The following is a 72,089-nucleotide window of genomic DNA, read 5'->3' on the forward strand; positions in this document are numbered from 1 at the left end:
ATAGGATGACTCAGCAGCCTCCTGCCACTCCTGGAACACACAGACCTGTCTAGCACTTACTCAGAGTCCTCTTTCGGGAATGTGATTGGCGTGGAAACATGGCGTTAACATGTCTGTTTGCATTTTTCAACACACTGAGGGAAAGCAGTGCAAAGGCTGCTCTTGGACAACTGCAGAAGCATTATATCATATTTGACAAGCACTCTCTCTCTCTCTTCTAAAATTCAGGCTGAATTGGTTTTCAGATATTTTAACCTTCCCCACAAAAATGCTACCATGGTTCAAGTTTCTTTTAAGCAGGGCGGCAGCTGCCTTGAAGCAAAGCGTCTGCTAACAAGTAACCCCGAAAAAATGACTGGCATTTTTTTGTTCTTAACTACGGTCATATTCTGCACTGCTCCTCAAAGCAACTTCTGAAACTAGCTGGATTCCTAGATATTGTCTTGGCACTCTGTGTACTCCCTGCAATGCCGACTCAAGAAACAAGTCACTCTAATGAGGAAGACCACGCACTTCCGTGGTCAATTTCAGGGTGCTTCCAGTCTCTTCTTATTTTGGGGGAAGATTCGGTTGCGCAATAGTTTGCCATTATAGTTGATTTATAGGTTTTGCACAACAAGCCTGCTTCCCCCAAAGACCAGACTTTTTGCAGTATAGGAAGTGATGGGGAAATACGCTTGAAAGTGTGGGAATAACATTTGCTTAATGTAACATCTTCTAACCCCCACCTCCCAAAAAAACTGGAATGAAAGATCCATAAAAAGTTCAAGTGCTTTGGTGCTTGCCTGTCATGTATGTTTTGTGAACATTCCACTTGCTTCTCTAAGCTGTACTACAGCAGCACATCAAGGAATTCCATGCCCAAGAGGAGAACAGTCCACTCACAGGCTGTGCCTGGAGAATGTGACTGAGTACATGCAGGACACCTGGTTCAAGCACCATTTTTTCTCCGTTAAGGGGCCCTTCAGCAAGCTGCTTCTCCAGTTACTGGGGAAAAATGGTGCCTGACCAGCCCTATCCCACTTGTGCCACAGCTAAAGATGCTGAGGTTGAGCACCTGCTTACAACTGGTCAACAATTTCATTGCCCGGATCCTCACTGCATTGCAATATTTTGGATCTCCAGGCTGCAAATGGATTCCTACAAATACCCTGGTTCACCTGATTAAAGCTTTGCCCCATCTTACAAAACTGAGCCTCTTGGAGGCCACGTGCAACACATTGTCTTATTCATCAACTATATGTTAGCACTTTTTAATTTAATCTGGTAAAGTCTATATGCTGTTGAAGACATAGAGGGTCGTTGTTTTTTTGCTCTCATTTTGCAGGTGGTTTCAAAGCTGGCCTGTTTCCCATTTTCACAAAGCTGAAATTGACACTGAAATGCTTCAGAGATATAGTTATAGTACAAATGTCAATAATTCACATCACTATTGCAACTTCCTTGGCAGGGGCACCACTAGTTATATAACTATCAAAGACTACCGTAATATCAGTAATGTTCATAATAGTTTTCATCTTTCTAGTTCTTCTACATTTGGCTTTGAAGTACACCCCTGTTTGGTGTAGTAAGCCGTCTTGATTGACTTATTCTGGCAGCAGGAATTTCCAGATGACATGCATCAGAAGATAAGAAAGGATTAATGTCCTAAGAAAAGTTCCCTTACTGCCAGTACCAGATATTTTAGTATTATGGATGCAAGGATTATAGGAGAATAGATTGGAAAAGGGGCAATTTAATTTGCTTAAATTACATTGACAAGAATGGATCATTTTCCATTTAATTGATTGTTCTTTATGTAAATGCAATAGGGTGCTTGCTGCTTTTAAAGAAGCTTGTAGACCTTATCCTAAAATATTTTAAAATCATTTGAATCATTCAGAAATGATTACTTACTACAATTGTTCTTTGATTTTTGCTGTTTCTCATTTATTTACAGTGGTACCTCGGGTTAAGTACTTAATTCGTTCTGGAGGTCCGTTCTTAACCTGAAACTGTTCTTAACCTGAAGCACCACTTTAGCTAATGGGGCCTCCTGCTGCCACCGTGCCGCCGGAGCCCGATTTCTGTTCTTATCCTGAAGCAAAGTTCTTAACCTGAAGCACTATTTCTGGGTTAGCGGAGTGTGTAATCTGAAGTGTATGTAACCTGAAGCGTATGTAACCCGAGGTACCACTGTATTTATTTTTAAAGTATATTTAGCACCTCCACTGATATAGCTAGAATGTCTCAGTGTATGTGACAAAAACTAAAAGTTATAGAAGTCCAGGAAACATGGGGTCCCTACTGCTTGGCTCCTGTTCAAAAGTGCCCCCTCAACACTATAATGTCTACCCAGGAGACTGGCAAGAGGGTTGGTATGGCAACACAGCTGGGTTGAACAAGTAAGAGTGGCTGGGGCAATCCAGCCAGATGGGTGGGGTATAAATAAAATATTATCATCATAAGGATCCCTTCTGAGCTGCTGGGGCACTTGTTCAGTGCCTGACCTGGCCAACTGCTGGCACCAGACCTATCCAGCAGTCCTAAAGAGAATTATTTGCATGTGAGATTCCTTCCTGGACAATTCCTTGCTTCGGTTCTTCAAGACATGGCCAGATAATATCATTTAATAGATACTCATTCTGAATCGCTCCTTACAGGTACAACAATTCCAATGAGAACATGGAGTTCCATTGGCATCAGCAGCAGGTAAGCCAACATATGCCTGTTCTTATATGTAGCATTGAAGCCAGTGGTGAATCCTAACATTATCCAACAGCATGGGATTTTGGATTGGACTCATGTTATATGCATGGTCAGTTTCTGCAAATGATGTGCAGGTTCTTTGAGCAACTCTCTGATGTAGAATGACATTTTCATGCAGTGCACATAGAATTTTAAAAGAATATATTAGCCTGTCGAGACTGTACCACTGCCTATACAGTTCCATTACATTTAAATACAGTTACTCATAAGCAGTGAGTAACTGCTTAAAACTTGAGCTCAAAGTTAGTAGTTTTGTCGATGCACAGTATAAATGAACCTTGAAAGTGAGTGGTAATTTTAATCTTCCTTTTTGGCACAACTTTTTGAATAACTTATCTGTCAGGGTTTCTGGGAGAGAGGAGGAGATGACAGAGGAGACGGAGAGCGAGTGGGAGGAGGGGCAGAAGGATGAGGAAGAAGATGACGGAATTCTGAGGGAATCCACGAGTCTGAGCAGCGAGTCAGAGGATTCTCAAAAGGGGGTTACCTTAATCAAGCAAAGGGGAGGAGAAGGGAGAAGCGGAGAGGAGCCCAGTGGAAGACAGAGGAAGCAAGAGACGTCTCAGCCGGAACGGAGAAAAGGGGGTGGAGTCGTCAGCCTCTCGGAGGGAGCAGGATTAGGAGAGAACAGAGAGAGGGGGTTGGAGCAGGGTGTTCAGCCGGAAAGGGTGGAGAGCAGAGCAGGGGGTGGTGTAGCGGTCGAAAGAAAGGTCAGCAGCAACGTACGCGCGCCAAGTTCAAACGTAGAGGCGCGCGGAAGTGGAGAGAGCTCAGGGGAGGAGCCCGGCCCTAAAGCCAGAAAGAGGGGGGAAGAGGCGGCAGAGGATTCAGCCTCAGGCGAGTCACGGAGAGAGGGAACCCAGGGGGGCAGGAAGACCCTGCGGAAAAGAAAGGAGAGGAAGAGGTGGTCTAGAGCCAGGCTATTAAGTTGGTGCGGAAGAGGGGAGGAGTCAGAGGGGACTTCAGCGGTCTAACGTGGCAGACGTACGGCCACAATGCTGAACTGTATGAGAAGCAGAAATCTTCAATAAACTTTTCCCGTAAATAAGCTGCAACGGAGTGAGGTCTCTTGTGAGCTGGGACCAGACCTGGGTGGCCGTGACAGTAAGTCCCCTCTCTCTGAAAGCAAAAATTTTTTTTTGCGAAGCTCACGAACGGGAGCAGCCATGAGCGCTGAGGAGCAGCTGGTTGCATTGCGGAATCAGGTTACCACTCTCACATCGGCAGTCATTGCTTCGCAGAAGAAGAATGACGACTTGGAGAAGACGTGCCAGGATTTGCAGGCAAGGTGGGAGCGCGCGGACAAGGCGGGGGCCCCAGGATCCAGAGCGGAGGGCATTGCGCTTGGACGGAGGGGGGGTGCCCTAGTTCCGCATTTTAATGGCAACTTGCAAGAGCTTCGGGAGTTCATAGACCATAACCTCAAGCGCGGTTTCATCCAAGAATCTAAAGCAGCGGGAGGCAGCCCTGTTTTCTTTGTGAAGAAGAAGGACACGCCCCAAAAAAGGCTTATAGTGGATTACAGGTTCATCAACAGCTTGACTAAGCCCAAAGCTTTCCCCATGCCCAAGATTGACGACCTTTTAGCGACCGTCAGGAGGGGCAAGATTTTCACCAAGCTGGACCTACGTGGAGCTTACAATCTCATCCGCATCCGGAAAGGAGATGAGTGGAAGACCGCCATGTTCACCCCTCTGGGCACATACGAATACAGAGTCATGCCTTTCGGCCTCCAAAATGGCAGCCACGTTTTTCAAGCATTTATGCACCACGTGCTAGCAGGTCTCCTCTACAAAAAGTGTGTCTGCTTTCTCGACGATATCCTGATTTTCTCGGAATCGCCGGAGGATCACGATAAGGACGTGAGGGAGGTCCTGCAGAGGCTGAAGGAACACAGGCTGTACGCCAAGTTGGAAAAGTGCCAGTTTGATGTCAGAGAGGTTGATTTCCTTGGCTACAAGTTGTCCGACGAGGGACTGGCCATGGACAGGGCTAAGGTTCAAGCGCTGTTGGACTGGAAAAGCCCTCGAAATCGGAAAGAGGTCCAGAGGTTCATCGGCTTTGCCAATTTTTACCGCAAGTTTATTAAAGGTTTTGCGAACGCGACGGCGGCGATCACTGACACCCTCAGTTCCAAGAAGAAGAAGTTCGTCTGGACCGAACAAGCGGAGCGGTCTTTCCGGACGCTTAAGGGTCTTTTCGCCTCCGAAGAGCAGCTGCTCCACGTGAATCCCGGCAGACCCATGCGGGTAGAGACCGATGCGTCAGACAGAGCGGTTGGGGCCGTTCTTTTGCAAGAGGATTCACAAGGCAACTGGAGACCGGGTGCGTTCTACTCCCGGAAGCTCAGCAAGACGGAGCGCAATTATACCATATGGGACAGGGAGTTGTTGGCCATTCATGCAGCTTTCAAAGCGTGGCGACACTTCTTAATAGGAGCCAAGCACACGGTGCAGGTCCGCACGGATCACAAGAACTTAGAGTATTGGCGGACGGCTAAGTTGCAGACCCAGCGACACATGCGCTGGGCGGAGTTCTTTGCGGACTTCGACTTCAAAATAGAATACATCCCAGGAGACTCCAATGTTATTGCAGACGCGCTGTCCCGAAAGCCGCAATACTTGGAGGAAGCAGCTCCAATCGCAGCAAAGCACATTTTCGCACCGCAGGCGTGGACGTGCGCTACCATCGCAGTCGACCTGGACGCGGTGCGACGCGCGTTGCAAAGGGATCAGTTTGCACAGTCTAAGATGGAGGAGCTACGCGGAGGGTCGCGACACAACGATGAGTTTCAATTACAAGATGGACTTTTGACTCGTAAGGGTGCCCTTTACGTGCCCACCGACGATCTTCGAGCCAAGGTTTTGCAACAGTTGCATGACGCCCCTAGTGCAGGCCATTTCGGCAAAGAGAAGACGATGGAGTTGGTGGCTAGAGACTTTTGGTGGCCCCAGATGAGAGGAGAGGTGGCGGACTACGTCGCCAGGTGTGATATCTGCCAGAGGTCCAAACCAGTGCACCAGAAGCAGGCGGGATTGCTAGAACCGCTGGAGACACCGCAGCAACCATGGGAGAGGGTAGCGTTGGACTTTGTTACAGACCTGCCCAGCTCCAGAGGTAAGACGGCGGTGTTAGTGGTGGTGGACTTGTTCACCAAGATGGCGCACTTCATCCCTTGTGCCAAGGTGGCGACGGCAGAACAGACCGCAAAGCTCTTCATCGATCACGTCTTCAGAGTGCATGGACTTCCGCAGTCCGTCTTGTCCGACAGGGGGCGCCAGTTTGTTTCCACTTTCTGGCGAAAGCTTCTGGGCATCTTGCACGTCAAAATCAACCTGACATCGGCGAGGCATCCACAAACCAACGGTCAAGCAGAGAGGGTCAACGCGATCATGCAGCAGTACCTGCGGTGCTACGCCAACCAGCGACCTGCGGCGTGGGTGGACTATCTGCCGATGGCTGAATTCGCCTACAACAACACGAAACACGCTTCCACCGGGGTGACGCCTTTCTTCGCGAACAATGGCCGTCATCCCAGAACCTTCCCGAGATTTGCGGCACCAGGAGGGGGGGGGCCTCAAGATGCCGACCAGTTTGCAGCGGAGTTGCAAGAGGTGCACGAGGAGCTGCGGAGACATTTGGAGCTGGCAAAACAGGCGTATAAGGTGCAGGCCGATAAGCACAGGAGGGCGGGAGAGGACATCCAGGTTGGGGACTGGGTGTGGTTAGCAGCCCACGCGATGCCGGCCAGGTCATTGGCCAAGAAGAAGTTAGGACACAGGCAGCTAGGGCCATATCAAGTTGAGGCTAAGATCAATCCGGTGGCTTTTCGTCTAGCCCTTCCGGAAGGTTCCAGGGTGCACCCGGTCTTTCATAGGTCGGTGCTCACTCCCTACAAAACCCCACACAGGTTTCAAGAGTCAGGAGCACCCCCAGAGCCACGTAGGAGGGCGCCTGAGAGGGGGGAATCGCCAAGACCAGAACCTCTTAACGAGGTCACAGAGATACTGGACTCGAGATGGGGGGAGGAGGGAGTTGAATATTTTCTCGCCAGGGAGGGCACACCAGCCGCTGCTAATAGTTGGGTGCCAGGCTACGAGTTAGACGAACCCCTTTTGAAAGAAGAGTTCCATGCACTTTTCCCACATAGACCCATGCCAGCTGAGTACTTTGATGACTGGCTTTTCACACCCACATTGTCAGATAGCACGTTCAGGGGTTTCTCTTCCCCCGAGGAAAGAACACCAGAATCAAGCCCGCCCAGGGGATCGTGCTCGGGGGTGGACACGGAAATCCCTTATTGGTGGGAGGAGCAGCCAGAGGAGGAATGGCGTAAGAGGTGGCTGATAGGTCCTTGGCGGGCAGCACCGGAGGAAGTAGCGATGGAAGCAGAGACTGAGAAGCATTTGGGGGAAGAACCCGACTTCGAATACACTTACACAGAACTGCCAGCAGAGAACATTGACGTAGACGACCTGTATCCTGAGCCTACCCCCGAAGAGCCGCAGTTTCCACAACCGGTCCCCGGCGAGCGGGAGGGGGGAAGGGGGGGCTTCGAGGGGGGGATGGATGTCAGGGTTTCTGGGAGAGAGGAGGAGATGACAGAGGAGACGGAGAGCGAGTGGGAGGAGGGGCAGAAGGATGAGGAAGAAGATGACGGAATTCTGAGGGAATCCACGAGTCTGAGCAGCGAGTCAGAGGATTCTCAAAAGGGGGTTACCTTAATCAAGCAAAGGGGAGGAGAAGGGAGAAGCGGAGAGGAGCCCAGTGGAAGACAGAGGAAGCAAGAGACGTCTCAGCCGGAACGGAGAAAAGGGGGTGGAGTCGTCAGCCTCTCGGAGGGAGCAGGATTAGGAGAGAACAGAGAGAGGGGGTTGGAGCAGGGTGTTCAGCCGGAAAGGGTGGAGAGCAGAGCAGGGGGTGGTGTAGCGGTCGAAAGAAAGGTCAGCAGCAACGTACGCGCGCCAAGTTCAAACGTAGAGGCGCGCGGAAGTGGAGAGAGCTCAGGGGAGGAGCCCGGCCCTAAAGCCAGAAAGAGGGGGGAAGAGGCGGCAGAGGATTCAGCCTCAGGCGAGTCACGGAGAGAGGGAACCCAGGGGGGCAGGAAGACCCTGCGGAAAAGAAAGGAGAGGAAGAGGTGGTCTAGAGCCAGGCTATTAAGTTGGTGCGGAAGAGGGGAGGAGTCAGAGGGGACTTCAGCGGTCTAACGTGGCAGACGTACGGCCACAATGCTGAACTGTATGAGAAGCAGAAATCTTCAATAAACTTTTCCCGTAAATAAGCTGCAACGGAGTGAGGTCTCTTGTGAGCTGGGACCAGACCTGGGTGGCCGTGACATTATCCAAGGATAATTTGGGGCTGTCCAAAAACATTTGTTAATTTTTCTAAGGAAAATACGACATGAAAAGGCCCTGATGGACGTGCATAATAAACATGTCTTATTTCCTTGCCTGAGCTAAAATAAACACACTCAATTTTATTTTCCTTCATTTACAGTTCTTAGTGGAATGCTCCTTCCACAAACTAACGGCTGTGAAAGCTCAGCGTATATGCCTCCCTATAGAGAAACATCAGGCATTTATTACAAATGAATTCCAGATAATTATTGCAGGAGGAGATCATGAAACATTCATTGGAAAAAAAGATTGCCTGAGATGTATTGCAAACAGGAGGGGGTCCAAGACGTTAATGGCCCAGCCTGTACTACTGCTAATCCCTTAGGGCTCCTGCTACAGGTGGTTTATATTTCTGAAATACTGAAATGTGCTGCATGCAATGGAAAATTGGTATTAAAATTTTCCGCGACACAATTTCTTTTTCCTCTGTTGTTCTTAAGAGAGCAAGTGGTTGGTGTGTTACTGCGTTATTATGACCTCCTTATTTTAAGGAAATGGGTGTCTTTTGTCAACTTGCCTGCCTCCACTCTCACTCCCTTGAAGAACAATTTCTTCCCACTGGATAAAAACGAAGAAAACTGGGATGCAAAGAGTAGGTTTCTGTGCACACAGGATATTTTGCCCTTCATCAAATCTTGGATTCTTGGATTCAGAGCTCTTCTCCTTGCTCCCCACCGCCCTTGCCTCCCCCCCGCCCCTGTCTAGTTTTTTTGGGTCCCTGTCAAATTGTGACTCAAGTTGATAGGGCATAAGTATGAATGGATGAACAACTGGTAGTTGGAACTGATATAAACTCCAGATCTGTCAACTAAAACTTTATGTGTTGGAACTCATAGTACAGGGAAAGAAAATGTTTAACTTGATGATAGTTTCTGTTTATTAAATGATAAATTACATCACATTACATCAGATTCAAAATGAAAAAGTGTCCCTAGGATAAAAACAAGCCTAATGTAAGCAGAGTCAAAGGGTGTTCTGTAGAATTGGGGGTGATTATGAAAAGCATGCCTTGAGTCAGAAGGTCTTTTCAAACTTTGACAAAGTAATATGCTTTTGATTACACTGTGTTGAGTGTGTGTGTTGGTGGGGTGTGTGTATGTTTTCTCTGAAGAACACATTCTTTCAAGACAGGCAGCCCTTATAAATAGCTTTGTCTCCCTGAAGTTAGCCCTGGGCATGTTGGTGCCATTATCCATCCCATGTGGTCCAAATATAAATGGGTAGAAATGCCTTCTTACTGTGAGTTTTTCAAACCAGCCAGTAAATGGAGTTAATGTAAAGAAAAAGTTGTTAAATTTTTTACTAGGCCACTTTTTTAAAAAAATAAAAAAGCCAAATAAAACTATGAAGATTTAATATACCATTTTAAAAACTTCCCAGCACTTTTAGGGGTCTAAACAGAGCTACCATCATGAAATGACCATTGAAATCTGAGAGTCAGCATAGAATAATTAAAAGTTCAAGCTGAGCCATGCTTTTATAATGCTCAGATGAAAACACTTCATAGCAAATGCATTGTGGAAACCTAGTCTTTATTGTAGGGAATTTGGGGGGTTAGTTAGTTGAATAATTATAAAAATACCTCCTGAAATGAAGAGGCATTTTTTTCTCAGTTTAACAGGCATTTTCCATCACATTGAAGTTTGCGAACTAGAAGTGCCAGCTGCAGTCACTTAGCACTGAAAATATGGCTGTGTTTGTGTTTTGTTTTTGCTATTGCTTTTTTCTTTTTCTGTATAACTTTTAAAACTTCAATAAATATCTTAAAAAAAAGAAAAAGAAAATATGGCTATCAAGAACCATTACATCTACCATAGTATTAAGGTAAGTTTGTCAATGGGAATCAATAGACTAAGCTTCCAAATGCAGAATAATAATAATAATAATAATAATAATAATAATAATAATAATAATAATAAAATTTTATTTATATCCCGCCCTCCCCAGCCGAAGCCGGGCTCAGGGCGGCTAACAACAAGAGTACAAAAGTACAGCACAAACAACACTCTAAAATCATTCATTATAAAATTAATTAAATTCAAGCCACTGGCCTCCATTGGGCCAGAGCTCCACGAAGACTGCCAAAGGAGGGAGTCAGGTTGTGCCCTGGCCAAAGGCCTGGCGGAACAGCTCTGTCTTGCAGGCCCTGCGGAAATATGTCAAGTCCCGCAGGGCCCTTGTCTCTTGTGACAGAGTGTTCCACCAGGTCGGAGCCACAGCCGAAAAAGCCCTGGCTCTAGTTGAGGCCAGCCTAACTTCTCTGTGGCCTGGGACCTTCAAGATGTTTTTATTTGAAGACCGTAAGTTTCTCTGTGGGGCATACCAGGAGAGGCGGTCCCGTAGGTACGAGGGTCCTAGGCCGTATAGGGCTTTAAAACACACACCAGTCCTTTTGGTGCAGATGGAGGCGGCATTCTTGCATCCTCTTACTGGAGAATAAGCCCCATTGAACTCTGCCTGAGCAGATATGCATAGGATTGTACTGTAATTTGGAAATAACCTATGTGCTGGTCCAGGAGTAGCCAATGTGGGGCCTTCTAGAAGTTGAATGTTGCATGGCCAGAGGTGAGGGAGGATGGGAGTTGGTGTCTAACATTGCCTGGGACAGCTCAACTGGTGGAGACTGAGACACTTAATCTCAGGATCATGGGCTTAAAACTCTGTATTGGGCAAAAGAACCCTGCATTGCAGCAGGTTGGACTACATGACCCTTGTGGTCCCGTCCAACTCCACAATTTTATTATTCTGTTATCTGTGCTGGCTCTATGCTGCCAGTCAGTAATAGTTGGATAACTGTCAGTGCTTTTAATAATTTCAGTGGACCCCAACTCACCATTCTGGCACTAAAAAGAGAACAACCCACAGCAGACATTACAAAAGGGATTTGGCTCAGTGGCAGAGCATATGATTTATATGCAGACGGTGCTGGGTTGAAACAACACAGCCCATCTCAAATGCTGGCAAACAGTTGCCAGCCAGCTGATTACTGGGCCAGATAATTTTTCTACCAGCCATTCTACATAGCAATAAAGATGCTGGTACAGTTCCTTGTTCTGGTGGTAGCCACACCTCTAAAGTATAAAAGAAAAGAAACACATCTGAAGCAGAGAGCTGTACAATGAACACATCTACGCCATATCTGTGAGGGCTTGTGGACTGATGGGCTGCTTCTGACCTGGGTACATACACACTGAGCCCCAGCAGTGTCTGAACATTAAGTTGCACTCTGTGCTTCTTCTCAGATGCATGTTGCTAAAAATGGCTGCGGCATCCCCTTCACACATGGGCATGCTGGAGAGCACTGTAGAGAACTTTTTGAGAGTTCACTGTAACAAGACAGCAGATGCAGGGAACCTGTGCTGGACTATGACTCCCATAGTCCTTGACCACTAGCTATGCTGGCTGAGGCTGATAGGAACTGGAGTCCAGCAAAATCTGAAGGATGCCATGTTGGGTACCCCTGAATTACAGGAATGTAACTGAATGGCATTGAATGTCTTTTGCATGCTCCTTTTGGTTATCATGTTTCTCATTTGCATCAGTGTTTACATTTTTTAAAAAATAAAATAAAAAGTCAACCATCCGATAATCTTAAACAACAGTAACCCCAGGGCTTTATTTTTAAGCCAGACTTCACAGGAGCTCAGTTCCAGCATCCCTCAGGTTGGCGCCATTGCCATTGTAAGAGAACAAGGGAGAAGTTCACGGAGAGCTCTGGCACCTCTTTTTCTAGAAAAATAGCACTGAGTAACCGTCACAATAGCAATGGAGTAAATCACAATGAAGTTTATAATTCATCATGATGACTAAGTGTGCAACATGTGCTAGCTAGCTTTGCTCATCTTGTGGAGTTTGGGTAGTTGTTTTTTGTTTTTTGTTTAAATCTGCCTTGGCAATCTTCATTCAGTGGATTTGTTGATTAATAATAGAGTTGGAAGGAAGGCTTCAAGTGTTTTGGTCTTATCCCTTGCCCATGTCCTACACATGGAGAGCATCTCTGACACTGTTGTGATGATACCCAAACTTTTCCTTGGAGACTCCTAAGAAAGAAGATTTCATAAACTACTTTCAGATGTCGTGTGGGTAGCTCTGGCAGGCAAGACTGCTTAAAAAAGAAACAGCTGGTACTAATAGGGTAGGGGAAAGTGTGAGATTGGGGCCATTCCATGGGTGAGGAGGGGATTTAATCCTTTGTCCTTGCAGTGATCCTTATTGGAAATGGTTTTCCATTGAACCCCGATGAATCAGACCGAAGGTCCATCATCCTCATCTCACAGTGGCCAATTAGATGCCTATAGGAAGCCTACAAGCAGGACATGAGCTCAACAGCACTCTCCTCACTTGTGATTCCCAGCAATTGGTACTCCAGCAGTTGAGGTAGAAAAGTCCCATTTGCACCAATGGGCTCTTTCCCCCCAATTCAAATAGCAGGTATGGGGGAGAAAATTCCATTGGGACTGTGGCAGGAGCCCAGACATACACCACAATAATTATCTGGCTGACTCATACTTACCAGTGGTATGCCTGCTATTCCCCCCCCCCACACCTTTCATGACAGGGCAAATAAGATGATGGCCATTACATCTTTCCTTGGAGTCTGAAAGCCTCTCTCAACACTGGGTGTCTACAGCCATTGCACCTGGTGGGGTGTCTCTCCTTGAAGTAACATCTCCATTTATTACCTCCCTGGTAATAATACCTCTATTTATTACCTCCCTGGTAATACCTCTCTCGGGCTAAGCTGTGGTCTGTATAGTAGTGGCTGGTGTTCATTTGGACTGGTAGAGCAGAAGGCAGGGGGCCTATCAGTAGGTGGAGCGAGATCCAATGACAGTCAAAGCCAACACATTCCAGGTTTTTTTTTTACCCATCCTTCTTCCCTACAAGAGCAAGTCTGAGAATGAGGAGGAGGAAGCTGACAGGCTGTGCCACCTCCTGGACAGGTTGTAAGTAAGCAGGCCAGGAAGGTGGAGGATGGCTGAGGGCAGACTGAAGTTGGTGGGGCTGCCCCACTTCCCCTCATGGACCAGCATCCACAGCTGGGCTGCCATACTGCAAGTCAACTTGAGTAGAAACCACCACCACTAGGACAGAGAGAACTGTAGGGGGAAATGTGTAGGGAGGTGGATGGAGGGTTCAGCAGCCCCCATGCCCCCACACCTGTGCTCTAAATCATAAATGAAACCTGCTTTTATTACATGATTTGGGCTTCCACACAAATAAAGACGTGGATCCGTTGCCAACAAGTATATTTTGGCCCTAACCCTCTAAATGACGAGTGGGGGTAAATAGGATCTCCATAAACACATCAAGCTGCCACTGTAAGATTTTATGAACATTACCCGCCCCCCATGTTCCTCTTTTAAGCTGTAGCCCTTAAAGCTCCTATTCCAGAGCAGATGTATCGATTTCATTGGGGGCTAAACTGAGTTAAGCAGGTTAAGGGTTACAGCTTTAGATTTCTTCTGGGAGTGGAAACAAAACAGCAGTAGAGTTTTGGCTGGCAAGTCTGTTTCCATGGGGCTTTCAGGCTAAGCGACCAGCTCCAAGCGCTGCAAATTTGCTTCCAAGCCTCTGAGTGCTTATCTGAACCAAACTGTAAGAGGCTCGCCCATCACTTCCAAAACATTTAGGTTTCTCTTTCCCCTTTATGTGTGTTTTATGAAGTGCGGAATATGTATTTTATATCAACAATTTTCTCTTCGGTTTCCAACCGCATTCCTGGGTATCATTTCCCATTAATTTTCCTGTACAACTATTCCTGTAATGAAAAAAAGAAAAAAGAAAAAACAGAAATGGGCCCATATCCGCACCAGAACCAGTGGCTCACACACCCGAAGTCATAAGAACTGAAATGATTCCTTTGTATTTTCAGGGCTCTTTACCTTAGGCAAGAACCGGAGCCAAGTCATCAAGGCTGCATACTCTGGAAAGATTTCTGCTGCCAGGAGTCAAAGGCACATGAGTGTTCTGTAACTGCAGACTGTTCCAGACAGTGGATAATTTCATGTTCACACTGGAAGCAGTTGAAGGCCTTCTTGGGTCACCTAATGAAGAAACTGCCATTCTTTCAACCAGTATTCATCTGCTCTTTTCGAAGGGCTCCTTTAACCTTACCCAGACCTTCCATATGTCCCTATTTTCCAGGGTCAGTCCTTGATTTACAGAAATCGTCCCAGTTTATGATTTGATCCTGGAATGTCCTGCTTTCCCTTAGGATGTCCCCAGTGTTTTTTTCCTGGGGGTACGCAGGGGAACGCATACCCCTAAACATTTTGTGAATCTAACGCAGTGTTTCCCAACCGGTGTTCCGCGGCACACTAGTGTGCCGCGAGATGTTGCCTGGTGTGCCGCGAGCGAGTCCAAAAAAGGTTGGGAAACACTGGTTTCTCTTTCAAAAAGGAAACGTGGGTTAAAGCGGCGCCGCCGCCTCCCACTCACTTTCCTGCTCTGGCTTCCCTAACAGTTTTCCGAGTTGCGTCACTGGATCCAGCCCCCTTTTCCACATGTGACACGGGGCTGGAGGGAGGGAAAGAGGGCTTTACGTCGCGCACAAAGGCAGCCTCCTAGAAGCGCTCTGGGCCGGCGCCGTTTCACCGAAGGCGCCGGAGGACCCCCACCCTCAGCTCCTTCAGAAAGGAAGCCCCGCCCCTCGGCTCCCTACGCCGCCAGGCAGCTCAGCTGACTGACGAGGACGTTCTGCGGCGGCGGCCGCACAACCACCGCAGTTGCTGGCAGCATCCGCAGCGCAATAAGTAACAGCGCCTGGTGCTGCCAACTCTTTCTCTCTCTCTCCCGCCCCCAAGCTCTCGCGCGCCCCACGTCAACATCGCCGCGCGCAGCTTCCCGAGCTTGAGGCCAGCCGCTGCACGCGCCGGCTCGTAATCGGCTCTGGTTGTTGCCTTTCTCTGCCAAGGTCGGTGGACCCCGAGCCTAGGCTTCCTTCCCGCACCCCGCTTTCCGAAGACCGCACACCAGTTGGGCCAGTACATATTCCCCTCCCGTGACTGGAGCGGAATAGCCCTTTCTCTTCTTCCCCAACCCTTGTCGTTGGAGGAGTCCCTCAGTCCCTCGCTTTGCTGCCTCCTCCCCCCCACCCCCAAAGCTTGGAGGTTCCCCGGCAAGGGGGAGGGGAAAAAAATTGAAAGTTACACTTTCGTGCGTCCCTCCCTGCGTGACGCTGTGCGCTGACGTCACGGGGCTGTAATGGTGGTGTGCCTCGAGATTTTTTTCATCAAACAAGTGTGCCTTTGCCCAAAAAATGTTGGGAAACACTGATCTAACGGGAGAAGATACTAAAATTTAGTTTCTTCTCTAGCACGGTGAATCATCAGTTCCGTTTCTACCCCTGATTTCCTTTCCCAGTGTTTCCTGAGTCTCAGACGGAAGCGAGCGTTTAATTTGTGAAGCAGCGTAGAATGTGGATGTGTGGTGTTTTACTGATGAAAGTTTGGCCGCATTGAGGGGCAGTATTTCAATATGAGTAGGAAAATTACTGTGAGCTGTCAGCTGTGTCATATGAGGTAATGCATGTTCTTTGTGCTTTTGTCCATTTACTGTATTTATTTTTCCTGATTTGAACTATAAAATGGTGATTTTCTTGAGTCAAAATGAGAGTACCCCTAAACATTTTTTTTAGAAAACAAGGACTGGATGTCCCTATTTTCATCAGAGAAATGTTGAAGGGTATGGAGTTACGCGACCTCCAAGCCAAGTACATAAGTAACTATAAAACCTTTGGAAGACATCTGAAGGCAGCCCTGTATTGTTTTATTATGCTTTTATATATGTTGGAAGCTGCACAGAGTGGCTGGAGCAACCCAGTCAGATGGTTGGATTGCAAATATTATTTATTTATTTATGACGTCCCTATTTTCATTGAAGAAGTGTGGGAGAGTATGCTTTACCTCAGCAGCATGGATGCTGTGTTGTGTAGTGTAGTACTTGGGAGTGTTGGACTAAGACCTGGATAATATACTAACAACATAACTCCTTCTGTCAAGTGAGGAGCACCACTTTAGGCAAATGCTTGGCGGAATAGCCGTGTTTTTAATTGCTATTAAAACTCCATCAATGTTGGTAGTTCTCACATCCAAGATGGGAGGGCATGCCAGAGTTAAGGTAAAGGGACCCCTGACCGTTAGGTCCAGTTGCGGACGACTCTGGGGTTGTGGCGCTCATCTCGTTTTACTGGCCGAGGGAGCCGGCATTTGTCCGCAGACAGCAGACAGCTTTTGGGTCATGTGGCCAGCATGACTAAGCTTCTGGTGAACCACAGCAGAGCACGGAAACGCCGTTTACCTTCCCACCGGAGTGGTACCTATTTATCTACTTACACTTTGATGTGCTTTCAAACTTCTAGGTTGGCAGGAGAAGGGACCGAGCAAAGGGGAGGTCACCTCGTCATGGGGATTCAAACCGCTGACCTGATCGGCAAGCCCTGGGCTCTGTGGTTTAGACCCAGTGCCATCCGCATCCCTATGCCTGAGTTGGGGTGCTGCTATTGAGAACATGCAGAATTGCCACTTCAAGCTCAGAAATAATGCCACAGTCACACAAATTATATAAATGCTTGCTCATTTTTCAGTTCTAATAAAGTACCATGTTTTAAAGCATATAATTGAATTCCATTACAACAAGGATCCATTGCGTGGCTAAAATGAATGAGCACTGGTGTATTACAACATAAATGTAGATAGGCATGGGTGTAATTTAAAACAATAATACTCTGTTTGCATAGAATGCTCTTTTCGTACACTTGATAAATTGGTGAAAACACATTATATCCAAGGCAGGATAGGTTCACGTTTTGCATGGATGGGCTGACATATTGTAATAAATAGCCATTACACTGGTGTGCTAGTGTGTGTGTGGGTGTATGTGTGTCTGTGTGTAGGGTAATTTGTGTTTATATATAAAGAGAGGGAAAAGGTCTGTACAAATACATTATTGTGCTTCTCTTAGATCCATTTGTCACAGTGAATTTTCTAATTAGCTTGATGAGTAATGAAGATAAAATAAAGTCAGATTGGCTACCATAATAGGCAGAATAAAGGAACAGAATGAGCATAGGGCAACTGTGAGTCCACAGAATGTCTTTCTTTATTCTTTATTTTATTAAACAGGCTTATCACCCACTTTTCAAGAAAGACATCTGCACAAAGCAGTTTACAAAATAGTGTTACAACATAATCAATAGTGTAGCGGAACATTATACAATAAAGTATAATTAAAACATGCAGTTTCATAAATCACCATGCTACTAAAAAGCTTATGCAGTTATCACTCAGCATGCCATATGCCATATCAACACAACTATAGCACTGTTTCTACCAATCATTGAAAGCTATATTAAAAAGATAGGCCTTTAAAACCCATTTAAAAACACTGAGCGATGAGACCTACCTGATAGCCTGTGGAACTGAATTCTTCAGCTACAGGGCCAGCACTGAAAAGGCTCTGTTCTGTGTGCCTGCCAGCCAAATGGACCCCAAGAGAAGATTGCAATGGTCTGCAAAATAAACAAACAAAAATAAGGCCTTTGGGGAACCTGTCCCACTGGTCTCCTATGCTATCACTAACGTAACTAGTAATCACAACAATGCTGAGAAGCCTGAGGAAATCACACCTCTACTCACAACCATTTATGCCTCCTTCTTGCTGATATTAAACTGCCTTAATCCAGAGACAGACCATTGGTTCATTTTTCTCAGTATTGTCTGTGTACTTTGACCAACAGCATCTCTCTCAGATTTCCGCCAGAGGCCTTCTCAGCTTTGTCACCTGAGATCCGTTGGAACAGAGATGCCAGTGACTGAACTTGGCAATATTACAATTTGCACTACAGGCGGATGTGGATCTGTCTGCAGAAGTATTTAACCTGGCAGGAAAGGCGTAAAAACAACACCATTATGATTTACTCTGACTTGAGCCCAGCAGTGGGGCTCTAGGAAGATGTATCAAATATATCCCATGTGCTGTCAGTGTAAAAGAAGGGCCTCCTAGTCTTAAATCATCCAAAAATGTTCAAGGCAAACAGCTCCTATTTATTTTTTCATGGCACACAAATGACTCCAGCAACAACAGGAAAGAATTTTCCATGACTGCAAATCTATGAAAATAGAACAGAGTCGTTTTAATTAGAACAGCTGACTAATCATCACTAATTTCTTGGATTTTTGTTTGTTTGTTCTTGTTGCAAAAACATCCCAGAGATTCTTTGGCTTGGATCCCCACTAGCCTTCCATTCATGGAAGGAGCTGGGACACAGTGGAGCGTGTGTGTGTGTGTGTGTGTGTGTGTGTGTGTGTGGTGGCGGCTTTTGTTGTTGCTGTCCATCTCCCCTTCTCCCTGAGCTGCCTCTCATACTGCCCCGGAGACTGCTCCAACCCTCCACAGTAGATTTTTTTTTGGGGGGGGGGCAAAAGGACTGTAGGGGGAAGGGGAAACCAGCAAGAATTGTTGCCTGCTCCCACCAGTGACACCTCAATTTGGATGTATGCCTTTGAACTAAAAGCTCAGCAAGACTCCTGGCTTTTCTTTCTAGCCGCAGCATTCTGTATATGTCAGTTGGAAAGCCCGTTAAGCGGTCATACCTCCTCTGCATTGCTGTCCAGCTGGGCAGAATCTGGATTAACACAACTGAGTTGGGACACTAGGGGCAAAATTCTTCATGCGCAAAAGCAGTGAAAAGCAACGCGCATGTGCGTTGCTAGTTACATTTGCTTCTAGATGCGAATGGGGCTCTGGAATGGATCCGGTTCGTATCTAGAGGTACCACTGTATAGATTTTGATTCAAAACAGCCTTGATTACCTGAAAGAACATATTTGCCTGTCTTCCATGTTACCACCATGTGAGGCCACTTAAAAAACCGCTGTTGATATGCACCTGCAGCGACTCAATAAGCTTACTGCGTGCTCCATACACACTCCAATGCAAATGTATCCTGCTGCTGCCTCATCCTAAGTCATGGGTGAGCCACTGCATTAGAACAATTTGCTGTGTGGAATGATCACACTGAGTAGGCACAATATTCTAAACTGATAAACCAAGAAATAGAATGGAAGATTAAATCAATGAAACAAAAAACGTTTGAATCGGCAAATAAATGTGGGAAACTGCTGGCTTGGCAGTTGAAGAAGAGACAAAAGTTGAACACAGTAACAAATTTGGAAATTGAAGGAATAAATATTCAGAACCCCGTGGAAATTAGAAAATCCTTCCAGAAATATTTCAAGAAACTATATACTCAAGGGCCGCAAAATGAGGTTGAGATTGAACAATTCTTGAAAAAAAACAGTCTTAAAAAATTTACACAAGAAAATAGACTACTCCTGAATAGCCAAATAACGCGACAAGAAACTGAACATGCCATTCAGAACATGAAATTGGGCAAATCTCCAGGACCAGATGGCTTGACCTCCAAGTACTATAAGACAATGAGTGACTATCTGATTCAACCCTTGACGGAGGTCAGCAATGAAATCCTGGAGGGAAAGAAGGCGCCGGAATCGTGGAAGGAAGCTTTTATCACGTTGATTCCAAAATCAGAGACTGAAAAAACACAACTTAAGAACTACCGCCCCATCTCCCTTTTAAATGTGGATTACAAAATATTTGCTGATGTTTTAGCAGGCAGACTTAAAAGAGTTTTAAATGAAGTAATTCATAAAGACCAGGCCGGCTTTCTCCCAGGTAGACACATGTTTGCAAACACAAGGAACATTATTGACATTTTGGAACTTTTGCAAACAGAAATAAACACTAAAGCAGTGCTGATTTTTATAGACGCGGAGAAGGCCTTCGACAACATCTCTTGGAAATTTATGAAGGGAAATTTAAAAGAAATGGGAGCGGGGCGGGGTTTTGAAAATGGGATTGATGCAATATATTCAGAACAAAAAGCTAAATTGATAGTCAACAATGTGGTAACGGAAGAATTTAAAATTGAAAAAGGAACACGACAAGGCTGCCCGATTTCCCCTCTGTTATTTATTTCAGTTTTGGAGGTGCTCCCGAACTTGATTAGAGGTGACCGGTTGGTGCAGGGGATTCAGGTCGGAGCGAAACAATATAAACTTAAAGCTTTTGCAGATGACCTAGTTTTGACATTGCAGGAGCCAGAATCTAGTACGAAAAGAGTACTACAACTGATACATGATTTTGGTCAGGTGGCAGGATTTAAGTTAAATAAACAAAAAACGAAGGTGTTAGGGAAAAATATGACAGATATAGAGTCAGAATGGTTTCAGAGAGAAACAGAATTATCACTGGTGAAAAAGGTAAAGTACTTAGGGGTTAACATAACAGCCAAAAATCTGAGTCTATTTAAGGACAATTATGAAAAATGTTGGTCGGAAATTAAGAGAGACTTGGATAGCTGGGCAAAATTGAAGCTTTCTTTGTTGGGCCGAATTGCTGCTATTAAGATGAATGTATTGCCAAAGATGTTGTTTCTGTTCCAAACATTGCAAATTGTGGACAAAACTGAGTGTTTCCGGAGGTGGCAGAGAGATATTTCCAAATTTGTCTGGCAGGGCAAAAAGCCCAGAATTAAGTTTAAGATATTAACAGATGCGAAAGAAAGAGGGGGCTTTGCCCTGCCAGACTTAAGGTTGTATTATGAAGCCGCAGCCTTCTGCTGGCTAAAAGACTGGCTACTTCTCGAAGACACTGACGTGTTGGATCTGGAAGGTTATAACAATGCTTTTGGTTGGCATGCATACTTATGGTATGATAAGGTTAAGATCAATAAGGCCTTTAAGAACCATATTGTCAGAAAAGCAGTGTTTAATGTCTGGACAAAATATAAAGACTTACTGGAAAATAAAACTCCAAGGTGGCTCTCACCTTTGGAAGCTAAGGCCCGAAAAAGAACCAATATGGAAGCCTATTGGCCAAAATATTGGGAACTGTTAGAAAAAGACGGAGATAATTGGAAATTGCAGAGTATGGAGAAAATGAAGGATAAAGTGCGAGACTGGTTACACTACGCTCAGATTAAAGAAATTTTTAAAAGTGATAAAAAGTTAGGGTTCCAGGTGGAGAAATCGAAGTTGGAAACAGAATTGTTAGAACCTAAGACCAAGGTACTTTCAAGAATGTATAACTTGCTGTTGAAATGGAATACACAAGACGAAATGGTTAAGTCGGCTATGATAAAATGGGCACAGGATATTGGGCATAACATTATGTTTGAAGACTGGGAAAGGTTGTGGACCACTGGGTTGAACTTCACTGCTTGTAATGCTTTGAAGGAGAATGTAATGAAAATGCTATACAGATGGTACATGACCCCAGTTAAACTTGCCAAAATATACCATTTGTCTGATAACAAATGTTGGAAATGTAAAGAAAATGAAGGAACATTCTTTCACCTCTGGTGGACCTGCCCTAAAGTGAAGGCCTTCTGGGAAATGATATATAATGAGTTGAAAAAGGTATTTAAGTATACCTTCACCAAGAAACCAGAGGCCTTTCTTCTGGGCATTGTCGACCAGAAGGTGCTAAAGAAGGATAGAACATTTTTCATGTATGCAACAACAGCAGCAAGGATACTACTCGCTAAGAACTGGAAAACTCAAGATCTACCCACACTGGAAGAATGGCAGATGCAACTGATGGACTATATGCAACTGGCGGAGATGACTGGCAGAATCCGAGACCTGGGAGAAGAAAGAATCGAAGAAGATTGGAAGAAATTCAAGATTTATCTACAGAAACATTGTGATTTAGTGCAGTGTTTCCCAACCGGTGTTCCGCGGCACACTAGTGTGCCGCGAGATGTTGCCTGGTGTGCCGCGAGCGAGTCCAAAAAAGGTTGGGAAACACTGGTTTCTCTTTCAAAAAGGAAACGTGGGTTAAAGCGGCGCCGCCGCCTCCCACTCACTTTCCTGCTCTGGCTTCCCTAACAGTTTTCCGAGTTGCGTCACTGGATCCAGCCCCCTTTTCCACATGTGACACGGGGCTGGAGGGAGGGAAAGAGGGCTTTACGTCGCGCACAAAGGCAGCCTCCTAGAAGCGCTCTGGGCCGGCGCCGTTTCACCGAAGGCGCCGGAGGACCCCCACCCTCAGCTCCTTCAGAAAGGAAGCCCCGCCCCTCGGCTCCCTACGCCGCCAGGCAGCTCAGCTGACTGACGAGGACGTTCTGCGGCGGCGGCCGCACAACCACCGCAGTTGCTGGCAGCATCCGCAGCGCAATAAGTAACAGCGCCTGGTGCTGCCAACTCTTTCTCTCTCTCTCCCGCCCCCAAGCTCTCGCGCGCCCCACGTCAACATCGCCGCGCGCAGCTTCCCGAGCTTGAGGCCAGCCGCTGCACGCACGCGCCGGCTCGTAATCGGCTCTGGTTGTTGCCTTTCTCCGCCAAGGTCGGTGGACCCCGAGCCTAGGCTTCCTTCCCGCACCCCGCTTTCCGAAGACCGCACACCAGTTGGGCCAGTACATATTCCCCTCCCGTGACTGGAGCGGAATAGCCCTTTCTCTTCTTCCCCAACCCTTGTCGTTGGAGGAGTCCCTCAGTCCCTCGCTTTGCTGCCTCCTCCCCCCCCACCCCCAAAGCTTGGAGGTTCCCCGGCAAGGGGGAGGGGAAAAAAATTGAAAGTTACACTTTCGTGCGTCCCTCCCTGCGTGACGCTGTGCGCTGACGTCACGGGGCTGTAATGGTGGTGTGCCTCGAGATTTTTTTCATCAAACAAGTGTGCCTTTGCCCAAAAAAGGTTGGGAAACACTGATTTAGTGGAATGTTAAGAAGGATGCTTGGTTACAAATAATTGGCCATCACTAAATTGGATCAGAATTTGATGATAAGAGAGATTAAGAGAAACAAAATTTGTAGGAGAATTACTTCATTGTATTTATATAAGTGGTTATAAAACTGAAAATAAGATGATAATTTGCTTGACAAAAACTTATTAATGATGTAAGTGGGAGCGGGGGATGTGAGGAAGTCCAAAGATGTTATGAAATCTTGTAAAAACAAAGTAACGCTGTTTATTATTTTTGTATTTCTTTTATTAAAAACTTCAATAAATATTTTAAAAAAAAAGGAATGATCACACTGAGTAATTTAAAGTATTCACAATATGGTGACTGTACCAAGTTTTTGCCCTAAACATTAAAATTCTCTCCTCTCAGCAGTGTGTACGAATGCAAACGTGTATATATGTGTAAACAAAAAGTATAGACCACCTTTCTTTACAAATGAAATTGTAAGGTGGTTGAGCATAATAAATATAAATCAAATCACACAATGCCAGTAAACTAAGATCCAATATAAAACATTTACATGTAAACAGCAGCAGGTCAGACAGACTAGAGGCTTAGCCTCCATTGAAAGTACCATAACTTGGATATATGTAACCTCGGGTTACATATGCTTCAGGTTACATACGCTTCAGGTTACAGACTCCGCTAACCCAGAAATAGTACCTGGGTTAAGAACTTTGCTTCAGGATGAGGACAGAAATCGTGCTCCGGCGGCACAGCAGCAGCAGGAGGCCCCATTAGCTAAAGTGGTGCTTCAGATTAAGAACAGTTTCAGGTTAAGAACGGACGTCTGGAACGGATTAAGTACTTAACCCAAGGTACCACTGTATTCAAATCTTTGGATAGCCAACGCAGCTGAATATTGGAAGTTTCAGGACAAACAAAAGGAAGTACTTCTTTATACACAGCACATAGTTAAACTGTGGAACTTGTTCCCACAAGAGGCAATGATGGCCAAAAACTTAGATGGCTTTGAAAGAGGCTGAGACAAATTCACGAGGTTGAGGCTATTGGTGGCTGCTAATTATGATGGATATATTCCTTCTCACCACTGTCGGAGGCAGGGTGCTTCTGAATACCAGTTGCAGCTGGTTGGTTTAAGAAAGACTTTGCTTAAAATTAATTTTGAGGAAGATGTGTAAAAGGAAGAGGTGGAAGCATTTTCACGAAGGCTGCACATCAGGAAATAGATTTTGCTATTTGAGTGCAAGTAGAAGAAAGGCTATGGAAGGGGCTAGGCAGGATTTCATGGAAACAGCTCAGAATTCCGTGGACCTCAGTACGCTAAAGTTTATGTTAAATTGTGGTCTGTTCTGGGAATGAGCTAGTACTTGTCAAAGTGAATATGGAAGAAGGAGAGCAGGATAGGAAAAGCCTTGAGTTGTCTTTCGTGCAGGCTCAACCTCGTCACTAGTAAACTGTATCTTAAAGGAAAATTGTGCTCACTGCCTTTCTCCTGGAGCCTTAAAATAACACAGGAATGGAAAGGAATAGCAGCAAGTCCTATCGACTATATCCTCACTTCACCTCACTATGTTTGGCCTTTGATGTCTCAGAGTCCCTACCGCATTACAAACACATATTGCAGTACCTTGGCATCATGAGAAAAGGTTGTCTTGGGACTCGGATTTTCCTGGCCTTGTGCTTGTTACTGTCATACTAAACTTGTTGGTTCCAAAGGTTGAGCAAGTCGTTTTTTAGCCATGATGTTTCATGTACAAATGTGTCCCCTTATTAGCCAATAAATAGTGATGTTATGTAAGGTGTCAGATTTGGTAGTCTTTGCCCATAATTGCCTTTCGCAAGTTGTTAACCAGGTAGTCGAATGAAGTGGCCTTTCCGCAGTGTCTATGCCAATCTTATTCCACCCACTCTTTCATTACCTGCTTTGTTTTATTATCTGTTATTTTATTATCTTTGTTTAATCGTCTGCGCAGAGCTTGGCTGCAAGATCTGTTCTGGGAATTGCTGTTACTATTAGCAATATTTTTAGAAGGCTTATAGAATATAAACATTTTCAGATCCTTTGTTGCATAACATGTCTTTGCAGCCCTACTTGGGATTCTGAACATGCTGTTGCTGCATCAGTAGATGGTGCTATTTGTTTCTTTATTAATGCAGATGCTCGTAGCATTTCAACAAGTAGAAAACTCCAGCCTGAGTAATGTCAGCTTGCAGAACAGCAGTGCTCCAGTTCAGGCTTTCTTTTTAATGGTAGTCCTTCTTTGAAACTATGTGCATCTACCTTAGGGAAAGTCCCATTGAACTCCACGGGACTTGCTTCTGAGTAGATGTGGTGCTTGTGGAGTAGAGCAGCATCCTGTGTAGAGCACTCCTTAAACTACAGATCCAGGTTCAATCCCATACACAGTTTCCTGGAACTTACTTTTGTGTAGATACGTATTGGTTTGTGCTGAAAGCAGAGGTGGGTTTAAGGCAGCATGACTGCCCCCCCAGGGTGTGGGGGCCAAGGGGGCGCCTTTCTACCTCCTTCCCAAAACCTAGTAAGCACTTGCCCAGCTTTGGGAAGGAGGTGTGAGGGCTCTAGGACATTGCCAGTAGTTGGCAATAGCCGCACAAGAGGTCCTACAATAAGCACATCTGAGGCAAGCATGTGGGGCTTAGCAGCTAGACTTCGTTCAGCCCAGAATTATTATTACTACTATTTATTAAATTTGTATGCTGCTCTTCATCTGTAGATCTTAGGATGGTTCACAACACAAAATTGCAACATAAAAACCACAAAACACATAATAAAAATAAGAACAACAACAAACCAAGAATCTCTTCTCCAAGTTTTTGTCACAATCCACTGAGATGTTCTCCATGCTCTTTTACGGTTCCTATTCATTTCAATGGGCCCTGTGGAAAAATATTTCCAGCCTTCACTAATTTTTTCCTCTTACAATTTGTGTATTGTAACTTGTGATGTGGAGAACATCACTGGTTATCGACTCAAGTGACAGTCCCTAGAAATGTGGTTCTCATGAGTTGGTGAATGTACCATGTCCTGTTCCTATAAAGAGAGGTGCATTATTTGCCACTCAATTCTTCTCCCTCCTGCAGGTGTGATTTGCCCATGGGAGAAAATAACAGGCCTCATGTTCTGAAAGTCAACATTTGAACATATGTTGGTTTGTATAAGGACATTGTGCAGATGCAGATAGGGCATTCAAAAACCAATCCAAATAGAGAATCTTATGAAAGCAGATTGCAAAATGTTTAGTTTGCCAGAAATTTGGATATGATTTTGTACGTCTTGAGAACTGCAAATAATGTTTGTCAAGTGGCTGTGGAGGAGCCTGAGATAAAAGAAGTTCAGTACATCTGTTAGCTGTTATTAAATCACATCTTTTTCTTATGTAAATATTTGCAAATAGCAGATGCGTGTGCAAACACACAAGCACATACTTACGTTGCATCAACATCTGTATGTGCAAATAGGTATGGAACATTCCATTTGCTATATGACACTTTGGTTTCTGCAAGTCTATCCAGTTGCAGTCATTAGCTGAAACACAGATCCTGTGCTATGAAAGGAATGATGGAATAGTTAACTTTAAACCTTTGCATGTGCTTTTAAAAAGGAGATCCTTAAATGTCAGCAGGAAATGAGCTACTTATGAATAAATCTTATCCAGATTCATTTTAAGATAAATTCTTGTGATCAAGGTGCTATTGAAACACACCACATTTTCATTTGGTGAGCAGATGTGGACTGAGCATATTTGGCTTTCGCTTGAGGACACCTAATGATAAATTAATCTCCCAGCTCTCTGAGGTGCTAAAGCTGTGGGTTTTAACTACTGGCTTTTGTTTTATTTGAAAACAGGAAAACCTCACCAGACATCAGAACCTTGAGCACAAATGTTCTGCTTCATTCCACTAGCACTGTTTGAAAATGTCCTTCAATAGACCTCAATTAACCCTGTATGGCTCAGCCACAGCTCTAATCTACAACAAGGCCATTAAGAGAACTTCAACAAATGGTCCAAATGCTTGATTCAGTATCCAAGAAGTTCCATTCCATTGATTTCTGATTGCATAAATCTCAGTCCTATTGATTGGCTTAAGTTGCAGCTGCACAAACATTGATTTAGGCAGTTGAAGCTAAAGGTTTTTGTGAACTAGCCACTAGCTTAAATGGCTTTTTAAAACGATGGGGTAGATTCATGGAGCTCATGGTCTTTGAGCTACAAAATCTCAACAGACTCTACCTGTACAGATGCAGGTATGTAACTTCAGTTAATAAGTACTGGGTACAAGCAACAGGAGAAGGTGAGCATCTTCATGCTTTGCTAGTATGTGTCCATATGAATATAAGAAGAGCCCTGCTGGATTAGACCAAAGGACTATCTAGTCCAGCATCTTGTTTAATACAGTGGCCAACCAGATGCCTGCGGAGCACATAGGCAGGACTTCAGGCTTGCACACCCCAGAGACTGGTATTCAGAAGCACACTGCCTATGGGTCTGACTTTCCGATGTTGGTCACAGAACAGTGGGTGAGATTAGACTTTATTATTATTTATTGAATTTATATACCCAAGAGTTTCAGGGCACAGAATAAAATCAAGATATAAAAACCACAAAATACATAATAAAAATAAAAACAACAACCCAAAATCCCCCCAATACATTTTAAAAGGGCATAGGATGTAAATAAACCAAAGGCCTGGTTAAAAAGGAACATTTTTGCCTGGAGCCTAAAGGTGTATAATGAAGGCGCCAGGCAAACTTCCCTGGGGAGAGCATTCCACAGATGGGGAGCCACTGCAGAGAAGACCCGTTCTCATGTTGCCACCCTCCGGACCTCTCAACTTTGATCCAGCAAGATAATTTTTGTGGTCTTCTCAGACAGAATTTGATCACGCACATTGAGGACCTCTTCTCTCCATCATGCAAACAATCTCTGGTATGAATTAGGTCCTCTGTGTGAATGTCCAAACATATGGAAGACAGTTTCATATTATTCTCTCCCATTCTAAATAAAAGCAGAGGTACCGTATTATGCATCTTCTAAACTAGCAGACTCCTACTGTGTCTGGCATTGTCCTACTCAGTGCTCATCACTGGAGTGATAACAAAACTATCCACCATTCCAACTCATTATATTACACGATACTGCTGGCTACTTCCTTCAGTGTCCTCACCCAGACTTTGCTCCTGTTGATGTCACGATTCAGTAAAATCTAATTGGCTTTGTAGCATCCTGATATAATCATGCTCACTATGTGGGTCTTGATTGGCTGGATCACTGCAGAAAGAAATATTTATGAAAAGCATTTAAAGAAGTGTTGAAGCAGCAATGGTTGCAGTCAGCCTTGAACAAAAATGGAAAACAGTGCATTTAAATAAATTTGGAGAAGACTGCTTTTGCCCCTCTTAAATCACCAGACATTTGGCACAGACCTATATTCATCCCTGTTCTGTAATATTTTCCCAGTCAGCCAAAGGAGGGAAATTTTGGATATACGGGCAGATATCATTTGTGGAAAGTTGTTTCGCTTCAAGGACACACTCTTGAATTCTGTTCTTAATGGTAGACCAAACATCATTTTTGCTTTAAGCTATAAACCTTGGACAAAGAGGCTCCTGCTTTTACCTTATCTTCTATTTGCAGATAATTTGCAGACTCAGTAGGTAAATGAAGTCTAAACTATATCAATTAAACAAAATAGAATTTTCAGCCTTCTTTGTGTGGAGACAGAAGACATGTGTTTATAACTTCATTTAAGTTACTCCATAACATTAGTTACTCCATGACATAACTAGTCTGCTCACATAATCAAAGAAAATTGTAAGTAGCAGCAGGGTGAACTTTTTCCAACTTACCTAAAGTGTTTCATAGTAGAGATTGTGTTATATTCACCCACATTTTAAGAAAGAAACCCTAATAAACACCAGAATAATTCAAGAGTGGGAGAAGACACTTACAAATGTGCAGGAAGAATTTAAATGGTTGGGGCCGTCATTGTTCATGCTTTAATTTAGGGCAATGAAGATACATCTGCAGTCGGATCTTATTAAGATAGCCAGAAGTCTCCGTTCCTTTAATAGTTGTGTAGCAGAGGGAAATTCCTTCTGCTACACAGACATCAAAAGTGCAGGAGCCCTTTTCTATCAGCCCAACCCTAAATTACAGTGGGCCTAGTGCAGTCCTAAAGATACAGTTCAATCCTAATCATGTTTACTGAGAAATAGGTTCCACTATGACTGATGTAAGCGTGTCTGTAGTAAGCGTGTTTAGGATTGCAGCCCAATGGGATCAGAGCAGGTGTGGAAGGGGAAGGTAACACTTTCTTCCTATTTGGAGGAAAGCTGGTATTTGCTGGGGGGGGGGGAATCCCTCACAGCTGCCAGTGGCAGATTCTCCACCCACAATGCAAATGGCATCTTCAGAGGAGAGATCTTCCTCATGACTGCTGCTGGGGAGAATAGGGTTGGACCCCTTCTCCAAGTCTACCTTGATTCCATTAATTGTCACAAACATACAGCTGATGTAATTTGTAATTTTTAAAAAATCTGCAAGCTAGATGTAAAGACTAGTTCAATGTAGTTTAGCCCTTATAGTTTAAGACATTCTCTTGCCTTTGGTCACTTAACAGTCTGTGGCCTCAAGACATCAACAGAATAGGACCCTGGTCCTTCATACTGATCTTATGACCTCTTAGGATTGTGTTGCAGAAATTTCTCGCTGTTCTTACTTGGGGTGTATGCATGTATATATGTTAGGGTGATACTTCTGTCCTGTTGTCTATTCAGCTGGTACACATTCCATATTCTTCTCATCTACTTATAGACAAAATTAAAGCCATTCTGTTTCTTTGTTTTTCTTCCTTGTTTCCATTTTCTTCCATCCCTTCCTTCCTGCCTGTCTGCTTGCCAAAATTTCTTTCCTCAAGCAGCCTGGCTGCATCAGGTCTTTCACACCTTTTCCTAATTAGGTTCTATTATCAGGCCATTTGTCAAAGGAAAATATTTGGCTCAACAGACATAATGTTGTAATAAGGGTGTGGAGCGCATTTCTCTTCTTGGAGAATTCCTTCCATGACTTTTCTCCCTTCATATTTAGTCCAAATGTTTTAGCCACAGAAATAATATAAACAGAACTTCCCAACGGGCAATGCTAATGTAAAACACCCAAAATACAGTTTGTGACAGAGAGAGAGAGAGAGAGAGAGAGAGAGAGAGAGAGAGAGAGAGAGAGAGAGAGAGAGAAGATTGTACACAATGGATTTGCAACCAGGGTACCCCACCTAGTTAGGATCTTTGGTACCTCAGCAAGCAAGGAGCCCAGAATTGGGGGGCGGGGGCAAGCAGAGAGACTAGAGGAGCCCCTAAAACTGACCAAAGAGGGCTGAGTTCCCTCTGTAACAACTAACAAAAAAGACTGCTGATGTAGTCATGGTTAATTGAATTTTTAAAAAAGTGTCCTACCATTTTTCTTTAATGAATTTGTAGTTGTTAGGTTTTTTTATTTAGTTATTCATGCGTACATATGATTGTATAATGATTATAAATAGTCCAGCACACAATTTGATGTGGGGTAGGCATGAGCCCTATAGGACTCTTGACCACCCTATTCCACCCCCTCCAAGAAATGACAGTAGCAGTGGCTGCTGTGGCTGCTTCACTTGCTGTTTCTTTGTTGAGCATCACTACCAGTCCCTGCCACATACAGCTGACCCCCCCCCCCAAAAAAAAACCCAGCCCATCACTAAGCTGTGTATTACAGTCTTTCTTAAACACAAGAAATGAGTATTATTTGCACGTGATTTTTCAGAAGTGTGGCAAATGCCAGCAATAATATCACATCTGATCTTACTAAGTTTTCTCTATTCACGTCTTTAAGATATGTGTAGGGAAGAAAGTAGCAACTGCTGAGAACGATCCTTTAGTGCTTTATGGTCCAGCTCTCACTTCCATACATCACTATTGGGAAAACCATGGACCATAAAGAAGGGTGATCGCCGAAGAATTGATGCTTTTGAATTATGGTGCTGGAGGAGACTCTTGAGAGTCCCATGGACTGCAAGAAGATCAAACCTATCCATTTTTAAGGAAATCAGCCCTGAGTGCTCACTGGAAGGACAGATCCTGAAGCTGAGGCTCCAATACTTTCGCCACCTCATGAGAAGAGAAGACTCCCCGGAAAAGACCCTGATGTTGGGAAAGACGGAGGGCACAAGGAGAAGGGGACGACAGAGGACGAGATGGTTGGACAGTGTTCTCGAAGCTATGAACATGAGTTTGACCAAACTGCGGGAGGCAGTGGAAGACAGGAGTGCCTGGCATGCTCTGGTCCATGGGGTCACGAAGAGTTGGATATGACTAAATGACTAAACAACAACAACAATACTTTAGTGCTGGGACGCAGGTGGCGCTGTGGTCTAAACCACTGAGCCTAGGGCTTGCCGATTGGAAGGTCGGCGGTTTGAATCCCCGCGACGGGGTGAGCTCCCATTGCTTGGTCCCAGCTCCTGCCAACCTAGCAATTCGAAAGCACGTCAAAGTACAAGTAGATAAATAGGTACCGCTCTGGTGGGAAGGTAAACAGCATTTCCATGTACAGCTCTGCTTTTGCCAGAAGCGGCTTAGTCATGCTGGCCACATGACCTGGAAAAACCATCTGCGGACAAACGCCGGCTCCCTTGGCCAGTAAAGTGAGATGAATGCCGCAACCCAAGAATTGTTCAGGACTGGACTTAACTGTCAGGGGTCCTTTACCTATTTTTATCCTTTAGTGCAGAGGTGGGGAACTGGTGGCCCAACCAGCTGTTGCTAGACTCCAACATCCATCAGCTCCAGCCAATATGGCCAATGGCCAGGGATTAATAATAATAATAATAATAATAATAATAATAATAATAAATTTGTACCCCAGCCACTCTGCATATATAAAAATGTAGCATGGGAAATGTAGTTTTACAATAGGTTCTTCATCTCTGTATCAGTGAAATCTTTAACAGCTGGAGAAACCTTAAGGGATGTGGAGAAAGTGGATACAGAAATAAGTTTTTCTCTGTTTCTCATAAGGCACGAACCTGGGGCCACCCATTGAAGCTGAGCACTGAAAGATCCAGGGCAGACGAAAGGAAGAACTTATTCACACAGTGCCCAGTTACACCGCGGAAGTCATTCCCATCAGATGTAGTGATGGCCACCGACTGGGATAGCTTGAAAAGAGAATTTGATAGTTTCATGGAGGACAAGGCTGCTGCTATGCTAGTCACCATAGCTACATTCTACCTCCACTGCTGGAGGCAGCATGCTTCTGGATGCTGGAAATCATAGGACTGGAGACTGCTGTTTCACCCATCTCCTGTTTGTGGGCTTCTGCAGGCACCTGCTTGGCCACTATGAGCACAAAATGCTGCAGTAGTTGAGCCACTGTTCTGATCCAGCAGGGATCTTTTACCTGGCAGTAGAAATTCAAATTCAAGGAGAAAAGGTTTTAATTGTTGGAGTTTATGCACCTAACGAGGGGAAGGCAGAGTTCTTCAAGAAGTTGCATGAGACTTTAATGGACTTTATGGACTTTAAAATCATAATGATGGGAGATTTCAACGGAGTTGTCTCCACAAATATGGATAAGGCACAAAGACAAATAATATCTAAAGACGGGAGACTACCAAAGACTTTTTTTGAACTGACTGACACCATGGACTTGATTGATATTTGGAGAACTAGGAACTCTCTGGAAAGAGAGGGAACCTTTTTCTCGGAAGCAAAAATGACCTGGACTAGAATTGATCAAATTTGGATTTCTAGCAACCTGGCACCAAGAGTGAAAAAAACAGAAATCTGCACAAAAACCTGTTCCGACCATAATGCAGTCAAGATGGAAATGAAATTAACAACGGCTGGAACCTTCAGATGGAGAATGAATGACACCCTATTCAGAGATGAAGAAATATATCAAAAGGCCCCAAAAATACTGAAGGATTATTTTGAGATAAATTTGAGAACGGAGGTGGAAAAAAGAATAGTATGGGACGCAAGTAAGGCCGTGATGCGCGGATTCCTAATTCAGCAAAATTCCATAAAGAGGAAGAAACAAAATGAGAGGAAGGAAAAGATCTTGAACCAGATAAAAGAAGGAGAAAAGAAATTGCGATCCAAACCGAAGTCTCATGAGATCCTAAGAGAAATAAAATACTATCAGACGCAATACATGGAATTGATGAATCAAGAAATAGAATGGAAGATAAAGCAAATGAGACAAAAGACGTTTGAATCGGCAGATAAATGTGGGAAACTGCTGTCATGGCAACTGAAAAAGAGGCAAAAACTAAACACTGTGACATCCCTGGAAATAGATGGGAAAAGTATTAATAAACCAAATGAAATAAGTAACTGTTTTCAAAGCTTTTTCAAAAAACTGTATGCACAAGGGCCTACAAACGAACAAGAAATAGAGGAATTTGTTAAAAAATATGGACTACCAAAGATTTCTGATCAAAATAAAAGGACTTTGAATGAAAAAATTACAGAACAAGAAATAGAGGGTGCCATCCAGAACATGAAACTGGGGAAATCACCAGGACCAGACGGTTTGACTGCGAAATACTATAAAGATCTTAAAGAATGGTTAATACAGCCATTGAAGGAAGTATGCAACCAGATATTAGAGGGGAAAATTAGGCTCCCGAATCGTGGAGAGAAGCATTCATCACACTTATACCGAAGACAGAGACTGAGAAACATCAAGTTAAAAACTACCGCCCTATATCACTCTTGAATGTGGATTACAAAATCTTTGCAGACGTATTGGCGAAAAGATTTAAGAGAGTTTTGGTGGAGGAGATTCATAAGAACCAGACAGGCTTTCTCCCAGGGAGACACATGTCAGATAATGTGAGGAACATTATAGACATTTTGGAGTTGTTAGAGGTGGACATCAACAGAAAGGCAGTTTTGATCTTTGTGGACGCGGAGAAGGCCTTCGACAACATTTCTTGGAAATTTATGAAGAAGAATCTCCATGGGATGGGGGTAGGCCAAGGGTTTGAAAATGGTATAGGTGCAATATACTCTGAACAAAGAGCTAGACTAATTGTGAACAATGTGGTAATGGACGAAATACCAATAGAGAAAGGCACACGACAGGGATGCCCTATATCCCCTTTACTTTTTATATCTGTCCTGGAGGTTTTATTAAATATGATTAGAAAGGACCAGCTGGTAAAAGGAATACAGGTCGGATCTAAACAATACAAGCTAAGGGCATTTGCAGATGATTTGGTGTTAACTTTGCAACAGCCAGGAGCTAGTACCAAAAGAGTTCTAGAACTAATGGAGTTATTTGGCCAGGTCGCAGGATTTAAACTAAACAAACAGAAAACAAAGGTGCTGGAAAAAAATCTAACAAAAGAGGAGAAAGATAGGTTTCAAAGTGAAACTGGGTTGGAAATAGCAAAAAAGGTTAAGTACCTGGGGGTAAATATAACATCTAAAAATGTGAATCTATTTAAAGATAACTATGAAAAATGTTGGACAGAAGTTAAAAAAGATCTAGACATATGGTCTAGGCTGAAACTTTCCTTGTTAGGCCGAATTGCTGTTATCAAGATGAATGTATTGCCAAGAATGTTGTTTTTATTTCAGACGTTGCAGATTCTAGACAAAATGGACTGTTTCAAGAAGTGGCAGAAAGACATATCTAAATTTGTCTGGCAGGGCAAAAAGCCCAGAATTAAATTTAAGATTTTAACTGATGCAAAAGATAGAGGGGGCTTTGCCCTGCCAGACTTAAGACTTTATTATGAATCAGCAGCATTTTGCTGGTTGAAGCAATGGCTACTTCTTGAAGACACAGACATTCTGGATCTGGAAGGATACGATAATAGTTTTGGTTGGCATGCATATCTGTGGTATGACAAGGTAAAGGTCTATAAAAGTTTTAAAAACCATATTGTCAGGAAAGCATTGTATAATGTTTGGAATAGATACAAAGATTTACTGGAAAATAAAACCCCTAGGTGGTTGTCACCAATGGAAGCGAAAGCAGTGAAAAAAATTAATATGGACTCTAATTGGCCTAAGTATTGTGAAATTTTAGAATATGATGGTGAAAAACTGAAGCTACAAAGTTTTGAGAAGCTAAAGCATAAAGTTCGAGATTGGTTACACTACCGTCAGATAAATGAGATGTTTAAGCAGGACAGGAAACTTGGTTTCCAGAAGGAGAGGTCAAAGTTAGAAACAGAATTGTTAGAATCCAATACTAAGAATTTATCTAAAATGTATAATCTGCTGCTGAAATGGAATACACAGGATGAAACGGTGAAATCAGCCATGATTAAATGGGCACAGGATATCGGTCATGATATTATGTTTGATGACTGGGAACAGTTATGGACCACCGGTGTTAAATTTACGGCATGTAATGCCTTGAAAGAGAATATAATGAAAAGGATTTATAGGTGGTACATGACCCCAGTCAAACTTGCAAAGATCTATCATCTGCCCAATAACAAATGTTGGAAATGTAAGGAGGCTGAAGGTACTTTTTACCATCTTTGGTGGACTTGCCCGAAGATTAAAGCCTACTGGGAAATGATCTATAATGAAATTAAGAAAGTCCTTAAGTGGACATTTGTAAAGAAACCGGAGGCTTTTCTCTTGGGCATGGTCGGCCAATTGGTATCAAAGAAGGATAAGACATTTTTTATGTACGCAACCACAGCAGCAAGAATCCTGTTGGCAAAGTATTGGAAGATACAAGAACTACCTACTCTGGAAGAATGGCAATCGAAGGTGACGGAATATATGGGACTGGCAGAGATGACCGGCAGAATCCGTGACCAGAGGAAAGAGACAGTGGAAGAGGACTGGGGGAAATTTAAAACATATTTAAAAAAACTACTGTAAAATTGTGGACTGATAAGATGTTAAGGGGTAAGAAACAAAGAAATACAGCGGTAATTCTTAAACTTGAAGAAAATTTAAAAGGGACTTGATTAAAGATTGATTGATGAGTTGCTCGAAAAAATGGCGAAACAAGGATGTGGCGAAGGGAAGGCATGGGGAAGTCAATTTTTGTTGTTTGTTTTTGATGTGTGTGTTTGTTTGTTTTGTATTGTTTTTAATATGTGGAAAACTAATAAAAAATATTATATATATATAAAAAAAGATCCAGCAGGGATCTTCTTAGGTTCTTATATCCTTATATTGAATTCTCCCGGACACCAGATATTTGGGAGGAACAACAAAGCAGGGCCACATGCCCTGCTCATGAGCTTCCCAGAGGTATCTGTTTGGCTACCGTTGGAAACAAACGTCCTGAATTGTGCAGACTTAGTAGGCTGAATTTATCAGTCTGTTTTAATTAGGTGAACAAAGAACACAAACTTCAGTGACGGTTTTTGTCGGCTCCCCTTTGAAGTGTTGAATAAAGCCTCCCCCTCAATCTGTGTTGAGGCCCCAGAAGGCCCCAGTGTCTGCCTTGTAAATACCTGGCTGCCTTGGTGCTAACTGGGAGGTATTTACAAGGCAGACACTAGGGCCTTCTTGATTACAGTGTGGTTTCTTTTGCATTAGGTGTTAAACCAGTGCAACGCTTTCTACTAGCCTTCTGGGGAAATGGCACTGCCTCCTCTCTCTCAAGAAGGCATTGGAAGGAACCAACTGTTGCTGGTTCAGCAAGTCAAACTGCCACCTTCACCTTCTTCCCTCTTTGTTGTTTGTACCAGCAGGGTAGGACTGTGACTAGAACAGAGCCATTTGCTTTTGGGCTGATGGTGTCATCTTGTAACTAAGAACTAGTGCCTCAGTTTGCTTCCTCCCCTCCCAATTTTGTTTCCTTTCATGTCATGTCATTTAGACTGTCTTATTAGTTATCTTTATAACACTTTCTGGAAACTTTCTTTTCAGCTCAAGGGCAATAAAATGCTTAATAAATAAATATTAATATTAAATATAGACAAAATCATTTTAAAAAATGATTACTGGTGGTCAGCATTTATTTTTTTGCACATTACTCCTAATAATACATTTTTTTGTATGCAGTTTTGCCCAACATCTACATTTGTGCCAAATTCCCAAAATATAATGCACTTTAATCTTTAATATTTCACACTCCCCCCCCCCAAAAAAATATGCAAAGCGTGAACTAGGGAAAGAAGTGGGTAGTGGTTACAGGTGATGTCCCCTGTCTTAAGGTAAAATCACTTAGCTTCCAAACAACCAGAAAGTTATTTTTCCTGAGCCCATTCCAGACTTTGGATTCAACTCTCCTATCAATGAACTTTATTCTGCGGATACAGTCAAAGGTTTGGTGTATGGTGCCTTTCCCATAGTCCCTGCTTGGTTCCCATGCTGCTGCTGTGAATAAAAGTAATAGCAGCCCAGGGATTAGGAACAATGAGAAATGCCATCCCATGACCCTCCAGTGCACTTGACCATGCAGCAAACTTTCCTGACTCTGGAATTTGTTCAGAGAAAGTTGCTCTCAGTTTCCCACACTATAGTTCTCATATCTATTGCAGCCCTATACAATTTAAAATCTGCAGTTGCAATTACCCCACCGGTTGCAATTACCCCACATGATAAAACCATTCAAGTATGATTTACAAAAGAAAATTGCTGGGTTTTGCCTGAAGTGTATAATTAATTCTTTGAGAGTACCAATTAAGCTTAAACAGGAAAACCCAAACTCTTATTCAAGTCATTATCTTTAATTCTGTAGCATTTAACAATGCCTCGCAAAAACCAGTGTATACCTCCACATCATTTACTATGGACCTCCCAGGATTGGCTCTAAACAAGTAAATATTAATCTTTTTAAAAAATTGGATGTTAAACGTAAACAAGTATTTAATTAAATAAACAGATGGCTGAGTAAAAACACAGAACACTAGACGGGCATGCAGAGAAATATTAAAACCCAGATCTTCAAAGGGATGGGTACATATGAAGTCCATAGACTCATAGAATTCTAGAGGTGGAAGGAACCCTTGGTGAAGCCTTGGTGAAGACAACTGGGTCATCGAGTTCAACCTCCTGCAATGCAGGAATCACAGTTTAAAAAAATTCCTGACAGATGGCCACCAAACCTCTGTTTAAAAACCAGCAATGAAGGAGAGCCCACCACCTTCCATGACAGTCCATTCCACTGTTGAACAGCTTATACCATTAGAGAGTTCTTCCTGATGTTTAGTCAGAATCTCCTTTCTTATCATTTGAATCCATTAAATCTACACTCTATGGCAGCAGAAAACAAGCTTGCTCCATCTTCTGTGTGACAGCCCTGCAGATATTTGAAGATGGCTATCTTATCACCTCTCAAGACTTCTCTTTTCCAGGCTGAACATATCCAACTTCCTGAACCGTTCCCCATAGGCTTGGTTTCCAAACCTATGGAAACCATTCTCTTGACTGCCCTTCTCTGCTCACTGTCAGTATCCTGTGGTGTCCAGAACTGGACACAGTACTCCAGGTGTTGTCTAGCCAAGACAGAACAGAGTGGTACTATTACACCCCTTGATCAGGACACTATACTTTGGTTGCATTAGCTGTTGTTGTTTGCTACTGCATCACACTGTTGACTCATGTCAAGCTTGTCGTGTATTAAGACCCCTAGATCTTTTCCACACCTACTCTTTTCACAGCTACCAGAGTGGCTTCTGGGAACTTGGACCCTGGTTTGCCGTTCCCATTGGCTGAAGCTGCAGAGATCAAGAGGAACTACAAAATGAACTGCAGGAACCTGTTTGCTGCCACCTGCTGGGTTGGTATACTGCAACGCTCTCAACACTTTGCATTTGGCCGAAGCAAAGTGTGAGTCACCAACTTGCAGACTGCATCCTTGAAATGACTGAGGAAGACCAAAGGACATAGCCTGACATTAACACATGGAGACCTCAGGAGGAAGCGGGAACTTTCTGAACTTGTTGTGGTTTTGTCTGTGCTACTCTTTGTGTTTCTGCATTCACTTGTTAATTTGAATAAATATTGCTAATGAGTTCTGGGTGCCAGGGTTTCTGAGTGCCAGATTTCCCTATTTATTTGTTTTTTAATTTAGTAAGTGTTAGAATTTAATCATTGCTTGGAGAGTTAAACTGGGATTCAGGCTCTTAACGGCTCGATTCAGCTTCCCATGTTTAGGAGATTGCCTGGAAGATCAGACATTAACCACAAAGGGAAGGTAATGGATCACAGGAAAGGCCACTAAGAAGCCAAAGTTTGTGCCATTTGGCAATAGGATGGGCTCTGAGTTATTTTGGAGACAAAGGCCGAGCTGGAAAGTTTAGGATTGGTGTTTTTGGCAGCAAGGTTGCAGTCTGTAAAAGGCAGCAAGCTGGAGCAGAGGGACAGAGTGCCATGGCTGATTTCTGCTGGCATCTAAGACTGTTGTCATGGAAGTCACAAAAACTTGTTGGAGTGTAATGCTGTGAGCCCCTCCATCGTAGGCTTAGGTTGTATATATGTATAAATAAGCCATATATCATGAATACACCACAATCTCCACTGTGCCTCAGTTCCAAAAGAAAACACAAACCCTGGGCAAGCGCCTGGACTCCTTGAATCTCATACCACGGCGGAGATTGGGGTGGCATGTAATGATACTTCAGGGACATATCTTAGAGGTATATGCAGGACAAGCCACAACTATATATAAAAGGAGGAAAACAACTTCTAGATACTAAACCCAGACAGAAAACCCCACATATATCCATTATAGGCACTGTCACAATGATGACTGTCCATAAAGAGATGGTTTTATTAGATGTAAGCATCTAACAGAAAATAATGGCTTCTTTGCATGTCTCTCCCCCTGCTCCCATAAATAGGTTTATCCTTTTTCACAACCTTCAAATAGTAATTCAGGAAATATAAGTGGAAGGACCTGAAAATGTTGCATCATTCATTCCAGGAAAAGAAACAAGGGAGGGATGAGAGAACAGGGAGAAGGTCTTGTTTATAAATGTCACAGGGGTTGGATAACTATTCCCTGGAATGGGAGTGCTTGAAATTATCTGCTATGGGTTCATGAACGGGGCTTGGGAGGCTCTTAGAAGGCCACAGAATCTTACATTTTCTGGGCCGCAGAGATACCATCCCATCCCAAGAGCTTATGTTCATTTATTGTTAAGGAAATGAATGGGGTCAAAAACTTGAATCCAAAGTAATATTTGATAATCTCTCCTCTAGCTGTCTAAGAGTGTTTCTAAAGCCTCTTACTATTTTCAAGTGGGCCACAAACACCTTCTGGTAAATTGAGGTCGTGCATTTACAGTTGAGTGCAAGGTCTTGTGCAACAAACCTGTTTTCCCCAAAGATCAAACTTTTTTGTGATAAGGAAAGTGATGGAAAGGTGTGCTTGGAAAGTGTGGGATGCTGCTTGCTTTGATGCAACAGCATCTAACCTCCCTGCAAACAAATGAGTGAAGGATCTTTAAATAGCCCAGTGCCATCTAATCTCCCTGCATACAAATCAGGGTAAATGCTCAATCACCAGGTTGTTCCTAGGAGAAAATTGGTGGTGCACCAGTTAGCATTAAACAGTATTCTTTAAATGAGTATAGCAGCATTTAGGGGACAAACTTGCCCAAATTTGGCCCTGATAATCAGTTTCAGGTAGTAAACTAAAGCAGATTTGGGATTGTGTGTGTTTTCATATGGAGGGGCAGTATGGAGGAAGAAGGAGTGCGTAGTGCTCCAGCCACAATTTCCCCACATTAACGCCCCCCTTCTCCAATTTGCAGTCAAGCACCTTCCACCACCTCATCCCCAAAACTAGGAAGCTGCACGATTTCACTTATAGTTTTGTAAAGTCTTGCAATACAGTGTGCGTGTGTTTAGATCTCTTGTTTTAATTATTAAGAGCGATGATAATGATTGCGCAAAGCTTGCCCGTAATCTGTCTTCATTTTAGATGTGTGAGTGTGTTCTAAAGAATTCCATACAAAACAATTGCATTTCCAGGAAATGTTTTCTTCTTATCTCTTTTAACTTTGATCGCATTCCCATCTCAGCACCAAAGTTATGATACATTATCCAAAGCAAAACTTTCACCTCATCTACGCTGTGCTGGTACCTTCCTTTTGTAATAACAAGAAACAATAACAGTAAAGCAATTGCCAAATTTTGATGGGTAGAAACAATGTTCTCAATTATCTCCAGCTCTTTACTGACCTCCTTATACTGTATTAGGAGCCAACAACCTTGCCTTGGTATTTATGTTCTATTTTGCTCCTCTTGTCCTGAAAGGTGGGATGGAGAAAACGAGTGAAGTATTCTGAGTTATCGTGAATCTTTCTGTATTGCTTCTCTTTCTGTGAGGAAGGATCTTGAGCATTCTTGTGTGGATGAGGATGCACATGGCCCTCTTGCTATGGTTCCTCAGATATTCTGTAGTGCTGTATCATCTTTTAAGGATGTGCCTGGAACTCTAAGGGAAAAAGGGGACAGGAGAAAGAATCGCAGCAGAAATGCCAGCTAGAGTTGATTGTTTTTTTCAGAGTTCACACGTTCCCAGCCTGACATGCATCCAGGAGGCTGATGGGGAACTGAACTGCAGTACCATGCTCAATCCTATTTTGCTAAACTAATCTGCATTTTGGCCAGTAGGTGGCAACAAATATGTCAATTTCAGTATTTTACAATATTCGTACTCCCCAGCACTCTGCCCTGTCCTGCTTGTATGCAGAATATGCATGCTGAGGAAACAGCGCCAATCATGGCTCCAAACCGTGTGCGCATGTGGCAAAAACATGGCTCTTGCATTATGGGAAACACACAGTGTAGAAACTGGTACCTGCTATTACCATAAAGTGGTGCAGCATTGGGTCTTTTCTGTAGGGATCAGCAAGCAGGCACTTTCACACCCCCATGGTCAGTGCTTTCTTTTTCTAAAAAAAATGTTTAGGGGTACTCTCATTTTCCTACTCATATTGAAATACTGCCCCTCAATGAGGCCAGACTTAGATTCACAAAATGTTTAGGGGTATGCGTCCCCCCATGTCCCCCCAGAAAAAGCACTGGTCAGGGTTATACACAAAAGGGGGGAAGTAGGGTAGGAGGCTGATGATGGAGGAGGAGGAGGGGCATAGTTTTGGCCAATCTGGAGACACATTTCTGGACAGGGTTAGTCCGATCCGTTAGTACACAAAATGTTGAAGCCTGGAGGTACCGTAACTTTAAATGGGTGGTTTGTTCAAATTATGGCTCTGTAGTATTAGACTGGCAGCCAGTGCAAATCCCACAAGCCCCAGCCGCAGTCGTTGGGTAAAAAAGGTAAAGGATCCCTGGACGGTTAAATCCAGTCAAAGGCGACTAGCGGGTTGCGGCACTCATCTCGCTTTCAGGCTGAGGGATCTGGTGTTTGTCCACAGACAGCTTTCCGGGTCATGTGGCAACTAGAGCACAAATGCCATTTACCTTCCCGCCACAGCTGTACCTATTTATCCACTTGCACTGGCGTGCTTTCAAACTGCTAGTTTGGCAGGAGCTGGGACAGAGCAACGGGAGCTAACCTCGTTGCGGGGATTTGAACCACCAACCTTCGGATCGGCAAGCCCAAGAGGCTCACTGGTTTCGCACCACCTGCACCATTGGATAGTTCCACATAGAGTGCATTGCAGTAATCTAACCAGGATGTTATCAATGCATGGACAAAACTTTGGTCAAGCTATCCCAATCTAGGAATGGCCATAGCTGTCTTACCAGCTCATGTAGGTAAAAAGTACTCCTAACAACGGTGGATACTTGCACCTCCAGGGAGAGAACTGGATCCGAGAGCACCCCTAAACTATGCAGTAGCTCCTTCAGGGAGAGTCCATTTTTTATTAGTCACTGTTGTTTCTGTTGCCTTTCTTTTAGACACCAACAGCCTGGTCAAGTGGGGGGGTTGTCTTTTTCTCTCCCCCTCCTTTTTTGGAGAGGCAGGAAATAGTGTGTGTTAAACACCTCCCAAGTTAAACAATTTCAAGTCTCTAAGTGATTTTCATGGGGAAAAAATGAGCAGGTTCCCAACTCTGCATATAGGTCCCTGCCCTTGTCTTGCACACTGTGTGGGAGACCCACAGTGTCGCTTGTCTTCCACAGCAACTTTGCAAGGAATGGATGTGAGCACAGAGGAAAGAGGACGGAAAAGAGAGCATGTCAGAAACTCTGGGTTTGGCAGCAGTTGCTGGAAATTAAGAAAATCGCCCCACATCAAAAGCTGCAAATGAAACATGCACATCATGGTATGCACTGGGTAATTCACAACAAACAGAATCAGAAAAGCAAATGTATTGCCTTGATTGTCAACATGAGTGTGCTTCTAAGTTGATTAGCTGGTGAAACAAGCAGTCTATTGTTCCTGTGCTAAGAGAGCTGATAGCATGATGTGTGGCCCACTAACTGCAATTGCCCCACATAAAGCTTGTTTGCTTGCTGTCAGCAGAGTCATTTATTCGATTCCTCGTAGCCATTCATCTCCATACAAATTTTCTGACCAATTAATTTTCTATTTAATTTGTTCCAACATGCAAATTCCAAGCAACATGGAACAAGCAACTGGAGTCCTCCAAACACCATTTGCCCTATAGCATTTTTCTTCCCTATAACCTTTGATTGTATCTGTGGGGTTTTGTTTTGTTAATGCAAATGAGCAACTTGGATAAAGGAGAGGACGATATGAGGATAGAAAAAAATCAGATTCCAAGCAGCATCATTTCAGCTTCAGCTTCTTCCATAGTGTGGACTTTCCCTCTACTCAGTGACCCTGTATGCACTCACAAGGAATTGTCCTCTTTGCTACTCCAAGTACAATCCCATCAGTAATGTCACAAATCACCTCGGGACTTCTGTGCTTATAAATTGGCTAGGACTCTTAGATTCGGCGAACACAAATGTCCTTTTCCGGTGTTCAGGATTGGGGCTCCAGACTGCATGGAGCCTTGGTGCCTATGCGCATATTGTCTTGTCCATCTGCCATATTCACTGCACCTAGATGTCTGCACGTGACTGAAACTGTCATGAGCATAACGGGGGCGCTTCCAAACTGTGGTTATTTTAGGGTGGGATTCAATCACAGCCTGGCAAATTCAGGTTCCACAACTGTGATTGGTTGACAGGTCTTAGACAACAAGCCCACTTCCCCCAAAGATCCGATGTTTTGCAATGCAGTAAGGAAAACAATGGGGAAATGCACTGGGAAATGTGGGATAAGACTTGCTTAGATGCAGCAGCTTCTGACCTCCCTGCAAACGAATCAGAATGAATGCTCATTAAATAGCCAACATTATATAGACAGCGGAACAGACTCCCATGAGGTGGTGGACTCTTCTGCCTTGGATATTTTTAAGCAGAGGTTGGATGGTCATCTGTCATGTATGATCTAGCTGAGATTCCTGCATTGCAGAGGGTTGGGCAGGATGATGCTTGGGGTCCCTTCCAACTCTACAATTCTGTGATTCATCTAACCTCTCTGCAGACAAATCAAGTTGAATATTCAACCAATAGGTTGCCTGGGACAGCCCAGAGGGTAAAAAAAGCTTGCTTCATACTCAGTTCAAAGGTCTTTATTTATTCCTGTTCCAGAAAAAAGGCAACATGAAACCAGTGTACATCCAGCTATTGAAGTAACGGTTTAAACAGTTCACTTAGCAGGTAAGCATCTGTAATACAACACATAGAGTCTGACTTATTCCTTTTCTGCCATATTCTGCAGGAAAGACATTCTATGTACACAGCAGCAATAGAATGTGGCAGAAAATGAATGAAAGTCAGGTGGCAAAAAGCAGATATACAACAACTTGGAATTCCTCTTTCTACCTTTTTTTTAAAAAATACATATAAAATGTATACATCAGTTGCGGTTATTATATACAGAATTGAAGATTATCAACATATTCCAAAAAGAGCTGAGAATCCTCTTCATCTAAAAATCTATACAGTGGTACCTCGGGATTCGAACAGGATCTGTTCCGGAGCCCCATTCGCATCCTGAAGCGAACACACCCCATGCCTGCACGTGCGCGGGTTGCGTTTCGCCGCTTCCACGCATGCACGTGACGTCATTTTGACCGTCTGCACATGCGCGCGCAATGAAACCCGGAAGTAACATGCTCTGTTACTTCCGGGTCACCACGGAGCACAACCCGAAAATACTTAACTTGAAGCACATTTATCCCGAGGTATGACTGTACTGTTAATATTGGTCAGGGTATCTCGATCAGATCATCTCCGCCCTGGCCTCGTGAATCAGGTCAAGGCCCGATTTAAAAGAAGTCCCGGCTCTTGTTTGCACTAGCACCCTTCTGTTTATGGTTTCTGCCTGTTTTACTCAACCCTCAGATTCTTGCTCCCTTAGCTGGTTGTCAGAGCTGGGTCCTCATAACAGCGCTCTCCCAGAGGGATAAATATATATAACACATCAGCCTGGGTAGGCATTTGGCAAGTGTTTGTGACATTTCACAGCTGGTGTGCGAAAAGGTCAATGCTGAAGATGGGCTAGGTTGCCACTCTAACTGGAGAAACAAGACATTTGTTGTGGATGTTTTATGCAGTTTACTTTAAAAAAAGTTTTCTGGCAGGCACTTCTAAAAAGGTTTGGTTTGGGGTTTTTAAAAAACCAGTATTTTCTCTGTTTTGGCCCTGTTCTTTTCCCCAGGAATTTGTTTCAATGTCAGATTCTTTCTTCATAAACCGTTTTCTGTTTTTGTGTTGCTGAATTTCTGCAGAAGAGGGGTCACCAACCTGCTTTGGGCCTGTGGGCACATTTGCAAACTGGAGAGAAACATGCCGCAGTCTAGTCTGTTGGCTATAATCAAATGCTTTTTTCAACAGTGAGGAGAGGCAACAAAGGGGATCCTGTGGGCAACAGGGAAGGCCTTGTTGTAATATGCAGTTACCGACTGACACCTGCATGCATGAAAGAGTTCAGCTAAGCCCTGAGTTTAGCAGATGTAGTTTAGCAGGATTGCAGTAGCCTCTGCTCCTGATTCTCTTTGCTCTTCCTGGAACAAGCAAGAAGCCATGTGGCCATGGCTCCCTACAAATGAACTGATTTGCTCTAAAAGGAAAGTTTACAGCCTGCATCTTTGCTAACCCCAAAATTGTAGGATCTTTTTTGTATGGAAACCAACTACTTCTTTTCTTTTTAAGTCATTTGGAACTTTCCTTCTTTGTTTTGCTGCCAGTGGGTGGAGACTTGTTTACTGTTACATCTGGAAAATCTGCAAGTAAAACATTCACTTATTCACAAAGCTAAGTGTCTGTGATTTATTCTAGCCTATATATTTTTGTGGGGAACATTTGTTTACAAGTGGATGAAGGCAGATGTAAATCTAACCACATTTTAATGTGCTTGGAGCAATCACCATTGTGCTCAACTTTGCTCCGAGAGAATAAGGATCTCTCTCCCAAACCTCTCTCTCCAACAGAGCACTCTATGTGCATATGTGCCCATGGATGCCATGCAGAGCACGTCTGAAACCAAATAAAAACATACAGTGATGTTGCTATTATTCTGTAACAGCTACAGAAAAAGGCTCCATTTCAGAAGGCTTCAATGCAAACCACTTTGTGCTATTGGAGCAAGGTGTGCTCCCAGCTTTGTGCTATTGGAGCAAGGTGGTGGGCGCGCTTCTTATTCTGGCAAAAGACCTCACTTTAAGCTTTTAGTTTGCACCTTTGTCACCATATTGGTCACCCCACACCTGATTTCTCATATGATGTCAGGCATGGAGCGGTTGGGTGTGGTTTGTGAGGAATTGTCTCACCAGCCAAATTGAAACCTCTACCAGACCAATTTTGGGCCATAGGCGAGAGGGTCACCATGCCTTCTGTACCCCCTTGCCAGAGACATATAGAAAATCTGATACCTTACAGTACAGTCCTATACATGCCTACCCCCGCCCCCCAAATGGTGTTTGCTCCCATGCAAGTGTGTTTTGGGTTGCAGCCTTAAGCATTAATTGCAAAAAGCCTATTTGAGTAGAAAAGTAAGATTATGCAATTCAGGGAACAGCAAGGCAGAGGAAGGAGGAATTGCCTTGAGAGGCAAAAAGGACCATTTATCTTCACTCTGGTACACAGGCCATGGCAGAAGAAGGGGTAGGGTCTTGTGTCTCCCCTACTTCATGAATAGCAAAAACAGCAATAGATGTTCTTTGATTTTGGTTGGATAAGACTAACCTCAATAGATAATGCTTTATGTGCCTACATTTTGGCAAGAGAGCTAAAGTGGGCTTTTTGCCAAAATGTACCCACTGGCTTTCAAAGAGCGGGAATGTGGGTAGCTGGAAAGCTAAGTGTTTATGATGGATCAGAGACAAAAATGTCCAGGCTTGCTGCCATGGAGAGAAGGTGGCGGTGGGGGGAAGCCTGCAAATCCTTCATTAAAGGAAGGGGGGAATCACAAAACCCAACTTGTTTCATGGGTAGTGTTGTGGTATGCAAGTTAAAGAATTTAATGCTGTGGATTTGGAAGTAGGCTAAGAGCCCCAAGCAGGTTCTCCCCTTGATTAGTTAGCTGCAGGAATGCTACAGAATGAGTGGTTTCCCTGTCAACAGCAGGCTGCTGTTAAGACCAAAGTGCCCCCAATGTCTGAAAGGAAATAAATGGAAAATACAGTTTTCTCCACCCCCCGCCCCATTTTTCAGGACAGCTGGTAATCCAGTGGTATTTTCCACGGAAATACCAAGGGAAGAGAGCGCTTTCCAGAGGAATTTCCATCTCTAATCCAAGGACACGAGTAAGGCTTTGGATATTTAACAGCAGAGATGATAATATCCATGCCAGCTGGGCCTGTTTGGCATGGGATTACGTTTAATCCAAGAACCTCCGATTCAAGGGGGTTGGAACTGATACAAAACAGATTTGTTCGTTGTTATTCGCACTTTCTTTGCCACTCTTGACAATCTCAAGGGGTTGGGGAATCAGCATGTAAAAAAAGCAAGATGGCTGAGGACGGGGTGTTGTTTTCCTCAGACGGTCTGGCAGCCCAACTGGGCCCTTTGTAAAGACTAACCTCTGGCTCATATCTCCCTCTCTGCTGCCTAAGAAACACCTCACCCCTTTTCATTTAAAAGAGATCTGGGGAGACCCCAGGAGGCTGCCCCCTTCATGTTGCACTGGAGGGATGATTTATGAAAGCACAAGGATGAAGTATCAGGTGATATAAAGCCATCAGTTAATAAAGAATCTCCCGACAGCTGGAAATTGTTCCCTCATGCTAAAGAAATCTGAAAACTTTATATTGTGGTACATCCTCCCCCCCCCCCCTTGGTGTCTTGGAAACTCATGAAACAAACACAAACCTTCCCCTCTCTTGCTTGATTGCGCCGAAATATTGTCATTTTTCTTTACAGCTTAAAAGCTCAGGAAAAGTATTTCCAAGTTGGCACACACGATTTCCAGCAGGTATGCCGTTTGCAAGCAAACTCTGTGAAGCAAGTTAAAGGGAAATCCTTGAGAGAGCAAAATTCTTTCACAGTGAAATATAATTATGGGAGGGCTGAAATAAATTGTGCAGTATTACACTATAATGGTGTGAACACAGATCACCGAGGGTGGTTTACAGAAATAGTGGTTAGCGTCATAGCATTCTGGAAACATGACAGAGTGGTTGGTTTTGTAAGTGCACAAAGCATATGTGACGACAGGCCTTGGTGGCCTTGGTGTGAGAACTCACTGCACCCAGTGGCTTGTTCATCACCACAGTCCCAGCTCTCTTATGATATGAGGTGGAGGGGAAAGGGGAGGGGGTGGCATGAGCTATGGATTACTCAGCAGCATCAGGAAGTTGTCCTGAGCACAGTCCAATCTAGGCTAAATGGAAGGTGAAATTAGGAATTAGGAAAATGATAGTTTACAACCTAGTTTTTCGTTTACTGGCACAGGTAGACACTGTTATGTATTGAAGTTCTGACCCTGGGCCAGCAGGGGGATACTGTAGATAGTTGTGCAAATGAAGGATCAAAAGTGACGTTCAGTGATTGGATAGTTTGTATGCAAATGAAGGGTCGAAAGTGACATTCAGTGATTGGATAGTTTTAGAAAGTTGTTACAGTAACAATGTACTGGAGCTCTATATAAGCAGACTGACTGAGCCCTTCAGTTCTGTTCTAGCTTACAAATAAAGAGCTGCTTTGGAGAAATCACTGTGTCGTCTGCTATGTTCGCTCACAACTTAACAGACACCAACACAGGAGTTATCAATGCAGTGCCCATGGGCACCAGTACTTTCTTTGGCACCCATGAAAGATCTCAGAAAATATCCCCTGAAAAATGCACAGCATAGGAGAAAATGTCTCCTCTTCTGTGCAGTTCCTGTTTGCACTGGCTTGGCCTCTCAGCCACTGAACACATTCCCTTAAAGAAGCCCACATTTAATGGGGTGCCTAGATAGGACGCTCATCCATTCTGAACAAAGGCAATTTGCAAAGAACTTCTTTCTGAAGAAGTGAAATAGCAGCTGATGTAGGTGCTTTTGCTCATTGAGGGGGCATGCTTTTTTTTAAAAAAAAAATAGATGTATATGGATGTATATACTGAATGTACATACATGCATGCTGGATACAAGTGTATAAAAAATATTAAAATACAACCAGTAAAAAATAAACTGAAAGTAACAATAACAACTAAACATTACAAGCCAGCTACTGTAAAGTCCCTCATAAATTTTGACATGTATTCCATTACTCCTTTCCTTTCTCTTATCGCAGGAATACTTCTTTTCTGTTTTCATAAGCTGCAGCAGCCATTTTGTGTTGCGCCAAACTCGATGCCCACCATTTTATGTTTAACCAGAAAAGTTTAGCAATCCATATCTGCTCATAGTAATGGCAATGATTAGTCATCATTTCCATAACATTTATATATATTCCTTACTGCTAGCAAAAGCCTAGTGATATTAAAATAATATTGAATTTATATGCAGTGGGAAAGGTATTGACTTCTGCCTTTTCAAAAAGGGGCACATTTTTAAAAAACCTGCTCATGATGTGAAAGTGTTGTTTTGTACCTTATACCTACTGATTTGATATGCATCAGAAGTATGGGAACATGTGACTGAATGTTTCACTCATAATTATATGTTTACTTTGTAGTTGCTTTCATTTTTGCTTATGATTGACTGGACATTCTATCAAAATATAGTGAAAAAAGAAATATTACCTTAAAAATTTAATGGGCGTGGTGGTGGAAATGAGGAAAGTTTTCTGATATTTTATTAATCATGCTTTACCCTTGTGTAATCCTCCTCTCAAGCCACAAGCCTATCAGAAATGTGGTTTATCGGAAAGCTGATGCAGTGTTTGTTCAGCTTGCTTGTATGTCAGCTGGATACAACCCACCATGACTTCTCTGTGACTCAGCTGATCCCTCTCAAAATTGTTGGCAGTGGCAAGTTCTGTAGCAGTGTTGCCGCTAGGGGGAAGAAATGGGGTTTGTGATGGCATTCTCCCTTGAATGAAAAATAAATTCACCGAGTGACATGCAATGCCCCCAGTGGGGCCAGCAGAAGTGCAGCTGGAAAACAAAAAAGACAAGTGGGAGCCACTGATAGTCTAGTGACACTTCCCAGAAGCTGGCCAACTTTGATCATTCTTTGGTATGTTTGCTGGAACCCTTCAGGAGCACTTTCAGATCATTTGTGAGTATCGGAGGAGATTTGTCAACCTTCAGCTTAAATGGAGTATAGGCATCCCCACTTGCATGCGATCAGCTTGCACATGACCACGTATATACGAGGTGAATAAATAAATTCCAACCTGAAATGGCAGGAGAGAGCTGGAAAGTCCTTGTGGCTCATGAGGAGACCCTCTCCGGAGCCCAAAGAGGACACCAGTGAGCCAAAAGTCCAGAAAAGAGACTCAAAGGACTCCAAAATGATTTGTGGGATCTCTCACTGTGGCTGCACTATGCCTTTCAGCAGCTGTCACTTGGGAAGCTTTATGTACTGCAGTGGGCTCCCCACTTATGCACATTTCACTTATGCATTGGGGCCAAGAATGTAACTCCCACATAAGTGGAGATTTGCCTGTACTCTTCTCACATCCCAACAGTTCCATCTTTCCATCTTTCCATCTTTCCATCTCTCTCTCTCTCTCTCTCTCTCTCTCTCTCTCTCTCTCTCTCTCTCTCTCTCTCTCTTTCTCCTCCTCCACCTCCTCCTCCTCCTCCTCCTTCTTCTTTCCTCCATGATTCACCTGTACCCAGTTCTAGAGTGGAGCCAAACCTCTCAAGGGCAGCTCCACTTTGCACCACCTTAAGCTACCACAGTTAAGTCCAAGGATGATCTTGTATGATCCAGACATGTTGGGTGGAGATGCACAGGCTGTGGTCAGTCCTGGCAAAGAGTAAGTGTCTCTCCCTCATCTTCCTGCGGCTGCAGGAAGATCTTGCCTAGCACTATCTGCTCATAGTAATAAATAGTCCTCCGCCCTACATATTTAAGTCAGGAGTAGCAAATGTAGTGCCATCCATATGGACCACAACTTCTATCAGCCTCAGTCAACATGGCAGATGTTGATTATTATGATTACTGTTGATTTATGAATTGCCTTCTATTCCACCATCTCAAGGAGATTTACGTAAGAGATAATTAAAAACATTTTGAAACAGAAAAGCGACAAATACATTTCACACAAGACCCTGTTTCAAACTGAGACCATAACAAGGGGAAAATCATTTCATCCACATGAGGAAGCCTGTTAAAACAAAAGCATCTTCAGGTATTTTTCAAAAAGTGCAGAGAGCAGGTGCCTGTCCTATTGCAACAGGAATGATACCCCACATGTGGGAGTTGTAGCTAGGCAGCACCTGGAGGGTGCTGTGTTGCCTGCCCTTGAGTGAGGGCTTAATAATAATAATTTATTATTTATACTCCGCCCATCTGGATGAGTTTCCCCAGCCACTCTGGGTGTCTTCCAACAAAATATTAAAATAGAGTAGTCCATCAAACATTAAAAGCTTCCCTAAACAGGGCTGCCTTCAGGTGTCTTCTAAATGTCTAGCAGTTGTTGCTCTCTTTGACATTTGGTGGGAGGGCGTTCCACAGGGTGGGTGCCACTACCGAGAAGGCCCTCTGCCTGGTTCCCTGTAACTTGGCTTCTTGCAGCAAGGGAACTGCCAGAAGGCCCTCGGAGCTGGATCTCAGTGTCCAGGCAGAATGATGGGGGTGGAGACGCTCCTTCAGATATACTGGACCGAGGCTGTTTAGGGCTTTAAAGGTTAGCACCAACACTTTGAATTGTGCTCGGAAATGTACCAGGAGCCAATGTAGGTCTTTCAAGACTGGTATTATGTGGTCTCAGTGGCCGCTCCCTGTCACCAGTCTAGTTGCCGCATACTTAATTAGTTGTAGTTTCCAGGTCACCTTCAAAGGTAGCCCCACATAGAGCGCATTGCAGTAGTCCAAGTGAGAGATAACCAGAGCATGCACCACTTTGGCGAGACAGTCCGTGGGCAGATAGGGTCTCAGCCTGTGTACCAGATGGATCTGGTAAACAGCTGCCCTGGACACCAAATTGACCTGCGCCTCCATGGACAGCTGTGAGTCCAAAATGACTCCCAGGCTGCACACCTGGTCTTTCAGGGGCATAGTTACCCATTCAGGACCAGGGAGTCCTCCACACCTGCCTGCCTCCTGTCCCCCCAAAAACAGTACTTCTGTCTTGTCAGGACAGAATTCCAGTCTTGTCAATTCCTCTTCAACTAGGCGAGATAAATAAGCCCAAATGTATGGGTGTTTAGTCAGAAGGAAGACACATTGATTTCCATGGGCAGTCTCCCAAGTAAGTGTGCAGCTCTTGTAGCCAAGATTGCACAAATTGTAACAGAGCAGGCTTTTGGGACTGAAAGGAAGGCACCAAAGGCATGAGACCTTCTGCTTCCAATTATCTGGCCAAGAGATGTCCAGCAGCCAGCATTTTATTGAGAGTTGGTCATCGGCTGTGCTGGGCCAAGAAGGCAGCCTGCGGTCCACATGTGTGTGATTCCACTGCTTTCCAGCCCCCGACAGTGACGGCAAGCGCTGCAGCAGTCTGACACTTCATTTCCAGATCACAGTTTGTAATATATTATTGCCACATTGGGCAGGGGTCTGGGTTATAAAGGAAAGGCATTGTTTCAGCGGAATTCAGTATTTTCCACATTTCACTCAAAAGGACCAGCACTTTAATAAGGTGCTGCAGGTGTGTTCTACGTCCTCCTCACTTTGAAAAAGAAAGAAAGGAAAGGAATGCAATTTTTCAAAAAGCGGCACAAACGGACATTTGTTTCGGCAATAAAATCTGAAGCAGATTTCTTCAACGAGGCAAGGGAAAACCAGAGATATTATGGGCATCGAAGAATTACCTTACAATCTGCTATTCATGAAAGAAAGCCTTTTCCGGCATTAAAAACTAATCCAATCACAAAGCACTGGATTTTTCCCCAGCTAAAAAGAAAAGGCTTTTGTAGTAAGTTTGACTACAAGATAATTGGCATTCAAAAGCATGCTACTGTTTGATCTGTGACTGCCCATAAAGCATTGCATTGTTTAATAGTGGTGTAGTGGTTAGGGTATTGGGCTAGGACCTGGGAGACCGTGGCTCACGTCCCCTTCTCAGCCATGAAGTTCAGTGGCCTTGGGCCAGTCACTTACTCTCAGCCTAACCTACCTTACAGGGTTATTGTTGGGGAGGAGAACTATGTATGCCACCTTGAGCTCCTTGGAGGAAACACAGTAAATTAGGAATCCATGTGACATGCCTGTGCGGATGCCGGGTTATCATTTTTTAAAGGTCACCATGTTGCACATGGAGAACCTAGGGATGAGAGCCAATGACTTCCTCAAGGCAATTCAGCACAGTGGTTTTAGGACAGAACAGTGTTTAGGACCCTGTTCTCTCAGGTCCAGATCTCCTCTGCTACATGAGCCTGATATAAGAAGCTGCCTTGTACTGTGTCACACTACTGGTCCATCTAATACCATGTTTTCTGCACTGATGACAACAGCTCTCCAGGATTTTAGGTAGGGTTCTTTTCTAGCCTCACCTGGAGATAGAAAACTGATCAATGATTCATCACTGTTGGATCATTGTTGAGGCCCCTACTCCAAGTACCCCATCTGACAGAAGCTTGGAGGGTGGAAACACAGGAAAGGGTCTTTTTAGTGGTGGTCTACCCATCATGAATGCTGTCTCCAACGAGACTTGCCCAGCATCTACACTGACATATTTTCAGTGACAGTCAAAGAATTTCCTCCTTCCCCGGGCATTTGATGATGATGATGATGATGATGATTTATATCCCGCCCATCTGACTGGGTTTCCCTAGTCACTTTGGATGGCTCCCAACAGAATATTAAAAAAGTGATAAAATATCAAACGTTAAAAACTTCCCGGTAAAGAGCTGCCTTCAGATGTCGTCTAAAAGTCAAATAGTTGTTTATCTGTTTGACATCTGATGGGAAGGCATTTCACAGGATGGGCGCCACTACCGAGAAGGCCCTCTGCCTGGTTCCCTGTAACCTCACTTCTCGCAATGAGGGAACTGCCAGAAGGCCCTCGGAGCTGGGCTGAACAATGGGGGTGGAGACGCTCCTTCAGGTATCCCGGGCCGGGGCCTGTGGATGTTTTAGCGGGCTCATTTCTTAGTGACTGTGATTATGTGTATGTGGTTGAAGGAGGTGGGCTTTAAGGGACTCAGCTTGTTGTTGTCCGGGGCTTAGGGATTTTTTCAAAAAAAATCTTTTTCTGCTGGTTAAATTGTCGAGGGACTCAGCTATACAGCTGTAAATAAAATGTTTTAAGAGTGTTTTAAGTGCAATATACAATGTGACACTTGATGGTGATGGAGAGCCTTATGGAAAATTCAATGTATTTTTAAAAACGCTTTTTTTAAAAAAAAGCATTTTCAGAACAGTTTTTATATGTGTGTAGAGATTCCACCAATGTCTGTTTTTGGAATGAATCTGCAATCCAGCCTCCTTTTGTGTCAGGTTGGGATGGTGGTCTATTGGGCGGCGGCATTCCTCCACCTACTTCCACCAGGCTCTGCCTTTTAAAGTTTATTTTAAGGTATTTCGTTATGGTTTTTAAAATATTTCATTGTAAATCATTTTAGTAATGTAGTTGAAGCCCGGGCATAAATCTTAATTAAGCAGTGACTTGTTTGGCTGCGCTAAATTAGCTCATTGCTTTTAGCACAGCTAGAGTCACATCAACACGTAGATAAAGTTTCTGAGTCATAGATACACCCTCACCCAAGCAGTGCAATCAGATAAGACTTTCAAAACGTAGTTACTCGGAAATGTATGATCTGGTTTGAGTGGGAGGAACTGCCAGCAAATTCACAGGTTTGTTTTAGCTTGCTGCAGAAATTACATTGTCTTGCATGTATTATCATGGGTGTGTCAGCAGAGAGATCCTGATAAGGTGAGCTTCCTTCCCATCTGCAGCATGCTGTCCGGCGTTTCATCACACCAGTGAGGTCTCCACCCTGACCTTCATTTGTGGCAGTCTCTAAAAATATCATCTATGAAAAGGAAAGTTAATTTTCTAAACATAGCAATTAAGTCACTAGACAATCCTGCTTTAAAGGAAAGGAAAGTTAATTTTCTAAACATAGCAATTAGACACTAGACAATCCTGTTTTAATATTGTCTGTTCTTCCTATGTTCCTTCAACCACCTAGCTGTTTCACTTGAGGATCAATGTGTGTGTCTAAAAATGGTGGTTGCATGGGCCTATTTTATATGGCATGGTTGCCATATTTCAAACGCTGAAAGCTTTTGAGCTTTTATTTTATTTTACACCATGTTGACCATGGGCGTAGCCAGGATTTTTTATTGGGGGGGCAGGCCTTTTGCTGGGGGGGAGGGTAGAACCTCAGTTAGCTATGTATTTTTATTGATTTTTGATGATTTTTTTTGGGGGGGGGGGAGCTGCTGCTCCCTGCCTCTCCCCCGGCTACACACATGAGGTTGGGTTTTATACTGCCTGTGCAATCAAAGAAGGGTATAAGATGAGCCCAGTGCTTGATTATCCAATAGGCAGACTAACCATGTGCTTGGTGTTATGTACTGAAGTTCTCAGCCTGGGCCAGCAGGGGGATACTGTAGATAGTTTTTGCTCAGGTCCACATATGCAAATAAGGGATTGAAAGTGACGTTCAGTGATTGGATAGTTACAGAAAATGGTTACTGTTGCGTTGTAGTGGAGCTCTATATAAGCAGGCTGGCTGAACCCTTCAGTTCAGTTCTGTTCTGGCCTGTGAATAAACAAGAGCTGTTTGAAGAATCGCTGTGTTGTCTGATATGTTCACCCACAACTTAACACTTGGGGCATCAGCAAAGCAGGAACACCAGAGAGAGAGAGAGAGAGAGAGAGAGAGAGAGAGAGAGAGAGAGAGAGAGAGAGAGAGAGAAATTCCAGAAGGAATTTGACATTTGATTTTTTTAAAAAAAGAATTGAAGTACCGGTAGTTATCATGGGTAGAATTAGACCTTTCTCAAGACTTTCGTACACTATATTCCACACTTTTCTGTTCTCCTTTTATTCCTTATCCCCAGTTAAACAGGAAAACAGATCTTGTAATGCGTTGCACATTATATACATGTATGTCTATTTCAACAAACCTTTACGTTTTGTGCCATTTTGAAAAATAACTTTTTATTTTTATGGTACTGTTTTTATTACGAATTATGCACATGATAAACTTTTCATAATCTTTGGGACTCTAAAGGACTTAATCAGACCCTAGAAGAGCCTTTGGCTACTAGCAGTCTAGCATCCTGTTATTTGCAGTAGCCAAACAGATGCCTGTAGGTAGTCTGAAACTGGTGCACAACAGTGTGTGCACCCAGACACTTTCATAAAGGATCATGGAATTGTAGAGCTAGAAGGGACCCCAAGGGTCACCTAGCCCAGCAGAGTATTAGCTGATGTATTGGCGCTAGGTGGCTTCATGGAGATGGAGCCACCTTTCCCACATTCATCCAGGCCTAGTCTGACATCCCCCAGTTCAAGATCACCTTTGGACTCAAGTTGTGTGAGCAGTGGCGTAGCGTGGGTTGTCAGCACCCGGGGCAAGGCAAGTAATTTGCGCCCCCTAACCCATGGATTTGCGCCCCCTAACCCTAACCCCCAGATGTTGCGCCCAGTGCGGCCGGCCCCCCTCTGCACCCCCACGCTACGCCACTGCGTGTGAGTTCTCTGTGGTGCGTCCAATTGACAACTAGGCCAATCTTCTTTTGGCAACCTTGCACACTCATGGATCCTTTCCATTCTGTTTCCACACATCATTAACTACAATTGCTGTCACTTAGATTGCCTTTGGCCACGGCTTCACATAGTGGCTCCCAGTAAGGAACAGTGACTCACGAGCCAGGAAACTAGCATCGTGGTTCCACCCATAAGGTTGGCAACCCCCTCAGGTTGGCGAAGACTGCTGGAATCATACAGCCACAGGAGCAAACTGACATCACTTGTGTAGATTTAGAGACATCATCCAATTATAACCCTTGAAAATTAGTTTCTGCATTCCAAAAAAACTGGTTTCTGTGTTCCCATAGAAGATAAGATCTTTGTCAACATTTGGTATGCTAGGTTAGTCACACACACACACACACACGTATTTACTATAACTATAACTGTTTTAGATATTTTCCCATGTGAAACCACAGTAGCGCAAGCCTTAACAGGTTGAATAGAGGAGCATGTCCAGATCGTCTTTTCACCTAACTCTTTATCTCTTTATCTCTTACTTCAGCATAATATATTTCCAGTCCTATTTGGCAGCTACTGGGTGTCTGTTTCCCAAAAGCCCAGCGGAATCGTGGCTCATTGGAATAGAGTTTGCATGTGGGTATGAAGGTAAGGGTGGGGCAGGAACCCTCAGGACTCATAAACTAAGCATCTCCCGTTGTTCTGGCACCATATGAAAGAGCTATAGTTTTAAAACAAGATGATCTGCAACTTTTCCATTAATTTCCTCGCAGCAGAAGATGTGGAGAATCCAGTGACATTCCATACCAGCTTATTTTAAAGTGCTTTTAAAACACCATGGCTCAGAACCGAACTTGCCTATGCAATTGAAAAAAAGGTACTTCCGCTTGCTCTAGGCAGGTCCAAACTTTGCCTGATTTCCCCCATGCTTTTGCAGGTCCCCATTCTCCATCCCACGGGACTCATTCCTCAACCCTCAGGAGCGGGCTTCAGTTGGGCAGAGGTGGGGTTCCCATGTGGCGGGAAGGCCGGGAAAGTCCTGTTGTGTGCTTAGAGCTCTGGCAGCATGAAGGGTACCTGTTTTCCTGGATCGGACATTAAAGAATATGCTCCCAGGAGTGTGCATGCTTCTAAGCCAAAAGCGGAAATCAAACACTCTGCCTTTTGGTGCCTCTCCTATGCAGCCAAGCAATTATTTTGTATCAGCACACTTTTGGAGGTTCAGCAGCTGCACAGATCGTTAGCAGAGGAGATACTCTGATATGTAAAGCAGTTAGCCAAGGTCTCGCAGCTGAATGTGGTAATTTATCTTCCCTGGCTTTAAATCTAGCTTCTGAAGACGCTATCTGGAACACTTTTTAAAAACACACACGCACCCACGTCACCCACTCCCGCACTTGAGCAGCTGCACAAGACTCCTGTTTTTCTGATTGCTCCTATCTAAAAGAGAGGAACCCAAAACAAAGTAATGCTTCAGCTGATAAGGGAATTACTTTGCTAAAAGACAAGGCAACCCAGGATATTTGGCACAGCTGGGGGGGGGGGGAGAGCAGAAGGTGCCCCTCTGCTGGCTGCTTCCTTCCAGAAAGTTTCAAGGTCTCTAATTAAGCAACTTCACGGTGGGAGGCGGCTGCTCGTTTATATCCTCAGAGCAATTAAGAGCTCTGTCCCCACCACACACTTCGTTTAAGTAATTGCTACTTTAAAGACAGCCCCAGTAGCTGCTTTTTAGCAAATGGCCCTGCAAGAAATGTTACACAGTGGCATTCAAGGATGGAATTCACAAGGAGATTTTGCAATCGTGACTTCAGAGAATGGGATAATTTAGTCTGTAAACTGAGCAATATGTATTGTGTTAGCATGAAGTGACATGCATTTCAAAGGCACAGTGTGGACTCTCAAACACTCCTATCCCCTGCTCTCTTGTTGTGCTACCTCTTTGCTGCCCCCAACTAATTAGGAATGGCTTGCTCAATACAGGGAAAGATAATAAAATATGGTCTACAAGTGGAAATTTAAGAATGGCTCTAATTCTCCTGGGTGTTTAGGCATCTTATTGTACCCCACTCACTATTTTGCTTTTTAAGAACTCTCAGCAGGGCACTAACAATGGGAAGGTTTCTTCCAACTGTGCTTGCTCAAGCTGAAGAATTACATATCAAAGGGCAGTAAAGAGATGCATTGTTTCTGGTTAGGTTCGGACACATTTTCTTCCCCTGTTTGGCTGCAGGAACAGCATAATACAGATTAAATGTGGACGGGGCATAGATCCCATCAGAAACGAAAGACACAAAATACAGAACTGCAAAAATAATAATGAATGAATAGCATGGAAGGGGGGTGAGGTTTCCTGTTACCCTGTGCATTAAATATGATGCACAATGGACTGTGCAAAAAATAATAATAATTGAAATTGTGCTTTGATTCATATTCTAAAATGTGCCTTTTCTGACTTCATAATTAATTACCAAGAAGACGAAACGTAGGTACAGTTATGGCTGATGACAGCCACCCTGCCAAGCAGGGCTGCCAGCATTATCAAATTAGATTACCCTAATGTGCTCTGTGTGGCATTGCTCATACTGATTCAGAAACGTCAGTGGGTAGAGAATGCTACTACCTGATTACTGATGAGCGCTAGGCAGCCTGATTGGATTCCTACAATTTTAAAACATTTGCTCTAGTTACCAGGTAGTTTCCGAGCCCTGTGTGGTGGTTTTGACCCATGTGAAACCTTAAAGAAGTCTGGTGGTGCATTCACATGCAGATTATTGAGGACATCATGGTGCTCGTGCATGTGGCAGGCCTTATACTGAGTGCAACCACTGCTCTATCTATCTCAGTATTGTCTCCACTGGCTGGCAGCAGCTCGCCAGCATTTTCTAAATGGAGATGGCCTAGGGACTGAACCTGGGACCTTGTGCATGCAAAGCAGGTGCTTTATTACTGAGCTATGAGCCTTCCCCAGCTTTCTGCAGCAACTACACAATGTCATACTCATCAAAATGCTCTTCCAATTTTCCCTGCCTCCATTACTTTCTCTATATGTCACCCAGTGGTGTTTTCCTAGGTGGTTCAGGCCCTCAAGTATGTCAGCTCAAATGAGGTGGCAGAACCCTCAGTGGCCCTCAACGACTTGGTTTGCAAAGCATTTTGAGGATAGAGATTGCTTGTACCTGGGTGTCACTGTTGCAGCAGGAATTGCTCCCCAAACCTAGAGCCCAATTCAACGTGCTGGTTTTAGCCTACAAAGCCTTCCTTGGCTCAGAATCCTATCACCTCATGTGCCACTTTTCCCCACATGGAGGGTGATAACAAGAGAATGGACTCTTTGGGTGGCATTTGTGTAATTCTCTCCCCAGAGAGGCTCACCTAGGCCATCACAACTCCCAGAATTCTTTGGGGGAAGCCATGACTGTTAAGTGGTATCATAGTGCTTTAAATATATCCTAGTGTGACCACTAACATCTGTTGGTTGTCTGGAGCAGGTATTTTTATTCTGCCAGACATTTCAGTGTTAATACCATTCAATTTTGTATGTATGACTATTTTAGTTGGGATTTTTGTTATTCATTCTTGTGTTGCAAAACTGAGGAGAGAACAGTTTTGTTTAATAATTATTATTTGAGGATGCTCATATTTAGTCTGTTATTATTGATTTTAAATGCTGCATTTGTATGAACTCTGAATTTTATTGCTGTAAGTCACTTGGAGGCTTTTCTGTGGAAATCAGACAATTAAAGTAACAACCATGCAGTGACAGCAAAGTAAATAAGGAAGTTACAGGGAATTGGCTGCGTTCTGGTCAGTTCCCCTTCAGCTTATTATTCTTTTATTATTGCAGTGCTAAATTCCTTCCTAGATTTGTATTATAGATGATCGACCAGCATCTATTGCCTTTTGCACAGGGATGACAAATGCAACTTTTAGGCGCTGTTGAAGAAAATAATATTTGTTTTAAAATTGCTTAGGAAAAACATGCCCTTGAGAAGGTAAGTGGAAACAAATAACCATGATTTAGCAGGATGAATTTTAAACAGAGTAAGATCTTTAAAAAGAAAACAAAGGGGAGAATGTTGTCTTTGAAGAGATCAGATTAGCAACCTTTGCAAAGAGCCAAAACACTACAGATGCTCTTGTCGCTTCACTAGATTTTCTGTTTCTCTTGTTCTCAAGTGTTTTCCCCAAAGAATTCAAGATTTCAAGTGGAACGTCCCCCCGCCCACACTGAAACATAAGGACAAGAAGGGCTTTAGGGGCACAGCATTACAATTTTTAAAAAACAACAAAACAGAATATGTTTAAGCTGATCTTCTTTTTTAAAATTTGACATTGGAATTCTAGGCTGGCTTGAACAGCTGCCCAACATTTGCAGATTAATCTTATCCAGTAAAATAGACTTAGCTCTATCTTTTACAGAGCTGGGGAAAATAATCCCTGGCCAACACCATTTATTCCTTCAGGCCAATTCTAGGTTGTTGGTACCTCTTGAGCAAGATGCTTGAAAGGTGCCCTCCGCCTGTGCTTATCCGTCATTTTCACCACTGTAAAGTGGCCTCTTTACAGAAGACAGCCCTCTGTTTTGAAGGGCTCTCAGAAGACAATCCTCATTTCTGAAGATGTCCCCTATTTCAGGACTGTCCATTCCAGGTCTGGTTTAAAGATAAAGAACCATGAATAGGGAGAGCCTGGAAGGTGTCCGTCAACAATCCGTTGCATCTGCTCACTAGGCTGAGCAGGCACACATAAGTCACCTGGTATCTTCATGATTAGATGTATTGTACTTCTATTTAAATTATAATAACTATGTCTAACTGGAAGGGATCCAAATGGTCCACTTCTTCCAGGCGTGCCTGGAGTTGTTCAGCAACCACTCGCTCAATCACCTTGCCCAAGAATGGAAGATTTGAGACTGGGCGATAGTTGGCCATATTGGCCGGGTCTAAAGATGTTTTTTTAAAGAAGCGGTTTAATGACCGCCTCTTTCAGCAGGTCTGGGAAGGCTCCCTCATAGAGATAAGCATTCATCACCCCACGAAGCCCATCGTCCAGCCCTTCCCAGCTAGTTTTTATAAGCCAGGATGGGCAAGGATCAAGGAGACAGGTGGTTGGTTTCACTCATCCAAGCAGCTTGTCCATATCCTCAGAGGTAACAGATTGGAATTGATCCCATTCAACTTGACTAGACAGGACTCTAGCACTCTCCCACCCCTGCCCTGCTCCCATGGTGGAGTCTACCTCTTCCTGAATCTGACCAACTTTATCTGCAAAAAAACTTTGCAAAATCATTGCAGGAGATCATGTGGTCATACTGGGCCCCGATGGAGCAGGTGGCTCTGCTAAATTGTGAACAACCCGAAAGAGTCTCCTGCTGTTGTTTTCTGCAGATGCAATAGAGGCGGAAGAAAGTCTTCTTTGCTGTCGCTATTGCCACTTGGTAGGCTCAACATTGAGCTCTAACCTGTGTCCGGTCGGCTTCAGAATGAGTTATCCGCGACTGGTACTCTAGCCATCTCAGCGATTGTTTCATTTTCCTCAGATCCGTGGAAAACCATGGGGCTGTCCGTGCTCCATGCAATTGGAGAGGGCGCTTTGAAGCCAAACAGTCAATAGCCCTGGTTAACTCCACATTCCAGCAGGCCACCAGGGAATCAGCTGAAAGGCCATCAGCATTGGATAAGGTATCCCCTACCACTCTCTGGAATCCATTTGGATCCATTAAGTTGTGGGGGTGGACCATCTGAATTGGTTCCACCTCCCTGCAGAGGAGAAGGGTCGTGGAGAAGTCCAGTTGCATACCTTCCAACATGTCAAGGTAAAAACTGGGATGCCATTCTCCAGGGTTGTACTTCCGTATAAGTCATGTAACTCTGGTGTTTTTGCTTGAGAGCACAACACCCCAACATGTGTGTTTTGGGGTGCCATGTGAGATTTTGTCCCACAAAGTGCTTTTGGGGGGCAAGATCATAGTGCACAATCACGTCACCCAGACTCCTGGTTTTCCTGGGACAGTTGACATGTATGCTGATATAGTAGTCAGAAATGGAGCAAAATCAGTCCCAAACACAAAGATCTAAGCTTTACTTTAAACTCTTCTCATTTGCCACATCTTATTTCCATGACCAGAGGGAAATTTAGGAAAACCATTTGGGAGAAGACTGAAGACTAAGATGACAAGGTCAGAAGGCGGCTCCTCCACATTTCGCATAGAAGATTTGGCCACTACCCTCCAGACCAGAAAGTAATGGAAACAAAAAACGTCAAAGAGTCTTAACAGCACTTTAAAGACTAACAGGAACCTTCATGTTTCAACTGACTATCAGTCATCACAACATTGGCAAGGGCTTGCTAAGCAGATCGGAGCCATCATGATGTCAGTTTCCAGCTCTCTACTAGAACCAATGGGAACACGGAGAGCTGTTGTTGGGAAGGGTCCATAGCTCAGTTCTAGAACATCCACTTTGCATGCAGAGGGGCTTAGTATCAACCCTTGGCACCCTCAGGGAGTCGAAGTGGGTGGTACTGAGCTATATGAACCAATGTTCCTATCAGGTAGAAGACAACTTCCTGTGAGTTTTCCACTGCAGGGAGGCCATTCCTGTGACAATGGCCTAGTTCACACAACACAGTGAACCTACCCACTTTGTACTCCCTCAGTCTTTTTTACTCCCACACTGTGCTGAGATATTTTGGGCTCAGCTGTGGTCGGTGACTTGGGGTTTACAAGAATATTACATTTTATCCTACTGCCTAGTCCCTTTTTAGCACCTTGTTAATGGACAGTATGAACAAATGAAAACCCTAACCAAAAATATGTATTTGAAAGCCATTCTTAAAATCTCAATATGGGATTGGTAGCTTCAGTTGATCATTGATATCCACAACTTAACCATCTAGAGTGGTTATGATTTTCTGACAGGCTGTATGAAATATGAGTCAATTTTTGGAACTGGGCCTGATGCATCATATGCTGTCCAGGATTCTTGGAACATGCCAATGTGTCATACTGGGAATTTTCCTCAGGTTTTTTTTTTTTTAAAAAAAATCAAAGTATCATTTTTAACTGTACAGCTGTTACTATGAAAAAGTGCTTGCCTCCTAAAAAAAATCATTATTTGTGGCAGCACAATCTTTTGTCCATTTACACAAACATCTGTTCACATCAAGCTCTACTCCTGTTATTCACAGTGGTTGCGTTTCCAACTGCACATAAAGCAGCACTTTGGTCTGTTATGTATTGCTTGTCTGAATTGCTTCCTACCACAGCCCTCATGTGAATTCACAAATAATGCACTGTCTGGCATTTTCCCTGGTGTTAAATTTCAGGCACTGGCACAACATTCCCATAAATGCATTTACAGCTGATTTAGAAGTGACACTTATTGGCAGTTAAATTCAGATACAATGCTATCAACAGGAGAAACGGCAAAGGAAAAATAATAAAAAAAATCTGTTTGGAAACAATAGCACTAAATCCTAGAGAGGGATGGCCTTTGCCAACCTGTTTTGGACCACAATTCCTATCAGCCCCACCATGGAGGACGCAGGGTTGGTGAAAGCTGATCTAGTATAGTTTAGATTCTCCACAGCTTGGCTGCTGTGCCCTAGAGTGAAATTGAAGGTGGGTTTGGAAAGTGTTCATTAGATGAAATGTGTCAGCTTTGAAGGGAGTTGTAAGAATTTTGAGAAAATTAAGAGATGGTTCTATGCAGGGTGTGTGTGTGTCATGTTAGGAATGGACAAACCTGTCATTTTCCTCTCAGTTTCTCCCCCCCCCCCCCAATCTTCTGAATCAGTTTGCAAATGTATTCGGTCATTCACTCATATTGATTGATTGATTTTTAATTTAAAGTAATGAAATATACCCATAATACAGAGCTTAGTAGTTGTTCCAGGGAGGGGGGCGGGAAAGCTTATGGTCGTAGTTTCTCTTCCTCCAAACGGAGCCCAGGGTAGCAAATAACCAAGCAATAAAACAATACATTTTAAAATAAAATAAAAACATATTAAAAACAATAAAAAGATCTAAAAACATTTATTTAAATAGTCACAGCTAATAATTTCCCTGTTGCCAGAAACAGTCTCTGTCAGCCATCCAATGCCTGGGTAGGGAAGCACTGCTTGCCTTCAAAGACCCCTTCTCACTAGGGCAGGGTAGAAAAGTTTGCAGAGTGTTCCCAGTTCTAGGCATCATGAACAGCTCTTAAGATGCACTTTAAGGGGTCAGTACCAATTCTCTGAGCTACTGCCGCAGTTCAGTGGCCTCTAGGGCTAGGGCATATAGAAGAAGCCAGTCAACCTCATGTTTTCTCAACAAATATACAAGTCAGCAAAATTAGACCGGAAATTGCATGAGGACTTATCATAATCTCAATTTCTGAGGTGTGGTAGGGGAAACTAAAAGAACCAGCATATTCAAAATAAACAAATTAGTTGTTTAAATTAGTAAATTAATTAATTAGTAAATTAGTTGTTATTGCTAATAGTAATAACAATAGTGTCAATTGACTATCGCAGCCTGTTTCGTTTCATTTAATGTGGCAGTGCAGAAAGTACTTCCTTAGTTCCCTACACATTCCATCTCAAGTTCTTCTGCATCCTCTCAAACGCCATCAGATCACAAAAGAAAACCAATTAAGGAAGCAAGATGCTTATAACTGCTATGTCAAGAGTTCCATTGTCCCCTCGAAAGGCATGCCTTTCACATGAGACACTGGATCCATCATTGTGTATATCACAAGTGAATTTATTTCTTATTTGCACTAAGATGTTGCCAACAGTCATAACTAGACACTTGGACTCATTTTGTGGGTGGGGGAGAAGACAAAGGTGGAGATGCAGATGACATATTTTTTCCTACTGACGAATATATTTCTTTTTGTTTACCAGCATGAAAATATCTCTGGCTGAGCAATGAAAATGCTATACAGTCTTTACAATCAATGAAGCAAATATCTGCACTTGCTTTAAAATACAACTGACTCTCAATATATGCCTCAGTCACTTGTAATAAAGTTTAATGGAAGACATCATGCACAAAATCACAGTTCTTCAATGTTAACTTATGATACTTTTGCTAGGCATTTGATATTTCAGCTGTAACTGACAGATTAAGAAAATTAGTATGTCCCAATATCCGCTCCATTTCCTCCTTCTTCAAAGAGCTGAAAAGCAAAAAGACAGTATAGTTTGGGAAGCTGGCACCTTTGATGCAGTCACCAAGTCAGATCATGTTTGGCAAAGCACCATTCAGTTCACAAACTCCACTTCAGAGGAAAGAAACAGTTTAAGACACAAATACAGTCTGACTTTACTACATCAAAGCCCTTGGAGAGAAAAAAAAGCTTTCAAGAATTGCCTGCAACATTTTAAACTTAAAAGACACATTCTGAAAATTCATTCAAGTACCAAAGTGAGGCTGCAGTCTGAAACACACTTAGAAGAGAATAAGGTTGCAATTCCATTCCTGCTTACCTGGGACTAAGTTCCATAAAGCCCAATGCAACTTACACCTGAGAAGACTAAATCTGAAGGCAGGATTGCACTGTAAGTGATTCCCAACTGCATGGAACCATTCAGATGAACAACTTTGAGCTGCCTGCACGGATGCTAGAATTTTCCCTTCCAGGGCAAATAACAGCTTCAGCAGAGATTTGGGGGAGAGTACAATATGGAGGGGACCCCTTTCTTCTTACACACCTTGTTCCAGATTCTGTTTAGAATTTAATGGCATGTTGTTTTTCTCCTTGAACTACAGTGGTACTTTGGTTACATACTGTCACGGCCACCCAGGTCTGGTCCCAGCTCACAAGAGACCTCACTCCGTTGCAGCTTATTTACAGGAAAAGTTTATTGAAGATTTCTGCTTCTCATACAGTTCAGCATTGTGGCCGTACGTCTGCCACGTTAGACCGCTGAAGTCCCCTCTGACTCCTCCCCTCTTCCGCACCAACTTAATAGCCTGGCTCTAGACCACCTCTTCCTCTCCTTTCTTTTCCGCAGGGTCTTCCTGCCCCCCTGGGTTCCCTCTCTCCGTGACTCGCCTGAGGCTGAATCCTCTGCCGCCTCTTCCCCCCTCTTTCTGGCTTTAGGGCCGGGCTCCTCCCCTGAGCTCTCTCCACTTCCGCGCGCCTCTACGTTTGAACTTGGCGCGCGTACGTTGCTGCTGACCTTTTTTTCGACCGCTACACCACCCCCTGCTCTGCTCTCCACCCTTTCCGGCTGAACACCCTGCTCCAACCCCCTCTCTCTGTTCTCTCCTAATCCTGCTCCCTCCGAGAGGCTGACGACTCCACCCCCTTTACTCCGTTCCGGCTGAGACGTCTCTTGCTTCCTCTGTCTTCCACTGGGCTCCTCTCCGCTTCTCCCTTCTCCTCCCCTTTGCTTGATTAAGGTAACCCCCTTTTGAGAATCCTCTGACTCGCTGCTCAGACTCGTGGATTCCCTCAGAATTCCGTCATCTTCTTCCTCATCCTTCTGCCCCTCCTCCCACTCGCTCTCCGTCTCCTCTGTCATCTCCTCCTCTCTCCCAGAAACCCTGACATCCATCCCCCCCTCGAAGCCCCCCCTTCCCCCCTCCCGCTCGCCGGGGACCGGTTGTGGAAACTGCGGCTCTTCGGGGGTAGGCTCAGGATACAGGTCGTCTACGTCAATGTTCTCTGCTGGCAGTTCTGTGTAAGTGTATTCGAAGTCGGGTTCTTCCCCCAAATGCTTCTCAGTCTCTGCTTCCATCGCTACTTCCTCCGGTGCTGCCCGCCAAGGACCTATCAGCCACCTCTTACGCCATTCCTCCTCTGGCTGCTCCTCCCACCAATAAGGGGTTTCCGTGTCCACCCCCGAGCACGATCCCCTGGGCGGGCTTGATTCTGGTGTTCTTTCCTCGGGGGAAGAGAAACCCCTGAACGTGCTATCTGACAATGTGGGTGTGAAAAGCCAGTCATCAAAGTACTCAGCTGGCATGGGTCTATGTGGGAAAAGTGCATGGAACTCTTCTTTCAAAAGGGGTTCGTCTAAGTCGTAGCCTGGCACCCAACTATTAGCAGCGGCTGGTGTGCCCTCCCTGGCGAGAAAATATTCAACTCCCTCCTCCCCCCATCTCGAGTCCAGTATCTCTGTGACCTCGTTAAGAGGTTCTGGTCTTGGCGATTCCCCCCTCTCAGGCGCCCTCCTACGTGGCTCTGGGGGTGCTCCTGACTCTTGAAACCTGTGTGGGGTTTTGTAGGGAGTGAGCACCGACCTATGAAAGACCGGGTGCACCCTGGAACCTTCCGGAAGGGCTATACGAAAAGCCACCGGATTGATCTTAGCCTCAACTTGATATGGCCCTAGCTGCCTGTGTCCTAACTTCTTCTTGGCCAATGACCTGGCCGGCATCGCGTGGGCTGCTAACCACACCCAGTCCCCAACCTGGATGTCCTCTCCCGCCCTCCTGTGCTTATCGGCCTGCACCTTATACGCCTGTTTTGCCAGCTCCAAATGTCTCCGCAGCTCCTCGTGCACCTCTTGCAACTCCGCTGCAAACTGGTCGGCATCTTGAGGCCCCCCCCCTCCTGGTGCCGCAAATCTCGGGAAGGTTCTGGGATGACGGCCATTGTTCGCGAAGAAAGGCGTCACCCCGGTGGAAGCGTGTTTCGTGTTGTTGTAGGCGAATTCAGCCATCGGCAGATAGTCCACCCACGCCGCAGGTCGCTGGTTGGCGTAGCACCGCAGGTACTGCTGCATGATCGCGTTGACCCTCTCCGCTTGACCGTTGGTTTGTGGATGCCTCGCCGATGTCAGGTTGATTTTGACGTGCAAGATGCCCAGAAGCTTTCGCCAGAAAGTGGAAACAAACTGGCGCCCCCTGTCGGACAAGACGGACTGCGGAAGTCCATGCACTCTGAAGACGTGATCGATGAAGAGCTTTGCGGTCTGTTCTGCCGTCGCCACCTTGGCACAAGGGATGAAGTGCGCCATCTTGGTGAACAAGTCCACCACCACTAACACCGCCGTCTTACCTCTGGAGCTGGGCAGGTCTGTAACAAAGTCCAACGCTACCCTCTCCCATGGTTGCTGCGGTGTCTCCAGCGGTTCTAGCAATCCCGCCTGCTTCTGGTGCACTGGTTTGGACCTCTGGCAGATATCACACCTGGCGACGTAGTCCGCCACCTCTCCTCTCATCTGGGGCCACCAAAAGTCTCTAGCCACCAACTCCATCGTCTTTTCTTTGCCGAAATGGCCTGCACTAGGGGCGTCATGCAACTGTTGCAGAACCTTGGCTCGAAGATCGTCGGTGGGCACGTAAAGGGCACCCTTACGAGTCAAAAGTCCATCTTGTAATTGAAACTCATCGTTGTGTCGCGACCCTCCGCGTAGCTCCTCCATCTTAGACTGTGCAAACTGATCCCTTTGCAACGCGCGTCGCACCGCGTCCAGGTCGACTGCGATGGTAGCGCACGTCCACGCCTGCGGTGCGAAAATGTGCTTTGCTGCGATTGGAGCTGCTTCCTCCAAGTATTGCGGCTTTCGGGACAGCGCGTCTGCAATAACATTGGAGTCTCCTGGGATGTATTCTATTTTGAAGTCGAAGTCCGCAAAGAACTCCGCCCAGCGCATGTGTCGCTGGGTCTGCAACTTAGCCGTCCGCCAATACTCTAAGTTCTTGTGATCCGTGCGGACCTGCACCGTGTGCTTGGCTCCTATTAAGAAGTGTCGCCACGCTTTGAAAGCTGCATGAATGGCCAACAACTCCCTGTCCCATATGGTATAATTGCGCTCCGTCTTGCTGAGCTTCCGGGAGTAGAACGCACCCGGTCGCCAGTTGCCTTGTGAATCCTCTTGCAAAAGAACGGCCCCAACCGCTCTATCCGACGCATCGGTCTCTACCCGCATGGGTCTGCCGGGATTCACGTGGAGCAGCTGCTCTTCGGAGGCGAAAAGACCCTTAAGCGTCCGGAAGGACCGCTCCGCTTGTTCGGTCCAGACGAACTTCTTCTTCTTGGAACTGAGGGTGTCAGTGATCGCCGCCGTCGCGTTCGCAAAACCTTTAATAAACTTGCGGTAAAAATTGGCAAAGCCGATGAACCTCTGGACCTCTTTCCGATTTCGAGGGCTTTTCCAGTCCAACAGCGCTTGAACCTTAGCCCTGTCCATGGCCAGTCCCTCGTCGGACAACTTGTAGCCAAGGAAATCAACCTCTCTGACATCAAACTGGCACTTTTCCAACTTGGCGTACAGCCTGTGGTCCTTCAGCCTCTGCAGGACCTCCCTCACGTCCTTATCGTGATCCTCCGGCGATTCCGAGAAAATCAGGATATCGTCGAGAAAGCAGACACACTTTTTGTAGAGGAGACCTGCTAGCACGTGGTGCATAAATGCTTGAAAAACGTGGCTGCCATTTTGGAGGCCGAAAGGCATGACTCTGTATTCGTATGTGCCCAGAGGGGTGAACATGGCGGTCTTCCACTCATCTCCTTTCCGGATGCGGATGAGATTGTAAGCTCCACGTAGGTCCAGCTTGGTGAAAATCTTGCCCCTCCTGACGGTCGCTAAAAGGTCGTCAATCTTGGGCATGGGGAAAGCTTTGGGCTTAGTCAAGCTGTTGATGAACCTGTAATCCACTATAAGCCTTTTTTGGGGCGTGTCCTTCTTCTTCACAAAGAAAACAGGGCTGCCTCCCGCTGCTTTAGATTCCTGGATGAAACCGCGCTTGAGGTTATGGTCTATGAACTCCCGAAGCTCTTGCATTTCGTCCTCCGACATGGAGTACAGCTTGGCAGCAGGCAATTGCGCCCCTGGCACTAAATCAATCGCGCAGTCGTAAGGTCTATGAGGCGGCAACTTGTCAGCTTCCTTCTCACAGAAAACCTCCAAGAAGTCCTGGTACTTGTGAGGCACTGTTTGCACCATACCCAGATGCAATGGCTGCTCAGCTTCTCCTCCCTGATCGGTCTGAAAGCAATGCTGAGCACAATACGATGAACAAAAGTTGATCTGCCTCTGGTACCACGCAACCGCGGGACTGTGCCTCTCCAGCCAACTCATGCCTAACACGATGGGTGTGTCCGATAAGTGGGTGACATTGAAACTAATAAGCTCTCGATGGTTGCCAATCTGCATCATCATGGGAGGGGTTTGCTGCACCACTTGCCCCCCCAGCAACTTCCTGCCGTCCACCGTGACCACGTTCAGAGGCGTCGTTGCAGGCAGGAGCGCCATGTTGTGCTGCTTAACGAACTGCAGTCCCATGAAGTCGGCGTTGCTTCCCGAATCGATCGTTATTGGAACCTCGAGGAGTCTCCCATCAGGCAACTGGAGTGTTGCTGTGAGCAGAACTGCCGGTTTGGGAGGCAAAGGGTCCACGCTCTGCAGTGATGCTGGGGGCTTGTCTACAGATCCGCCTGGCTGAGCCCCAGTAGCTCTGCTTCCAGCCAGGCACTGTCGTTTCCCTGAAGCTGCTCCCCTGGTTGCACCTCTGCTGTTACAGTTGCCAGCGCTGCAGTGTGCTTCTGGAGCCTCTGGGGGCACTCTTTCGCCATATGGTGCGCACTGTCACAGATGTAACACTTCCTGGTTCCTCTAGGAGGCTTCGCTTTGGCTGCACCAGGGACAGGGCTCTGGGATGGCTTCTGAGCCCTAGCACCACCAATCTCCATTGGCTCCTCTCTGTCCTTCCCCATTGGCGAGGGGTGCGCACGGCTGAAGTCCCTGTGCCCAAAAGGGAGAGTCCTTGCTTGCGCACGCGCTTGGGGCCCGTCCTCCTCATGCCACGGACGCCCCTCATGTCGAATTCCAAGAGCTAAAGCCCGTTGCACCACGTCTTCTAGGGTCTGGGGTCTGTCCCCCCTAGCGATCTCATCCTTGATGGGGGGGCTCAATCCCTCCCAAAAAAGATCTCTGACCGGTTTACTGTCCTTTGGCCAATCTAAGGCGGTGAGCAATGCAAAAAATTTAGAGTGGTATTGGCGCACAGTCGCTTTCCCCTGCCTCAGCCCGTGCATTTGACGGCGCGCAATGTCCACATCCACAGAGGATTGAAAACAAGAATCCA

This window comes from Podarcis melisellensis, assembly GCF_964234715.1.
Source record: "Podarcis melisellensis genome assembly, chromosome: 3".
In the NCBI taxonomy this organism is placed as follows: domain Eukaryota; kingdom Metazoa; phylum Chordata; class Lepidosauria; order Squamata; family Lacertidae; genus Podarcis; species Podarcis melisellensis.